This window comes from Plectropomus leopardus, chromosome 9 (assembly GCF_026936395.1).
Source record: "Plectropomus leopardus strain MGB_pleo_1.0 chromosome 9, ASM2693639v1, whole genome shotgun sequence".
In the NCBI taxonomy this organism is placed as follows: Eukaryota; Metazoa; Chordata; class Actinopteri; order Perciformes; family Serranidae; genus Plectropomus; species Plectropomus leopardus.
In genome coordinates this window covers 3,462,581-3,520,000 of record NC_142184.1, presented here as the reverse complement: position 1 = coordinate 3,520,000, position 57,420 = coordinate 3,462,581, and the positions used below count along the sequence as shown (strand labels likewise).

Below are 57,420 nucleotides of genomic sequence, written 5' to 3'. Positions count from 1 at the left end.
TGAATGAGAAATGTGTGTGGGTGTGTGTGTTTGTGCACTCCAACCACAGGCCATTAACCCTGCAGATTAACAGATTTATATGGCCAGACTCTAATCCAGCTAATAAGCCTTTGATTAGTGGTCACAGCTGAGCGCATCGCCTCAGTCTGCGGCTCCTGCAGACTTGTTTCAGCTTCACTAGCTGAAGCTGGAGTGAGACTTCAGTGACGGACACGAGTTCTGCCGCTCAGGCTCTTCCAGCTCTGCCAAAGGTGTCTCAAAAAATCCCTACCATTATCTGTTAATGAAGTTTTAAAATTTCAGAGCTGCAGAATGAACAGCTGTCAGGTTAGAAATAACCGAGTGATATAACAGCCCAAATAGATCGCCTTTATTAACTTGTGCATCCACCACACATTGTTTCTGTCAGCGCTTGCTTTTATTGAAGCAAGTTATTTCCTTTTTTAATATGCTTTGTTTTCTGAACCTGCTTTATGTATTTTAAGTGCTGCATCACTGTCAACTGTAATTGTAATACATGTTGTATGTGATGTATTTTGGATTTAGGTGAGTCATGTAGTTTGCGTGGCCAGTGTGTGTTTCCTGTACTGTTTCATTGTTCGATTTGTCTGTATGTGTGATGAATGTTAAAAAGTCTAATAAAAATATTAGGGGGGGATACCTGGACTCCAATAAGGCCTTTAAAAATATTCTTTTACAAAACTGCGATGCAGATGTTGAAACCCACCTGCTGTGATGAGCAGCGAACACTGTGAGTCCATGATCCTCTCACACAGAGACTCAGCAGAGAAACCTGCAAACTGGACACAGCAGCACACACAGTATTAACAACCATCTAATCGATCCATCTTTTTTATCTTCAACTAACCAAAATTCTCCACGTGTACACTGCAATGCACTCGTCCTCTACTAAGCCATGCATGTAACTCACCACTATGCAGTGGACGGCTCCGATGCGGACGCAGGCCAACATGGCTACCACCAGCTCCACCACCATGGGCATGTAGATGGACACTCGGTCGCCCTTCTTCACTCCTGCAGACACAAAGACAGAAGAATAAAACAGTGAAGCGGGAATTAAACAGACAAATCACTGGTTTTCTGGAACACTGGCTGAATCTTCGCTGACACAGTTTAGGTGTAGATCAGGCGGCGTTAACGTACCCTGAGACTTCAGGACGTTGGCGAACTGGCAGACCCTCTGCAGCAGCTCTCTGTAGGTCACCGTCAGCTCATCCCCAGGCTCATTGCCCTCCCTAAAACAAACAGTAAAACATACAGAACAACATGTGAGCAAAAAAACAGGGTATTTTTATTAGGGATGCACAATAATTATCAGCCCGATAATGGGGCTTATGACGTCATACCGATTATTCTAATAATACATTTTTTTGCCGATAAATAGAACCAATAATAACAAGCATAAATTGCTTTGATTTGGTCCGTGTTGCCATGGTTTCACTCCGCCAGTACACACTGCATTATGCTGCGTGTCAAACTGCTGCTGCTACATCAGTCCACAACATGTCAGCAGTCAGCAGCAGGGTTTAACCCATTGTTTCTTTTTCTTTTTTGAACTCTTTTCACACCATTGACAAGATTTCCCATCATTCAGTGTTTTCACTGTAGTGTAGGGGCACTCTTATGGATGTTGTGCAATAAAACAACACTTCCATGTGCAAAAACAAATGAACCAGATGATCTAAGGTCCCAGGATGACGGAGGAGTTGTCCAACGGTGTCTACGCTTGTGTCCCCGTCTGTCCGCTCCGCTGTCATTGTCCCGCGGTGTCCGCTCCTCTCTCATTGTCCAGCGGTGTCCGCTCCTCTCTCATCCTCATCTTATGTTGTGACTTATCTTTTTTTTTTTAAAAAAAAAATTGAAACTCCTGCCATTTTATTTACCATATTGAGATTTCAATGATATTTCCACAAACAGTGCAGCCATAGTTTGTGGCAAGTTAAAATATTGAGGTCCAGGTGTTAACATCTTCCTGAGTCGATCATCACTACTTTAGTTCTGTGTTTACATGATGTAAATTGTGTATAATCAATACTATACTAATAATACAACTACTATTCCAGCTCAGAAAAAGGGTTAATCTGACTTTAGATTTGACGTTAGAGTCAGAAAAAAAACAAAAATTCAAATCTAAACTTTTCTTCAGTCATCTTTTAAATCAGAAGAACTTCAGTCCAGTTGTGAAACATCTCAACTTTCCCCTTTTTCACAACCAAGTATCATCCCCGGCGTTTTAGGACCTGCACGCTTGCCAAAGCATTGTTTTAAGGTCACGTTCTGCCTCATACACAAACACACAGGAAACTCAATTTGTAGGAGTAAAGACTTTTGCATTAATATCATTGTCTGTAGAGCAGACAGAGCGATGAACGAGCTGTGACAGCTCTGCCTCTCCACATTATTAAATCACAGCCGTGTCCGAGAAGCTCGTCTCTGAGCATCACAGTCTACAAAATGAAAAACATGACTGACAAATGAGAGAGCTGTGCCCCACTTCTGCACTCCAAAATATTAAAACCATCCATGCTATCCAAACTTTATCCAATATTTTAGATTTTTACAGCTGAGAGTTGCTCCTCTATTTCTCTTGTGCAGTGCAATGCAGGACAAGAATTTTAATCCAATAAAAACTCATGATTATTTTCTCAATTTTGCCATATTTTCTGTTTGAATGTTTAGAAGTGCACTATGGGCCCGGGACACTGCTCAAGAAAGTGAATGTGAAAGTGCACCTGAGGGAGAAAACAGTGCATTCACACGGGAGACAGATGGCCGACAACAAGTCAGAGACGGATTCAATAAGGGAGAAAGAGAAAGCGAGTGCATTAAGAGAGAGCGCTTAGAGGGAGGGAAAGGAGTGCAAGTAATAAAGAGCAAGAGGAAAGAAACAAGAGCTTAAAATGCGCCACAAGGGTCAAAAGTTGGAGCAAAAAGTTGTAAAATAAACATCAAGCTATACTAGATATATGCTGCAAAACTCGAGCAACAGCACAATATATTCAGAATGAAGGGACAAACAAATAGCTTTGAGCAGCATTCTTTAAATACAAGCTGTAACACGTCTCTGATATCGTTCTTTGAGGAGTTTTATTGTGTTTTCAGTTTTTTACAGTTAGGGCCTGATTTAATTTCAGACACACTCATATCGTTACGTGCACAAAATGCACTTTTCAATATCAAGCTTGTAAAAATACTATACATTAATATGATTTTCTACTTTCATTTTATTCTATTTATTTTTTATTTCTATTTTTTAACCAACATCAGTCTAAATGATAAATATCAAATATTTATTTATGTTCAGAATTTTAGGTTTTTGTCATGATACCGCTACGTTAAAAAAAAAAAACACAAAAAATGAATTATTTTCAAAATACTATATGCAAAGTAGATTTTTTTATTATCACAGTCTGGGATATGTCAATGATTTAGCATGTATTTTCTCTATATGTCAAATATGTTAAAAATCTCGTCATTAGGTGGAGAATAGTAAAAATGACAAATTATAATACAGTGCATGTTTCATGCTTTGATGGCTGTGGGATCAAAAATGTCAGTTTGAATGGGTTTCAATGGAGCATTTTTTGCACTTAACAGTCTGAATGTAACAATGTAGTTTCCACAGTGTATTTAAGACTTATTGTAGCAGCTGAGGTGGAAATTCAAAGATTAAACAAAAATACACAATCTTGCTAAAAATGTATGCAATATGCATGAACACAGACAAAATAATTAAAAAAATGCTGAATGAAAAACACGTAAAATGTGCCAACCAGTCCCTAAGGGTTAAACTAAGAGGCACATTTCTACACATGCAGATCATTAAGCATTTAAAGAAAACGTACATAAAGAAGAGGGAAACTATTTAAAAAAGCTACAGATTATAAAACAATCCCAGAAGAAGCAATGAAGAGGGAAACCTGCTCAATTGTGCAATTTGACATCAGAACAACAGAACTTTTGTCTTTTAATGAGTCGTGTCACATCGAGAACAATATGTGAATGTTTTTCTGCACCGTCTGTCCTTTATTGCCAAACAGGTTCTGATTGATAGCTGCTGCATTACAGGAACACCCACACCCACACCCACACCCACACACACACACACACACACACGTATAAAGTGGCCTCGCACTCCACTGTATGAAAAAAATGATTGGTAAAATGATCCAGAAACGCTCTGCTGCCTCGGTGGAGTTTCTCAACAGTGCACACTGTATCTGCGAGAGTATGTTTTCTAGTATGTGTAAAAAATGCATGTGTGCATTTGCTGGTTGGTGGGAGGTGTGCTGCATAGCTGAAAGGTCTCTGTAACCCGCCTGGCACCAACAGCTGAGTTCACAGAATAACTGACACTATTACAAAGCTCTGACCTTGATAATTATTTCCAACGTGATATCTGATAGCTGCCCTGTCTGTGTGTTCACAATTAGGACCATATATAAAAATATATGTGCTCTGAAATGCCCTGTGTGGAGAACATACATGAATTAGCAACAAAGTAGAAAAAGCATACTGCAGTATTTTAACACCATGTCGTATTGCTTTTACACATTTCTGCTCACATATTTAAACCCTAGCTTATCTCTACAATAACCACATATTTACTGTGGGTTTTTTTGTTGTTTTTTTTTAGTTTTTTTGTAATCCAATGTTGCTTTGAATAACTGGCCCAAAAGTACAATGGAATAGTTAATCCTGGATAACAAAATATGGGATTTCCAAATCCAGAATATCTGATTGGGGTAAGAATAATTTAAACATTGGGCTCCTTCTTGTCCTTATTACTCATTCTGTGCTGCAAACTAAGGTCACACACAGACCATGAAATCATCTGGATCAAACTGTACTAACACACTGACCTACTGTACCCGTTATCAAACAAGACGACACGCCAACCAAGTCTGCAAATTATCAGCTCTGATAACAAACAAGGTCATTATTTCCAGACTAAACGTACTGTGCCTTTAAGTCCTACTTTGAAATTAAAGGGACAGTTCATCCCAACATCAAAAATACTTTTTCCTCTGACTTGTGGTGCTATTTATCCATCTGGATTTTTTTGGTGTGGGCTGCAGATTGTTGGAGATATCAGCCGTACAGAAGTCCACCGTCTCTCCAAAATAATCAAACTAGGTGGCACTCCTGTGCAGTGCTCTAAGTGCCAAAAAAAAACATTTAAAAACTCAACAGCAACGTAACTTTGCATAAATCATGACCCGGTTACTCAAGATAATCCACAGATCTTGTTGGGAGCAGTTTCATGAGGAACTATTTTCTTTCTACTGAACTAACATCCACCGACCAAATCACCGTGCAGAAGGAAGCGTGCATCTACTCATGGACAAACACTCACGCACACAAAAGTGCAAGATGTAAACACCGAGTTATAGACGCACGTTTTCTTTTTGTTGCGATACATTTGGCGGGTGTAGTTTAGGATAAATAAAATATTTCCTACATGAAACTGCTCACAACAAGAGCTGTGAATTATCTTGAGTAATTAGGTCATGATTTCTGGAAAGAGTCATTACTGTTGAGTTGTTTTTTTATTTATTTTTTGGCGCTAAGCCCGATATCTCTACAGCTGATATCTTTAACAATCTGTACTGACAGCAAAACTCTCTAGACTGATAAATAGCACTACAAGTAAAAGGGGGAAAATATGTATTTTTTAAATTTTAAAATTAACTGTTTCTTTAACATAAATTATTACACTATAGAATTATCAGCTTAAAAAATGTCATATTCATCAAAGATTATATGATATCACAGTGGACCTAAACACAATTCTGAAACTTCTAAAACGTTATATTTTAATACTACTTGGCCTTAAAAAGGTTTGTTATTATCATGATATCATATCAGGATATTTTAAGATGCTTTGCACTTTTAAAAAATGTATCAATCAAGAGAGATTCAAGAAATAAAAATTCGAATTTTAGCTTCTATAATGACACGTTTTTTGCTTTACTTTGTCATATGTGACAGTGAACTGCATATCTTTGGGCATTTTGAAATGATACTTGATAAATGAACGCTGCTGCTTTATTTTAGGTTCTAAATCTTACACATGTTGCTGCAACATGTTTTGCATGCTGGAAACAAACACCTCACTGAAGGTCATCAGACGCGTTTCTCTGCCCGGCTGTCCTATCTGGAAATATTGCAAGTGGTAATAGCATGTGCACACACATACAGACTACACACACCTATAAATACACAACAGTAAAACACATTTTCAACACTGTGGGCTCAGATATCAGGTAGCAGTGAGGACAAACACATTTTGCATGAGGACATTCCTTCAAAATAACAAAGAGCAGCATGTGAGACAATCAAAGTGAAGGAAACCAGATGAATCTGTAAGAATCAAAGTTTCCCCTCAGCTACAAGTGTTTTTTAGTGCAAGAAAAGGAACATGGAGTGAAAAACAAACAACAACAAATGAGAAAGTTCCCTGCATGCTTTTTTATTTTGTCTCAGAGGATCAAGTAACTCACTCTCCTTCTGTAACTGTCGGTGGTATCACTGTCACTTGGAGTGTTTCAGTTGCGACTGAACATCCTTGAGGCGTCAGTGAAACAGAGCCTGCACTGTGTTTGAGCCAAAGTGGCTCTGTTCAGCATTTTAGTCAAAGAAATTAAACCAAAAGACTTTTTTTCCCTATTTCCTGTCTTTTTCTGTCTTTATGCTGAGCCATGTAAGCTGAGCACTGAATGTCTCTTATTTATTTATTTATTTTTGTATATTTTGGCTGGTTACCTGGTGAGATTTGACTCTTTGTGAAAAACACGTCCAACTGGTAAATTAAATGCAATCAGATTAGATTGTTATCATCATTCAGTTATAGCAACTGTAATAAAAAATAAACACCAGATGTCCTGCAAATTTAGGCAATTGAGATGTAAGCATTTAAGATTTTTTTAATCCCACTTAGAATTAATTTTTAGACTAATTATCTAATAAACAAAATTGAAGGATCATTTTATTTAGAGCAAATGTTTAGTGTGACATAAAACATGAAATGTCTTTGGTTTAGTGAAAAAGTTAGATTAATGACATCAAATGTTGGGAAAAAAACTTTTTTGAGTGAAACAAATGGAAGAAAATGAATATATTATATTATATAAGAATATTTTAGGTTTATGAACCGAAGAGGGAAATATCTGGCACTTCAAATTTTTTTGGCAATTTTGTGTTTTTCACTTTGCATGTTAGATTCAACTGCTTGGATTCCCAGCATGGCCAGTTTAAGAAGAGTAAATAAAATAAATAAATAAATATTTTGAGCTTCTACAGTGCAGCATCAGAAACAAAATGATTCATAAAAACCTTCTTACCATGTCTGAAAAATGTATGACTTTTGAAAAATCAATTTGTCATTTTAATACCAATTAGGGCCTTATTTTTAGAATAATGAATTCAATGCCCTTTAAGGCTTTTTAAGGAACCCTAATTTTTTTTTCATATGCACAAAGCTGTCACTACATTAACACTAAATGAGACAGATAAACTGTGAAGCAGCAAATAATATCTAAACTGTCAAACTAGGCCGCGCTGATCATATGTGAGTTCAGAAACATATTTTAGTGTACTGTTTACCTGTATATGTGAAAGTTTGTGACCCGGCCTTTACTCTGGATACAGTTATCACCGCCCATCAGCCTGACCACCACTTTTTAAATGCTGAATCTAAGATTTCAACTCGTGAAAAATGGGAGAAAAAATAAAGTGTTGCATTTATATTTCTGTAAAGTGTAATAAATAAAAAAACAATAAGGAATATATGTTTTTGACTGAAGCACTAATTAATAAAAACAAAAGTAATTTTTCAAGCAAAAATGCCAATATTTGCAGGCTAGAGCTGGGTAAATGTGCATATTCCCTACTTTTCTCTGTCAAATATAATAATGTATCAAATGTTTCGGAAGTTAAATGGTCATTTGGACAATCAGAAGCTATTTGAAGACGTTAACTTGGGCTCCAGGAACTACTAATGGGGTATTTTTCACATTTTTCTAACATTTTATAGACTTGATCGAGGTTGAAAGCCTTACTTTGGACAAGAGCTGAAAAGTTTCAGCATTTAACTGATTTTTTGATGGACAGAAAATTTATTAGCAAGAAGTTGAATAGTAGGTAACAATTACAAATATTTTTCCAGAGCACAAATGCCTGAAATGCATTAGCTTTAACTTGTAAAGATTTGCTGGTTTATTTTCATGATAATAAATTGAATATCTTTGGTGTTGTTGGTTAAAGGCAATTTAAAGACATTTCTTTGGTCTCGGGGAAACTCTGGTGAACATTTTACACCCCTATCTTATTTCAAAGAGAAAATAATTTATCAAAAGTAAAAAATAACTGTTAGCTGCGACCCACAAACACTGAACTCAACTTTTCAGAGATTTTTCTGCAGAGTAAAGTTAGTGAGGAGAAGCACTTTCGCTGCTACTTTCAATCACACATTCCTTTTCTTTACCCATCCTTCCTCTCCCTGAATAACGCTGCTTTAAAAAGCCCCGTGTGGTCCAACCACATTCCTCTGTGTGGCTTCACCGCTCACATCAGGACACATCAGAGGCCGCGGGCAAGTGACACAAAGAGAGAGAAGAGAGCGGAAAGAGTCAAAGAGAAAAGACGCGATGCTGCAGACAGAGAAGAGCGGCCTTTCAGGATAAACAGGAACAAGTGCAGCCGAGAGAGAGCGAGAGAGAGAGATGGAGCAGCGATATGAAAGAAAATGAGCAGGTGTATAAAAGACGAAAAATAACAGGAGTGTGATGATGCAGATGTGTGGACAGAGAATAAAAAAACTCCTCATATTACTGACTTTCCCCTGCAGTGATGACCACTGATGACCTGTGCTCGTTATGCCTCTGCGATGCCGGCCGTACACTTCACAACTTTCCGATGTCGGAATAAACTCTTGACAGTTTTAGCTCAGGTGACTCTCTCCCTGAATCTGAACTGTTTGGTGCGAGGTGGTCTTTATAACTGCGCTGTCAGTCTGAGCTTCCTTAAATCAGTCTTATTCTCGTTTTTGTGTATAAACTAAATCAAACGTGTAATATTATTGTTCGGTTTTGGTCTTGGTTCATCCTCTACTTCAATTTGTGACGTAAATATTGTGAATACAATGAACATTATTTGCCAACATGGAACAAATGCTGAACGATGGCATGTTTCAACTGCAAAACTGTGCAATATGCAATACTGACCTGAGATTCTTCAATTTGTCTTTGTTCATTTTGCTGAATAAACCCAAAGCAAAACTTGTTTTGAGTCATTTCTTTGCCATTTGTGGTTTGTTTTTTAAGAGGGAAAAATAAAAAGATTAAAATTGTAAATTCCCTACATTCCCTAGCAACAGAAAACGCTGTTGACAGTAAACATGGAGGAGACTCCGAGGAGGTGAAAGAACACGAACAAGTCACGGTTCTCTACTGTGGAAAAGGACGAGAAACATGGGGATTGTGCAAGAGTCTGTGTTTCATTTGTCAGCTAACAAACAGAGGCTGGTCATGAGTTGAGATGACAAAATCCAAAATGTTAAGTTTGTACAAAAACACAGTTTATATTTATGGATTATTCTGATCCGAATTGACAAAAAACACTGCTGACAGAAGATGCCTTCTATCTTGTGTTTATGGAGATATGCATTTTTGCAGACACATAAGGAATTGTTAAAGAAGTACAGTGTGTATATTTTGATATTTTTAAATCCAAATGAATCTAGTTTCAGTTCTGCAAATAGAGACCCAGTCCATGCAAAATCTTATAGTGTGTGACATAAAACTCACATTATCTTTAGACTTTATTCGTTTTTAAGTCTTTTAAAAGCCTTTTAAAAGTCCTCTATTGTCAACGGGTAAAACCTGCTTCATGTTGCCCTTCACTATAATAAAAATGCTAACATCAATTAATGTGGACAAAAAATGCTCACTGGTTTTACAGTTAAACTGCATAAACTCCTGGTGTATCAGTTGTAAAAAATCAAATATTCTGAGATGCAGTGAGGGTTAAGTCTGAGAAATCATGACTCTTTTTTCTTACTTAATGTGAAGGATGTTGTGACCCTGATTTTGAACAGTATAAAGAAGCATTTACTCAATATTTCCATTTACATTTAGTAGAAAATGAAGATGAGGAGAGCATGTACGAGAGACAAAGCTGGAGGAAAGAAAAGAAAGAGGAATGAGGGGAAGTATGTGAGCGAAAAAGACAAAGGAGGGAGGATGAGTGCAGCTCCATTCATTCGATCTGATGGTTTTCAATCCGGTTATTGTGTTCACGGAGGCGACCCCCTCGCAAAGAGCATGCATGCGCACGCGCACGCGCACGCACACGCACACGCACACACACGCGCGCGCACACACACACACACACACACACACGCCTGAGACAGAGAGGAGGCTTTAAATACATCAGTGACCCCCTTTAAACACACTTTCTCTTGTACTGAGGAATGCAGGCACAAACCCAACACACACACACAGAAAACACATTAACATTAGAGCTGCAACAATGATGTAGTTAGTGTGAAAACTGATCAGCAACTATTTGATTATTAATTTGTTTGTCATTTTACAACCAAATATTTAAAAAATATATTCAATGAAAGCTTCTCAAGCAAGATTTCTGCAGGTTTTTTTATCCTACAATGAAAGAAAATTGAATATCCAGAATATTTAAACGATACCCTGAGCTCTAGGTCACTGTGATGGACATTTTTTGAATGTTTTATAGACAAAATAATCTATAAAATAAAAATGAGTTACACAACTATCTAATATCATCACAGTTCTTCATTCATAATTAACAGCAAAACAGTTTTAACAGCCATTAAATCTTATTCTTAGCGTCAACTTTTTTTTCTTTTTCTATGATTAATTGCTTAAATTGCCAAAAAAAAATCTATAAAAGTCAACAAGTCTGCAAATGAAAATGGCAGTTTCCGAGAACCCAAAGTGACATCTTGAAATTGATTTTATCGTCCAACCTGAACTTCTAGATCCAAGGATATTTCAGAAAACAAAAACAAAGAAAAGCAGCAAATCTTTACATACATGAAAATGCAATGTGCATTTTTGGTTAATAATGGATTCAAACAGAGATTCACTTTATTTTTGTTGATGCAATTTCTTTCCATTGACTAATTGTGTTTAAATATTTTAACAGACAGACCTTGAGACTGAAAAACTGCCAGCGGTGAGGTGATTGTGCAGGACTCTGCATAAAGTAAACACACACACACACACACACACACACACACACACACACACTAACCAGTAGAAGGCAATTTTGTCGCCGAGCTTCCTCTCGTGGACGTTGCGGTCGAGGACGTTGTAGCAGATGTTGGTGGACGCTCCTTCCATACACTTGATGAATATTTCTCCTTTGGTCACATCGAAGTTGTAGTCGAGAAACTGACCCGTGTGTTTGGTCTTCCAGAAGAAATCTTTTGCAATGTCGCCCCAGAACTCTGCAGGACGAGAAGACAAAAAATCATGAATGTGTGAATAAATCACAGTGTGAGGCTGCAGCGGCTGATCTCAGATACAGTCTGAAGTCTCACGTGTTCATGCATGAGGCGCAGGTATGACTGTTTGTTGATGAAACATTTCAAAATTAACAGGAAGAGGAATTATCTGATGCTGCATATCACAGCGTGCATGTCTGCAAGATGAATTTAAAAGATTGGGCCACACTTCCTCTTAAAGATTAAACTTCTCATTATTTTTGCAGTAAAAAAATGAGAAGTTAAAGTTTAAAATGTCCAAAAATGAGACCAAATGTCCAACGTGTTACCTTCTAATTTCAAAAGATGTGATCAATAAATATTAAAAAATTGTAAATTTTCTGTCAACCGAGCATGAACACTACGGCTGCAACTGAAGTCATCACCATTATCATACTGATTATTTTCTCTATTAATGATTTGGTCCAAAACGTGCAAGAAATTACCGAAGCATTTTTCATCACTTTCCCTGAGTCTTATCTGACCGCACAAGCAAATTTATTCAATTAAAACTGAGAAAAACTGCAAATCTTCACATTTAAAGCTGAACCAGATAACGTGTCTCCACAATTCTGCCTCAAAAATACCATAAAGATTAAATGAATGTTAAAATAGTTGGCAAAAAGTTCCCTGTAAGCCCTTTTTGATGTGCATTTCCTGTAAATCCACATCATTGTTTCATCATGACAAAACTTTTTTGGATGTACACAATGAGGGTAACTAAGAAATAAGAAACTCCAGCTCTGAGTCGAACAGATCAGCTGACAAATTCCACCTGCAGGAGAAACTTGTTTGATCGTCTCTGAAGCAAACAGCCTCCACGCTTCACAAGGAAATGACACAAGCAGCTGTTTGATTAACAATAGCTGCACATATAAAGAATCTCACCCCTCCTGCCCGGTAAGTTTGGTAGACACACGTCCCTCCCAAAAGGCCACTCCACTTCCTTCTTACCATAAATCCCCAAATAACCTTCGAACAGGCCGTCTGCAGGTAACAGTGAGTCACACTTTATAACATCAACTACTGTACGAGAGAAACTTTTATCGACTAACCATGCTGGTAGCTTGCAGGGCTGCAACTAATCGTTATTATCATTGTTGATTAATGAGCTGATGGTTGGCCTGAATTGTAGTTTGGTTGATAAAATGTCAGAAGAGTCAGTGAGAATTGTCTCATGTAATTTTCCAGAGCCAAAAGTGAAGTCTTCAAATCAGACATTTTGTAGTATTAACTGTAACTAAATTATTTTCAGCCCAAAAATAGGCATGAGATGTAAAGGCTTTACATTGTCTGAGTCTTTTACAGATAAATTAAAACTTGCTCTGAGAGAAGAGAAATAAATTCAGGAACAATGTTTGTTAAGAAATTAACCGAGTCATCATTGAAGTTATACAAATATAATTACAGCCGAGGACTTTGCACACACCCTCCAACAATAATCTGACACTGCAGACGTGAGACATGGATCTGACTTTCTGGCATAAATAACCTTTGACACTGCTGACTAAACATGAGTTGAAGGTTTTCTGTTGCATCTGCTTCAGTGTTTAATGCAGCGCTGTGGTTTTGGATTTGCATTGTTTCTTTATAAATCAAATTGATCAACTTTAAGACCAAATTAAAACCAGATGCTGCCTTTAAACTGCATGTGGTAGGTGCACTCTTCAGTGAAATCATCTATACTTGATTGATTTAGAACAAAAGTGTCAAACATATGGCCCTGGGGCCAGAACTGGCCCACCAAAGAGTCAAAGACTGGACCCTAGATGACAGTTTCAAAGGGTTGAAAAAAATTCAAATCGAAGTAGATAGTAGCATAAAACGTAAATACTCAAGTAAATTACAAGTACCTAGAACTGCACTCATAGATAGATAGATAAATAAATATACTTTATTGATCTCAAAACTGAGAAATTGGGCTGTAGCAGCGCCATACAGTAAGATCAAAGAGAATAAAGAGCAAACAATATTAATAGAATATAAAAGGAATACGCTTAAAAAACTAAAAACTAAGAGACTATACATATATACATATATACATATATACAAGTGTAAAGTGCGGAGTGACTGCAGTTGCAGAGGTACAGTATGCACAGTACTTCAGTAAATGTGCTCAGTTACTTTGCAGGATTGGATGTATAACCATAACTTGGACTTACCTTCAGGATTCTCTATAGATTTCAGGTAGAGCTCTTTATATTTCTCAAAGCTGGGGACGTGAGCCTCCTTCCTCAGGTCCTCAGACCCGTGGAAGACGTCCTCCTTCGGCGCTTTGTCGGGAATCATCGCTGCACCGTTTGTGTCTTTTCCAACTTCGCAGGTCAGAGTCGTTGAGGCAGAGCACCTAAAGTAACGGTCTGACGTTACCTCCGTTAGATACGGATCGATAGATCGACTGCACGCCCAGATGGTGTCACCGATTAATCGATATCGGCGCTTTGGGAAAGGAGAGGAGGCTGCACGGCTCCGTCCTTCAGCTGCAGGAGCACGATGGAGCAATGCAGCTGCAGGGCTAGCTCGGTGCTAGCTGGCAGCCAAGTTCATTCAGACTTCCTTGTTTTGTTTTCGGGATGCTTTGTTGTTGTTGCGCGTGCAAAACCCGCGTTTGGACCCAGCGCGTGCAGCTGCGGTTGTAAAGTGAAGTCCGGGTGCAGCTCCGGGTGGATGAGTCCGCTCCTGCTGCTCCAGAGTCCCGCACACACGGACACTGGTCTGTCCCGCTAAGCTAACAGGCTAAGCTAGCTCCCTCCAGCAGAAAGAGGGAAACGAGTGTGCGCGCGGAGCCGAGGCCCTTCTGTTTTAGGCTGCAAAGATTTAAAATATTTCTAATAATTAAATTAAAAGCTTTCTTTCAGTCAGCGGAGCGTGTTTCATGCCGTCCGGGAGGCTGGAGGTGAAATGTTTTTGTCCCCGCGGTGACGCCCGCCTCCTGCTTCTCTTCTTCTTCTCCTTCTTCTTCTTCTTCTCTCCTTTTCTTTAGACGAGCTGAACTCTGTTTGGCCTGAGCAGCAGCCAATCAGAGCTCACGGCGCCTTCACGGACTCCGCCAAAGCTCCGAAATTACACGACTCACTGTAGTAAATACCGCCCGTGTTGCGTTCACGTATTTACGGTTGTAGTAAATGATTGGCTGTAAAAAAAATATAAATAAATAAATAAAATTGTTATGACAGATTTTTTTACCTTGTCGATTTTCAGCGTTTCTTTTGTTTGTTTTTTGTTTTTTGTCAATCACGTCTCAGGCATTAAAAAGCTTGGAAATAATATCTGAGGTCTTCATTCAGTTCTAAGTTTAAGTATTTTGTAAAATTGTGTGATTCTGTTTGAAAAATAGAAATGTAATTGCAAAAATGTAGATTTTTATTTTTTTAATTTACCATCTGTTTCAGTGTTTCTTTAGAAAAGTACCGATCATTTTACGTAATTACGAGACTAACTTTACTGTACATAATAATCATTATTATTAGTAGTAGTAGTAGTAGTAGTAGTAGTAGTAGTAGTAGTGTTAGTAGTAGTAAAAGTAATAGTAGTAGTAGCAGTATAGATAGATAGATATTATTGTTAACATCGTAGTTATACATGTAGAGTTTTACGAATTATTGTCGACTTTTTGCAGTAATGTTAATTAATATAATGTGCATGTACTGTAATAGGGTAACTATGATCTATAAATAATTATAACTACAATTATTTTTAAAAATATATATTATATTGCATTAAAATTACTTATCTATTTGAGATTTTGTATTTATTTACTCATCTATCTATATATGTTGTCTGTTCAGTTCAAAAAAAGGAAATATATTCGTCTATATCTTTGGAAATCTACTACAGTTATTGTGACAGTCTCAGTGTTGTCAAACACCGTCCTCTATGGACGAAACTGCGTTTGACAATATTCGAGTTTTAAACGGTGAAGTTTCTTCTGACAAACAGCAGGTGGAGACGATGTTTAACTTCTGCTGCTCACAGAGCTGCTGTTTCCTGCTGCTGCAGAGATGAAATGTAACTCAGTACATTTACTCAGTTACAGTACAATTTTAAGGTGGTAGTACCTGAGTTTTACTACTTTAAACTTCCTCTCCACTACAGTTCAGAGGGAAATATTGTACTTTTTATACTAATTCATTTATCTGGCAGCTTTATTTGGCAGTTACTGTTTAGATGACTTTTTTTTACATTATTTTACATTATAAAATATCAACCTTTTTGTCGTGTGACCCCTTAAAAATATCCAGTCGAGGCCTATTATTATGTTGGAGATTTTTATGAGGTCCACCAACAAGATAGTTCCCCTGTTTTTAAGACAGTTTTGTTAAATAAGGATTTTTTTAAAGGGTCACATTATCTAATTTGATGAACCTCGAGCACCTACAGCAGTAACATGCCGCTCTAACGTTTTTTGGACAGATTTTCTGCAGACTAATTCATATTAATACACAAAGTACATTTTAGTCATAATACTTGTGTACTTTTACAGAAGTGTGATTTTAAATGCAGGACTTTTACTAGCGATAGATTTTTATTTCATCATGGTTTTGGCGCTTTTACTCGAGTAAAGGATCTGAGTTCCTCTCTGGACGCCCCTCCGGCCCTCTGTGATGTCACAGCTCTGCAGCGCTGAGGGTCAGAGGTCAACCTCAGGCCTGGACTGAGGGATCACGTGTGATTCACAAAGACTGCTTTGTTTTCTTTGTGTTCTGCTTTCATCTGTTGCTTCCTTCGTGTCATCGTGTTCCTCTGGTTTTCTGCATGTTTCGTACATGAAGTTGAAAAAAAGGAGATTAGTTTTAACAGTAAACAACCAAACTGCTGCTGCAGCGCTAACAGTGTGCAACAAGAGCTAACCTCAACTAATACACGAAGTCCGCTATTAACAAAAATTCTGTGAAAGTCACACATGGACTGTTGACAAAAAACAAATTATAGGCTAAAAGTATTCATTATTTTAAAATATTTTTTAACCTTTCTTATTAAGCTGTTGGTAAAATGTCATAACATCTGGGGAAGAGTGCATTTTCACTTGTTTGGACTTAAACTCAAAGTTTAGGACTTGGTATTGAGTTCAAATACTTGAAACTGACTAACTAACTGACAAATTTTGTTTTTATCTTATTTCATTGTATATTTATAAACATATTTATATATAGATTTCTACATATTGTTGGGTCTTAATTTTTAGCACTCCCACATGTGAGCTGCATTTTATGTATGAAAGGCGCTCTAGAAATAAAGATTATATATATATATATATATATATATATATATATATATATATATAGATAGATAGATAGACAGATAGACAGATAGATAGATAGATAGATAGATAGATATAGATATAACTTGGTCCCGAACTGTAGTATTTTCAGTGTGGTAATAGTACTTCTAATTACATACTGGATGTTCTTCCACCATTTCATAGCTGTAAATTTTTCTTTTAAATATATTTAAAAAAAAATTATATTAGTGCTTCATAATAATCTACTACCTGTCTCAGCATTCTTATTGATTTGATTTAAGACACTTTAATACTAATTTAGACCTTTATAATTACATATATATATTATGAAGCAATACAAGACAGGTGAGAACAGAATACATTGGCTCACAGATTTCTACGTATTTATTCTTCTTGTGAACGGTAAATATGTTCATGACATTCACACTGCTGATCTGTCAAAAAAAAAACGAATCAAAAGCTAATATGGTTCGATCATAAACTGACACACAGGCCGGCGCTGACGTGGAAATACAGTTTTTATTGTCTGTACCAAACTTGATTGAAGAAAATCGAGTTTTCCAGAGTATAACAAACACATCAAAGTCCAGCAGAGAGAGAGGAGACAGAGAGGAGAGGGACTCACAGTGTGCACGACGCTTATCGGCACCGAGGTCACACAAGCACCAGCGTTTCCTTTAAAGCCATCGTTTCACTCTGCTCGGACGTTTTCAGCAGACACACCTGCGACACGCTGCACGCACGATCATTTTAAACCGGTCAGTAATAAGAGCTGCATCCTCAAAGTGGCCAAAACTTTCTGTGTTTTATCTCATCCAGGTGTGTGTGACTGAAAACATCCACGAAACTTCTAATATCAAACAGCACACACAGTCCTCCTCGGTGACACTTACAACACATTTACTACCATCAGTAAACCAGACAGGAGTCGACACAACTTGAAAAAACCTTCAATGACTTGTCAGGAAAAAAACAGGCGATTGTCAGAACCTCTGCAGACACAAGTCGAACCTGACAAGTTATTGAAGTGTGACTCGTTAAATACAGACTGTTAGGGGGGTCGAGGAGGTTACATTGGCACTGGGTTCAGTACAGAGGCCACTATGTAAAGGGGGGAGGCGTCTGCTCCCCCTTTAACATTGCATAACAAAAAGCACTTCTTCACTAAGGCTCAACAACACACACTCATCAGAACTGCTCCGAACAGGGAAAAGCTGCGTTTCTGTCTGTTTCAAGTGTTTTCCTGCACTGAGAAGACTCACAGCACACAGACAGACAGACAGGGGGAATATTAACGTCCTGCAGCGTGCGCTCGTCCTCAGTGTGCTACGATTTGTCTTGGCATTAACCCACCAAACAAACATGAATGGGTTTCCACAAAATATCTTGGAAAAAAATGTTTAAGATGGAGTTTCTAAGTGCTCACATCTGAATTTTGAAACATAAATTCCAGACCAGACGACTGTTTAAGTGAAATAACTTCTGCATTTACTTCAGAGCATTTATTTGAACCTGCTTAGAGCATCAGATGAGGGCGGTGTAACCGATATTAATTTGATTTTCAGCTATTTAGTTCGCTTTGGTCGCTTTCAGCATACATATTTCGGAAGTAATCGAAAACTATTTAATGATAATCGATGTGTCTTTTTGAGTCATCGTCTGAGCAAAAATGTAAAAAATGTGCTTGTTTCAGCATCTCAAATGTGAGTTTTTCTTTATGTTTCAAATCATTACAAAATCAATTAGACACCCAAACATTTTGGGGGTTTTGGGGTGTTGGTCTAACAGAACAAGACATTTCGATACCAAACTTTCAGGTCCAAAGAAATTGGTTTAACTGTTTTCCGACCCTTTAAAGACACAACAATCGATAAATGACAGTATTCATACGTTGCAGGAAGCTCTGCTCATTTAAAAACCTCAGTTTCATTTGTTTTCTCCAACATCAGATCTCCACAACAGTAAGTTTTACTTTGCAGTACATTTTTTTCTGCACTACCTTTAATGGGGTGCAAAGATCCTGGCAGTAAGGAGCATTTTGGGAAAGCAGTTTTTGCTGCATTTTTTCTTCAGCACATTAGATTTGAAATTAAAGAAATACTTGCAGTATGACGCTCTGACTTTCAGCTTTAAACTCATGAGGTGTTTCAGCCACGTTCAGATGAGCAGCAGAGGAAAAGGAGGACTTTTTGCTCACAGTCCAAAATGTGTTTGACAAATTAACCGTGATTACTATTGTTCATATTGTGCCCAATCTTTAGCAGTCTCGGAACCTCGTAAACCACATCGGCAGACACTGATAATACTCTGGACTAGAGCAAAACTCACTTCAGTATCATTTTGAGGGTTTTTGGGCTTCATAATTTGACTGAAAAGGTGACTAACTTAGATAAAGACTCCTCTTCATGATAACTTTCCTGCTGTTTTTTCAAAAATGGTGTGGCTGTGAGGAAAACAGGTTACTAGACCTGAAGCAATCACCAAAAAAATGGACGTAAAAACTCCAACATTTAAGCTAAAAGTCAGTCAAGAAATCGAGTGTGCTGGAGGACACAACAAAAAACAAGTTACTGCATTTACACGTCACCACACTACAAACACTGACTGTGCTGAGAAAGAAAAAGTTCAAATCAACCTCTGGAGTGTTAAAAAAAGCACATATTCTGACACAAGCATCATTTAGAAGTTATTTCTAAAAGGTGAGAAGAAGAGATTATTTTAAGATGTGGACTTACTGAAGGCAACTACCAGAAAATACAGAAGACTTAATACCCAGGCACGCTTCGACTGTGTGCAACATTCAGCTGGATAGTTGTGGTTCTTTCAACTATCCAACAGTTTTAACACTAAATATCTGCACATCTCTGAGCTCCCAAACTGATCTTTAATTCAATTCTGCAGAGGACATTTTTAAAGTCTCACTGTGGAGACAAACCTGCATTTTTCAGCTACTTCATGGCAAAAAAAGCACAACCAATTCACCAGAAATCCTCAAATCAAACTGTTTTGAAACATCATAAAGATATTTTTGTTTTTCTGAGCATTAGATGGAAGACGGGTCGTCCGCTGCACCCTGACACATCTGAGCTTTTGTCCAAAATACCTCCAATGTTTTTTTTTATTTTCAGAACACATTAAAAATATGACTAACAGTACAAACATTTGCCCAAAACAGCAGAGACTTACATTAACGTAAAACAAACAAAAAAGAAGTTATGAAAAATGTTTTCTCATGAAGAGAAAACTGCTATGAATAAGGCCATTGATAAAGTTATATTTTCCAATAACAACTTGCTGTTAACAGTTATCGGTTTGTGTGGAATCAACATTGACGCGTTGCTTCAAATTGGGTACAAATATGTCAAAAATGACATCTTTACAGAGTACAGTGGAAAAACTGGTCTCAAATCTGATCCACAATACACAATATTAGTATTAAAATTGGTCAATTAGAAAGTGGAAAAAGGGAGAAAAAAAAAGAAGAAGAAAAAGACACCTGTCGTGCATTCCCAGAGAGGAATCTGTCTTCAGTGAGGACACTTAATGATCGCACACTTTAAAACAGCTTTGAGATAAACAAAATCCAATGTCAGTAATCAGAGGATTCATCAATGAAGACGGAGCCTGAAAGACGCACGCGAGCCACTTTCACGGCTCATCGGATGATCTTCTCGACCGCGGTCGGCTACACGGAGCGATCGCACTGATCGGCCACAGTCGGAGCTCACAGTGTTTGTCCGCTCTGGGGTCTGAGTAAGGGCCACTGGTATAAAACAGTGCATGTGCCTTCAAACGGACTCTCCGAAAAGATAAATCACACAAAATCACAGCTGATCATACAACTTTTTTTGTCGCATTTTTACTAAATATCAGCAAGTTGATCAAAAGGCTACTGACGTCGACTCGAGGAGAAAGCCACTATTCTGGAGTTAAGAATTGCACATTTAAGAAGCCTGAACACCGAGGCAGAGCGGGGGCTCGTGGGTGTTTAAGCAAAAAGATCTGCTACGAGAACAACCGCTCTACATCAGAAAACCCTTTTTTTTCACTAACGTTGTAAAATCTATCCAACAGAGTGATCGCGTAGTGAGGAAAAAATAAATTGAAAACAAATGTATAAAGTTGAGAGCATGACAGACAGGTGCCCCAAAAACATACAATAAAGAAAAGAAATAATGAAACAAATGGAGTGAGGGGGGAGAAATGTGATAAAACAGTAGCATACATTTACAAAAAGCTCTTCTGAAACTCAACAGGACAAAATCACGATGGTGTCCTTGGTGGAAAAAAAAGGCCAAGAGAAGACCCGACTGCTGCCTCGTCCCAAACTAAACCCTGAGCCCTTCAGTGTGGACGTGTGCAGCCCACAGGTCGCTCTTTACTCACTTCATTTGTCTTAGAAACACATTGGCTACATCAAACTGGCAAAATAATGTTTCTGGAAAGCCTGCCGCCTCTTTCATGTTGACTATTTACTAATGCAAACACTAAAACTGGGACCAGCAAGGGAAAAAATACAAAATGCACCTCAGATTTGGTTAAAAGTTTAAAGTTGGGAATGTGTATTTCTTTCTTTTCGTCTGTGCGTGTTGTCTTCCTCCAAATGCAACAGCAGAGGCACAAAACGGCGGCAGTGCCGTCAAACCATCTGGGTTAGTTTGGGACAAAGTGATTGTTGAACCGACAGCCGGGTCTTCAGAGGAGGTTCTTCACGTTTGATTCAAATTGATTTTTAAACACATACGACCACACACACACGCTCACACACACACACGCTCACACATGCACACACACAGAGAACATCACCGTGTTTTTTACACTCAAGTCCATTACAAAAACCAGATATGTACTGCATGATCTGGTTTTGGGAAGGATGGGATTACAGGTGAGGATGGGTGGGGGAGGGGCTGACAGGTGTGGAGGAAGAAGAGGCAGTGACCGAGGCTTTGTTTGATTATTGGCTAAAGATGTTTTGGGAAAGAAGGAGCTGAGCTGTTTCGGCAGCTGAAGGCTAGAGGGAAGAAGTCCGGCAGGTTGGGGTTGGGGTTTCGGGGCAGGTCGGGGGTTCACGGTGAGGGTCGAGATCAGGTTTGGTGTTGGATATAAAACCAAACTGGCTGTCTTGGCTTGAGGAAGGATCTCGAGGTGTAGACCAGAGCATCTAAGTGAAATGTTGCCTGCAGTCTTGAATATTAAAACTCCTCCTGCTCCTCAGCATCCGGTATCACGAAACCCTCCTGAAGAGACGGAGACAGAGAGAGAGAGAGATGAATTAACAGCACCAGACCTGGAGTCTGGATAGGAGCTGGAAAATCAAAAATAGGCAACGTGGAACCCTCTTTTACGGAGCGGTTCACCGAGTTGGCAAAAGTGGCATCATATGAATAAATCTCTCTCAGCTGTGGGGACAGGACTGAGAAATATGTGGCAAAGTGGAGAGACTACTTGGAGGACACTGCTGGAACAGACAGATCATGAAGTAAATTGCAAACCACGTGCATGAGACCCACGTGCACACTTTATGGGTTTTATGCGTTTTTTCTTGACTTTGTTTTTGTATATATTTGTTTTTCATTATCTATTATTCTATTTAGCAATTTACTGTTTTATATTTAAATGCATAAGTCATGTGATTTATTGGCCATAGGTGACACTTTTAAAGTGAAACGATCAAATAAAATATTATTGGAAAAAAAGGCAATGTGACTCGAGCCATGTTGGCTTTTTGTCCCAGAGACTGATGCGCTGAATAATTTGCTTTTTTTGGGGGGGATCAAATCGTAGGTTACCATTTTCAATAATTCCACATATTCCTCATACAGTGACCTGCACATTCAACCCTCTTCGTTTCATGCACTGTACAGCTCTTCAACATTTTACACCTTTGTACTGTACATTTTCATTTTCATTTTATGATTCTTGACTTTGGGATACTTGTTTTTTTTGTTTTTCTATCATTTTTCAGCTGCGACTAATACAGAATTTCTGCAGCACGAGTTCTGACTAAGGAGAGCACACATTATGCCTGTTTTAAAAACTTCACAGTGTCTACCTGAGTTTTCGCATTGATTTTAAAATTCTTTTATTAGTTCAGAAGGCTCTGCATGGCCCTGCACCAGACTGCATCTCAGAGATACTTTTAGTTAATGAACCAGGAAGGTGCTTTTAGCCATCTGAGAGGAGAGGAGGAGATCATTTTAGTCTTGCTTTAATGTAGTGTCTTAGTATCACAATTTTATTAGATCCATTTCTGCTTATTTCCTAAGTTGTTCTTAATTCTTCAAACCGTATCGCACTTTGAATACCATTTGATGTGTTTGAAAGTGCTATATATATATTTATTTTTTTAAAAAACTGATTGGTTTATTGATATTTATTTATACCATTACGCAGCACAAGCAGTAAAACCAGACTCTGATTTTTGCGCGCTGAAGCAGCACAAACACAGGTAAGTTAACACAGCAGTAAAATCAGATAATATAGATAATAAAGAGTGTTAAAGAGCAAATCAAGTCAAAATTATAAGCAATATGAACCCAGTACCCACAACCAGCAGTGCACTTGAAACCAACAGTGCTGTTGTGTCTCTGAGCGGTGTGACATAATGGTGCGGTGAATAGCAGCAGCTCAGCCAAGCACCGCTGCCAACTTTCAGCCTCGGTGAGCGGGCTGCATTCCATTCCTCTGCAGGAATTCACTGTGGCATCAGCAGTTGTTAACAGCAGAGCAAATGGGCTTTAATCTGCTGCTGAACTCACAGCGTATTTATTTAACCCTGTTTGGCGCGTTTCACATGCTTTTCATTCTTCATTTTTGACCATTTCAGCTGTGTTCATGCTTATGGCATACATTTTGGCAAGATCGTGTATTTTTGTTTTATTTGTGAATTTCCAGCTCAGAAACAATATTGTTATGTTGATGCTGTTAAGTGCAAAAAATGCTCAAATGAAACCCATTCAAACCGCAATTTTTGATCCCACAGCCATCAAAGCATAAAAACATGCATTTTATTATTTCTGGGTGTCATTCTGGGCTTCGGCCTTGGAAAATGTCATTATTACTATTTTTCACCTGTTGACGTCATTTTTACCATATTTGGCATATGGAGAAAATACATGCTATTTCTACAAGGTGCACTGTCACAGTCAATGTTGCTGCTAATCACTGACATATCCCAGACTGAGATAATAAAAAAATCTACTTTGCATGTAGTGTATTGAAAGAAGTTATTTTTCTTTTCATCTAAAACCATAGTGGCATCATAAAAAAAGGTGCTTAAAGGGTTAAAATTCCGAAAATTAAAGCTTGATTTTGAAAAGCGCATTTTGTACGCAGAGCGATACGCGTGCGGGCTCTTAGGGTTAACACACTGGCTTATTTTAGAGGATATTTTAAAAAATGTAGCTCAAGATCATTCAGATATGATAAAGACCGAAACTAACAGTGTTAGTCCATTTCCGTATTCTTCCTGTCTGTGGCTTTCAGCTCTGAGCTGATTTCCTTCTACTAAGGACATGTTTCTTTACATAAAACCTCAAACAGATTTTTTGTTGTTTTTTAAGCGCTGGTCATTGTAGCTTTTAATGAAACAAAAAGGAGGAAATAGTGCATTTGTCAGGGACTATTTACAGTGACGGATTAATCCCTATTTGGCGCTCTAGTGAGTGTTTGTGGTAGCACGATGGTGTGTGTGTGGGACTCAGTCAAAATATACTGCAGTGTGTGTTAATGACAGTAATGACGGAGCAGTGTGGCTTACTGATGTGTTTTTATCTACACCGGAGCTCTGCAGCACAGAAGGAGAAGATATATCATGCTGTAGATACACACACACAATACTTGTTAGTAGTTCCACTCACTGTTGGTTTTGGTCTTTTCATGAAATGTACTGACAATAACAAAAATATTAAATATATCGTCAGTATTATTTACAGCCATATCTTCGTTTATAGTCATTTCTATGACTGAAATTAAGAAATATCTTGAAAATATCATTCTGTCTTTAAAAATGATTTATGAGGGCAGTTTTAAAAATCCTGTTGACGAATTTAATTTCTCGTTCAACTAAATGATAACATTGTAAAAACCATTGACTCCTCAGCCTGCAGAATCAATCACAGCATCACCAAGCTACATTTCATGAAAACATGTCAAACTCACATCTGTGGCGTAGAGGATGTCGATGATCCTCTGCAGTGTGGGGTCGCCCTCGCCTTCCTTCTCCTGGCAAATCAGCTCAATGTTCCGCAGCTTTCCAAAATAAAAGTCTCTCTCCTTCTCCATGTCCTGAATGGTATTTTTCAGAATCTCCATCTGTGGGGAAAAAGGGCCAAAACAAAATTACATTTTGTGTCTAGCTCTGAATTTAATTTCCTCATAGAAGACACAAAAAAAACGCTCATTTTAGTTTATTTGCTTGATGTAGATTTCATTGTCATTTAACATTTGTGTCATGGTTGTATGCTGCTGTTTTTTTTTTTTAACAGAGCATAGTGATATGCTGACCTCATTCATGAGCTCCGCCCTCTCCTCGTCGCCTCCTCCCATCCCCGGCTTCCTCGTGCTAACATGAGCCACCTTGGGTGCAACCTTGGCAACAGGAGGCCTCTGAGGAGCTAAAAAGACAATGAGGAGAAGCTTATTACCAAGAGAAAAAAGTCATAAGCACTTTAAAAGTTCATTTCAAACAGTTTAACCCAACGAGACCAGCCATAGCTCTGACCTTGACCGAGGGGTTTTTTAGGGGTTTTGGCGGGAGCTGACAGGGCAGTGTTGCATGTGGGCATGGCGTCCTGGCCCTGCCTCGCCTCCACCGGGTCGTACTCCTTCCCATCGTAGTTGGCATCAAAGAACTTCTTAAACCACTGGACAAACTCAAAGTTGTCCTGGAACTTCCCCTTCACCAATTTGTCGACTGGAATGATCTGGAAGCAGAGAGAGAGGTAGAGAGCGTCAGGACGGGATGTTCGGACCGGTGTCCGCCTGGTAGCTTCAGGTTAAATGAGCTTCCACGTCTCTGACGGTGTGTGAGTGCCGCAGCTGATATTGTTACATTTTCAGTATCACTGTCAGTATGTTTGTTTGTTTAAGAAAAAACAAGGGATTCAGTGTGACAGCGGCATTCAAGTAACATTACAAACAACCCATCACCGCTAAAACGGACCGGCAACATGAAATATTTTTTGCTCACACTAAATTAAACAAAAGCAGGAGACTGTGTCTTATTAAGTTGCTATGGTCTAAAAGAACACCACTTCTAAGCAGAGGAGAGAAAATAATGTTATCTCTGAGTAGGGGTCGACAGATTATTGCCAATTGTTATATAATATGTAAAAAAAAAAACAAAACTAAAGACTTGAGACTACAGAGTAAAAAATATCATGTCATCACTGACATACACATTGATACTTGAGTAGATAATCTCATAAATATCACAGCAGGAGAAGAAAACTGTTACAAAAATCTCAAAGAGCAAAACAGAGTGAAAACCAACACAGCGGCACAGGGACATCCTTCACTCTGACACTGACTCAGAGCAGCTGCTGACCTGCTGAAAGACAATGATGGAAGAACAATGTATGGACACCGTAGGTATCTAGGCCTAGGAAAATAATGTCCGCACTACTGACACATACATTAAACACAAAGCTGTCGAGGATCATAGTCACAGTAGGGGGAAAAAAGCAGCTAAAAAAGTGTCAGCAATAAACCCAGTTACTCAGCGATGGAGGAGGCTGACATCATTAGACGATACTCAAAGCTTGAACGAGAGCAAAGTCCATGATGCAGGCACAATGCTGCGGATTATAACCCTGAACAGCTATGAATACCACTGATGTGCTGTACATGTTCGAGCATCTGTTACAGCGATCTATGAATCAACACTGTGCAGGAATCTCAAACAGAGCACAGATCTCTTTACAAATGGACGGCAGGAAGGAGGCTGAAACATGAATAAATTATGGGAGCTTAGTCAATAGTCCTGCAAGCTGCTGCAAGCTTGGTCTGGAAACAAATGATGACTAAGCTGCATCTGCCCTGCCCTTTACAATCTTTGTTGATATATTAAGACTTTGTCAAGTGTCTCAAAGCATTTACATTACATTTCATTTACTATTAAAAGCTTCTGATAATGGAGAAATAAAACTGAAACAGATAGTGTTGTCTCACTTCTAGCATTCAGGAAAAAACATGTTTGCCTCTTTTCACAAGGCAGCCCATGAACAATGATTTTTAAAGCTGATGCCAAATCAACTACACCCTTATTGAGCAGTTTGTAAAAGAAAAACAGGGCTGCACACACAGTTGAGCTTTTTGATTTGTATCTCAGTCTCTGAGTGTCTCATTACTTGGTGACAAATGAAGAGTCCACATAGACAGGAAGTAAACAGTATGCAAATAATGACAGGGAAGCTGACATAGTGCTCAGAAAAAACAAAGTGACTCATGATCAGATCAGCAGAGGCAGTTCAGCTGGTTGGGAGGGGATGACAGGAGATCAGTTTGCATAGCAGTAAGAAAACATTTTATCATACTGTTATAACAATCAGCCACAGTGACCAAGGGTCAAAACACTTCCATTCATATCTTCTGTCAATCTAAACATTTTAAAAGACCCACATTTCTTGCCCTATTTTGATTTTTCCATTATTTACGCAGTCCTTTATACATTGTCACAAATAATTAATCTGCACAGTGACAGAAGAGTGTGTAAAACGTTTGGCAAGTAGTGTTTTCCCCACCACAGGAAAGAGTGAGCGGGCTGTTCAGTTATGTAGACCGACCGCAAACTAATCTTCAACAATCAAGCTACATGATTCAAGGTAACTCATTTTCAGGGCCTCTGATTACCGCTGCTGTTGCGATACCATTCATGTGATCTGTGCCTGCAGCTGCTGTACACTTAAAGCCTTATCAGCCAACCGCTCGAAGGTTTTCAGCATGAAGCAAAAGATGCAACCGTAGTCAGACTTGTGTATTTCTGTATTTAGATTCCTTGTGATTTTAATTATCTTCACCAGGTGTAAGCCTGGAGAGATCATGCACTTGGTTGTGTGAATGTGTATCTGTGTCATCAGCGGTGTTTTAACACTGGGTGATTTTGCAGCTTCAGTGCAGAGGGTTGTGGTGTTTATTACAACTTTTGTAATACCTGCTTCCTTTCTTTCCACACAAAGCTCCGCTCCCTCACCAAAGCAGCTCGAGTCTGTGTTCGTCTTTGCCCGTCTATGGCAAATGTTGATAGTCTATTACTAATAACATGTAACCTGACAGACTGTGTTGTGGGCGAGACACTGAACAAGGATGCAGAGTGGTGAATACAGTCAGAAGCAGATGGCTGCATCAAAGCCAAAGTAGTTTTTCTAATTTAAAAAAAAAAGTTTGAATGCTAATCCAATAAAAAGTGCAAAACAGGGTGCTAGAGCAACCAACTGAGAAAGTTAGTAGCACCAGTACTACCAGTGGAAACGTTAATCTGGATCTCTGCTTCTATCCATGATGCCAGGGTTCCTGGAGCTTAAGGCAAGTTAGATTTAAGACTTGTAAAGGTTTTTTTAATGCCCCTTGGAATTAATTTTAAGACTAATTTTGTAATAACCAAAACTATAGGAGGACAATTTTGTTTTGTCCAAATGTTTAGTATGACATAAAATGCCTTTGGTCCAGTGAAAAAGTTAGGATTATATGCGTCAAATGTTGAAAACAAAAAACAACCTTTTTGGAGTGAAACAGATAGAAGACAATGAATAAATTATATTATCATAAAAGTATGTTTTAGGTTTCCCAATCGAAGCCATAATATTTGACACTCCTATCCGATTTTCCTGGAAAATTTAGTATTTTTCACTCTGCTTGGGAGAAATTGCTCAGATTCCAATCATGACCAGTTTAAGAAGAGACATTGATTAAATTATTTAACAAAACCAGTTATTTTCAGATTTTACAATTATCAGATTTTACAAGAAAAAGACCCATGGAATCATACTTGCCATGTCTGCGCATTTTAAAGGCTTGTGAAAAATGAATTTAAGTCATTTTAATACCAATTAGAGCTTTAATTTTATATTAATGAATTCAGTGCCCTTTTTAAGGATAAGGACAGCACGGTGCAGGTATCAGACTGTATTAACACTTTGCATATTAGATGCACATTACTAAATAAATTATATTTGTTGTAAATTGTTCTTTTTGGTCCCAAAGCATTCACAAAAATGTGGTGAACCAACAACCAAACAAGCCCTCTAATTATCAGGAATTTCTCCATACATTTCCAAACCGTCTGCACTTATGTGCCGTATGTAATTTTAAACTTACGTGCGTGCAGTGCAGTAGGCGCGTGTTGTTACTTACTTTTTCGACTCCCATCTTTTTGAAGGCAACCTGCAGAAGCTTAAAGTTGTGGATGTATTCGTGCTCCAGCTTGGCACCAAATTTAACTCTTTTCAGAGGCATAGAGTTGGGAAACAGCATGTCCATGAACTGGCAGTAGACCGCACCTGGATGATGAAAATGATCCAAATAAATTGAAAAAATTAAAAAAAGTACATGACAACTCCTCTAATGTCAAATATAGTAAAATCATTACAAGGACTGGGTCATGGCTAGATGGTAACCCTTTATTTGTGAAACTCGCACAAATCAAGCTTCAAAATATTTGTGTTTCACTGTTTTATGACGTGGCAACGCTGTCGTTAAGCTCTGGTTAAGTTTAAGTACAGAAAGCCCAGGATAAGGGTTAGGGAGAGATAATTGTTTGGGTTCAAATGATCACTTGAAACATTGAGCATTAAATCTTGCTGAATTTCTTTCATGAGGACTGAGTATGTGCTGCATGTTCAAAGTCAGCGGATGCCAAAAAACAAGAACATGTGGAGTGAGAGAGCAATATAAAAAGATAAAAATAGACCTCACGTTCCTTTCAAGTGAAAAACAAGGAATCCTACAGACATGTCTTTATGAAAGATTGATGTTTTTAAACACCTCCATCTCTTTTCCTGTACTGTCGCTCAGTGAGCAGCAGCTGAGAGATGACAGCCTGGGTCAAGGGGGCATGAGCTGTACCTACAAACAGGAGCGCATCCTAAAATTCACTCCATCTGATTCTCATTTACTGCTCTGATTATTTAAATGCTGGGTCAAATTGTTCTGAGTTTTAATTTCTTTGCTTCTATCAGTTCTTTCTTTAGTGGTTGCTTATGTTAACGCGACATTCAGAACCTAAAATTCCCTGTGTGGAATCACTATGACAGTTGATTTTAAAAGTGATGCAGTTAAAACACTGACATGTGTACATACAATCTCTGTATTTATGATTTACTGGATCTAAAAACTACACATTCAGCACCAGTATGTAACACTTTTAAACAACACCAGCCCTAATCCAAATACAAAACCAAAACCCAACAAGGTAAAAGTAGTGTTTGGGCAAGAGTAATATTGTATGAAGTAGTGCAGTACAGTCCTCATAATACTAGGGTGCATCTGCTGGATCACCCGAAAATAACTCTTTCAAACCGGGGCAAACTGACTGGATTTCTTTCCAAAAACAAAGATGGAAAAGGACAATGAGCCACTTAAGAAATGACCCAAAAATTAGCAAAAAAACATAGTTTGGCCTTCAAGAAAATTACAGAAAATAAATAACACACAAAACAAATAAACAAAAAAGTATTAAAATTTGTTTAAATATGATTTTAATGGAGAGTATTTTTCCAACAGAATTTTAATTATATAATTTGAATAATTATGAAAATACTTTTTATTTTTCCCTTTTTGGTGATATTTTTTCAGTGACTCACTCTCTCTCATTCCTTCTCTCTCAGCTATTTTCAGGTCATTTTCCCGTAACCTTTTACTAATTCTTGTCAAGCTGCTTACTGCCTTTATTCCCATGTTTTTGAAAGAAGTCAAACTAATTTGCTCAGGTTTTACAGGTTTAAATCTGGTGAAAGGTGTCCGATGGCAGCACAAGAAAACTGATGATCCAGGTTTCAGAGGGTATACAAAGTCACTCACTCACTCAGAATCTAGACAGTAGGAGGTTATTATATTGCTTTTATTTTGTAATAGTATATTGAGCTTCTGTTTCAAGATAGTATAATTTCTCTTTTAGTATGACTTCTGCAGATGAAAATCCGGTTGATTTGTGAATCTGTGCACCAGGGATTAAAACAAGCTGTGCCTGCATCTGCTGTTCTGACACGCCTTTTAATTACACACTAAAATCTGAGGGTTTAGATATTCACAAGCTACAAAGACAATCTGCAGAAGTACAGCACATGCATGCACAGGCAGATGGGTGTGAATTTAAGGAGTGATGAATATCAGCTCATCACAGGGTTAAAGCAATAGTGCAACGGTTTTCCAGTGGTCTTCATCACCATTTAAACCAGCCATGCTGATGTATCTGGAGGATTTATCAATTTCTTCAAAAATGTATCTATTGAAGATGGACATCCTGGCAGCCACTGTACACATCTGACTTAATACTGTATCTAATAAAGCGGTCAGGCCACTAACACTGATGTATGAAATCAGGAAACCTCTAATCAATTTGGTAAAAATAATCAGAAATGGTAAAACAAAATAAACGTAAGTGCAGTTTGCCATTTGTAATTAAGTTCTTTTAATATTTTAAACTGGGCAAGTTGTGTAATTTGTATATAAAATTTAACTTTTCTTAGGTAATCTTTAATGAAACAAGGACAACCCACAAAACCATGTCTTATCTGGTCATGACTTATGCAATAAAAATAGACGCTTTAATATTTTCCTGTCACACTGTCGACGTATTGAGCATCGGTGGCAACTGACCTTCTGTTCCACAACACAGTCGTGCAAAATATCACACATGCTGACACTGATCACGGTTCTGTTTAATCTGTTTAAAGAGGTCTGACTTCTGACCGTTAATTAAACGTATCTCATAATAAGAGAAAGATTTACAAAAAAAAAAAGAAATTCCTTACCTGAACACAACATTTCTATCTTGGTGAGGTTCATCTGTAGAGAGTCATTGATCCAAACCAACATGTCATGACGACTTAAGTTGTCGCTGGTCACTGAGGTCGAAAACACGTTCACAGCCATTGTCGGTCACCTGCTGACACAGAGGAGAGAACAGGTGTGAGAACATTTTACATGATGACTAGTTAATCTGTCAGCGTGGCTCGTAGAGCAGATGAATAACTACTCACAGTCAAATGTACCACCACATAGCTGATGGCTGACAGATAACACACATCCTTGATGCTGAGTCATCATTCTGAGGATTTTTTTTCCCCAATATAAAAGGTCTGTAAATAACATGACTAAGAACTGCCTAATGCACAGATACACACAAAGCAACTGTTATTTCATAAATTACTTGTATAAAGACACATTCTTAGTACAATAGCAGAATAGTCTCCAAAATACTTTGTTCAATATTACTGAAGGCAAAAAAGGTAGTTAGTATTTACATTTGAAAGCTGCAACAGAGATTAATTAAAGATTAATTAGAGTCAATTTAATACCAATTAAGGCCTTTTTTTAATTAATAATTCAATGCCTTTACGACTTTTGAAGGAACCCCGGATTTTCATTTTTTTAACATGTAGGTTACTTATTTATAAGTACTGTACATCGTTGACACAATTTGTATATTTCCTTGCGTCAACCCTTTAAAACTTGGATGGACATCAGTTTTCTTGTGCTGCGTTCAGACACCTTTCACAAGTACTTACACATCTGAAACCTGAGAAAATCTGTTTGGTTTCTTTCAAAAACATGAAAAAATAAACAGAATGAGAAAATTGAGATAATTGAGATTACCAGGTGATCAAAAAGTGACCTGAATATACTATTAGAATATATTTTTTAAAAAATAGGGGAAGACTGTTCAGAAAACCTGATTTATAAATCTCATAACTAGATTGTTGGGTTTTTTTTGTTTGTTTGTTTTTTAACCATTTTAACTTATTTCAGGTAAGTTTTTGTATTTCTTTCACTAATTTCTTGTCGATGTTTTTTGCTAATTTTCGGGTAATTTTCTTGTCATATTTTAACTAATTCCTTGTTGATGTTTTTTGCTTGTTTTAAGGTAGCTTTCTTGTTATCTTTGGAACCTTTTCTTGTTGGTTTTTAGCTTATTTTGAGGTAATTTTCTTGTTATCTTTTCACTAATTTCTTGGTTTTTGCTTATTTTCTTTAAATCTTTTATCTAATTTCTCATTGATGATTTTTTTTGTGTGCATATATTCAGGTTATTTTCTTGTAACACTTTACTAATTTCTGGGTCATTCCTTGTTAAGTTTGTCGCCTTCTACCAACGTTTTTGAAAGAAATTTAGCCAATTTGCTCGGGTTTCAAAGAGTTAACTGACGTCCCGGCCGATAGCAGGTAACGGTTAACAGCTAGCTAAATGCAACAGGGCCCCGGTTACAAACTTGTGAGCTAACGGTGGCAGCAGTTAGCCAACGGACGAGCTAACTTAGCTCCCTGAACAGTTAGCGTTAAATTGGCTCTGCGGCTAGCCAGCGGACAGCAGTTAACTTGAAAGCTACCACCTATAAAATAATTACATGAGGTGCTAATTTAGCTTTACGCCGGCTAAGATGTGGCTACAATTGGCTAGGTTTGTGGGCAACCACCTGCTAGTGCGAGCCGGTTTATCGCAGCCGTTTCCCCGCCCTGAACTCACCAAACACCAGCTAGCTTGAGTTAGCTCGACACCGCTAATGCGACAAATGTTCGCTGTCGGAGCTGGAAGGCGCTCGCTTTCTCTCAGCTAACAGTTACTGATAGAAATCGGCGGTATTTATTCATACGAAGCCTCGCCCTGGCTGTTTTTCTCGGCTATGTTCATGCTAGTCACGGGCTAACATCTTAGCTAACGGAGTTTAGCCGCTGCGTCCTCCACCAGCCGCCGTTTCACATGCCGGTAAAATACACCGTGTTTCAGCGCCGTTACACCCACCTGGAGCGGATTGGCTTTAACAGATCTTGGACACGGTGGTTTTACTGTCTCTCTCCGCTGATACTCGGTGTCATATAAAGGTTTATCTGTGACAGTTTCGACGTTATCGCCACTTCTGCTTTCTCTTCTTCTTCTTCTTGGCAGCTCACGCTCACTCTACCGGCGGAATAACCGACCTGATGACGTCAAGACGGAATGGGGTAACGCCTAAACGTAATGACGCTATAATGCGCCGTTGACGTCAAAAGAAACGTCAAAAATGAAATAAAATAAAATATTATTATTATTATTATGATTATTATACCAGAATGTTTTGCCAAATTTTGACAGAAGAAATTTCAGATGAACGTTGAAATAAATGTTTAATCTAATGCTACACTTTGGTCGAGATAGAAGAGAATAGAATAAAATAGAATAGAAATACTTTATTAATCCAGTGAGGGAAATTGTTTTGTTACAGCAGCAAATAAAAGAGCAGCAACTGAATGAAATATTCGCTGAAAAGGGCAAAATAATGCAAATATATATATATATATATATACAAAGGACGGCACTTAACATAGAATAAAATAGAATAGAATAAATTAAAATAACAATAATAATAATAACGATATGTATAGTATGTACAGAGAACAAACAAACAAAAGAAAAAATGTGCAAATAAGTGTGTAAAAGTGAAGATAAAATTGAAAATTACAAGCTGTATATCAAACAACCTTTTTATTTATTTTTGGAAAATTCCATATTAATAGGAAATAATGGTTAGCTTTCCTGCACTTTATCATTGAATTTTAGCTAAATAGCTACATATTAACTAAAAGATACAAACAATAACTGCTTTCTGTCATATTCAGTTTTGGCATTGTTCTCATGGCAACAAAAAATCAAAAGATCTCTGACGATTGGTCATGGTATCTGGTTTCTTCAAAAAAACCTATGAAAAGAAGTCAAATATTTTTGATAATAATTTCATAACAAAATTCACTGTGATGATGCAAAAAGAAAAAACAACATCGATGTAAATTTAGCTATAAATAATGCTTTCTGCAGGATGCATTATACTTTCTAACTAGACTAACAAAAAAAGATCAAGAAACTTTATAATAATTTTGCCTAGTGTAAATGCACCTAAATAATAATACTGAATTTAAAAAAAAGTCAGCTTTAGGATTCAAAAAAGGAAGCCACCCTTGGATCGCTGTAACTCTTTTTCTTTTATTGTTTGTGTCAACAGTCCCATGGTAAAGCAAATACCTATTTTCATTCATCATTTGCACAAATATACATGTTCCCCCTTTAGCTTTCACACACCTTTATACTTGTCCGCCCACCCCCCTGGTTTTGGGTGCAAAAACACTATGCTTTTTTTAAAGAACTTTTCTCAGAAACACACATTAATGATACAAACATCAGTTATAAAACATCTCAGTACCCTACAAAAGGCCAAGGTGCCTCAGTGGTAGAGGATCATCACAAACACTATCAGCAATAAAAATACAAAATACAAACATTAGGTATCAGTTCAGTCATTTGTAAGAATTGAACAATATTGTCAGTTACATCTTAAAATAAAAATGGGTTTGTATTGATACAATGACAGTAAAAACTAACAGTAATTGTGTTGAAACAATCATTCAGCTGATACTGAATAATTTAATTTCAGGTTCTTGGACAAAGAAATGGCACTCGTTACAATTCCCAGTAACAACAAATAATACATTTATCAGCACCACAACAGCATCGAGCCCATCACAGCTTTGTCGGTGTAAAAGTGGCAGTGTGCACGCACGCACATACATGCACACACACGCACACACACACACACACACACACACACACACACACACACACACACACACACACACACACACACACACACACACACACACACACACCAGACAGCACCAATGTCACAATAATAAACAACATAATTCAATGTATCATCCTAAAGAATAAATGTTATTATCAATTACCCCCCCAAAAAAGTTATCACCTCATGGTTAGAGGCATTAATAAAAAAAAAGGAAAACAGTAAAATATAAAAACTGAACTGTCTGAACTGTAAATAATACAACAAAGAAACTTTGTTACTTCTCAAATAATTGACCAACAATTCAGTTTGCTTTAGCATAAAAATAAAAGAAAAACAAACTGGATGTAAAATTTATCATTCTTTCAAAAAACTACAGTAGATTTTAAATCACTAAAAAAATAATCAAATTCATTTTTCTCCTGGAAACAACAAACATGATTCAAATATCACAATAAAACAGCGAGGTGGCTCTCAGATAAACATGATTCACTTAAAATAAGTTATGTACAGAAGGTGGTGTATGAAAGAAAAAAAGACTTCCTTTTTAACATCCAGCGTATGAACATAATTTGTTGTCTATTCATTTAAAATGTTTAAAAACCCTGAGCATATATGTCATCAATAGATGCATGTATAACCTGAGGATATGTGATCAATTTTCACGTTAGATACTGACTTGATCACACATAAAACAGGATCATTAATGATATTGACAGATCTTCTCTCGCCCTGCACAAGTTTCTTGCACATAATTAACCACATAAAAGGTGTACGAAAGGTAATAATATATTACCATTCAGGAGAATGAAGTGTGTTGCATGTTAGTAGCACCTTAGGTAGTCACTAGGTGGGTTTTCTGTTACAGATTTGTGCAAAAATTAAGCAATATTTTCTAAATGTCGATAAAACGGCATTGCAAAATGACTGCGTTTCCACTGATGTTATGCGAATTTTTCCTCTGGTGATAATAGTCCAAGAAGCATGACGAAGCATGCAAAAACTTTTGGGTGATAAATGAGAGCTACGTGTTTCCACGAGGCGAATTTTAATTTGCGTAATTTTAGGGTAATTGAAAACCTGTGTAGTGTGTTGAAACTGTCTCCAGAGTGCCATTTTCTGCAGCTTTTGGAGGCCAAAGTGACGTTGGCTCTGCACACAAACTGCACGTGTGACACGATGCAAGAGACGCAAGTGCACAGCGGACAAAATGGCCCTGAGGGTTAACCACAAAGCCTTCTCTGTGAGCTTTCTGATGTAGTCGGAGAGAGTTCATTTATGCTACATTGAGCTCTTACATAACATGTGGTGGGATAAAACTCTCCACGCAGACACACATATACTGTAGAGGACATTACAAACCTCCCCTATCTCAGCTGCTGCAGTTCTGGAGACGCAGGTGAGGACGGGGAGGTGGAGGAGTACGAGTTGGTAGAGGTGGTGGACGAGGTCAAAGGAGGAAGTTCCTCACAGGCAAAATAATCCTTCAGGGGGGCGAAGAGGTGACGGATGACGGGAACGCTCCACGCCTTCCCCAAAACCTTCTGCCTCTGCTGCCGGTTCATGTTCCTCACGTCCGTGTAATGTTTGGGGAAACCAAAGATCCTGGCGGAGAAGAATAATGGAGAAGGCAAATATGTGTTAGCTGAAGACTCAGCGTGGTAACCTTCGAGCTGCAACAATTGGCTGATCAATTGGTTAATCGACAAACCAGCAACTAATTTGATAATTGGCAAATAAGTTAACGCAAGCAAAAATACTCTTTGGATCTTCTTAAATGATGACCTTTTCTTCTCCTTTAAATTACTATTTATGTCCTCATATGCCTGTCCCTTTTATTTATATTTTTTACTATAGTTTATCATTAAAAAAAAATCACCATTGTTTTTAATCGATGTTCAGAGATTGTATGTACTGATTAATAGTTTCGTAGACAACCCCACATGTCAAACCCATTGAGGGTTTTTTGGGTTTCCCCTGCATGTCTTCTTTCCTTAAATGTATAATGTTGTTTTTACTATATCCTAACCAAATCAAATCAAGTCAAATCTGAATATTTGAAACTCAGGTAAACATTTCACAACTATACATTTCCTTTAAAGAAAAGTATGCTTTTTTTTACTTCAAACTAGATTTAATTCTATATGTATTCATTTTATTTAGATTTTTGTGTAATTATAACCATCTCCCTATTTACTTCATTTTAATCGTCTATTTTTTTCTGGTCTTAAACAAAGTATCTCTTTAGACTAAATAAGACATTTGAAGAAAGCTCTAAAACACTGTTCTGTTTTATGTTTACACTTCTCTGACAATTTTATGGACAAAACGATACATGTAGAAAATTATTGATTCGTAAAAACAAAAGTAAAAACAATGTAAGCAGGGAGAGCAGACACAGCTACGTCAGGAGATGATGTGAATCCACCCACATATGCACACAAACATATAATTTAACAATGCGTACCTTTCTAGTTCAGTGATCCAGAGGTTGTCTTCTTTGCCGTAGTGGAGGACAGGCAGCAGAGAGACATTTTTGCCCTGCTTCAGAGAGTTTGGGTTGGTCGTGATCGTCCTCACTTTGGTCACCTGGAACAAATACAACATAAAGTTGAGAGATTATTTGTACCTTAATGAACACTGTAGTTGTTGCAGGAAAAAATACATATTAATTATGTAAATTAGATGGATTAATTGAATAAAATTGAGCTATCAGGGTTTAGTCACTGACCCTGGCTTCTCTGCCGATTTCTAAACAGTCCTGGAGATTCAGCTTGTCGTTTTGGGACGCTATGATGGGCCTGATGGGAGAAAAGAAGAAAACAAGCAAGTAAACCTAAATGTCTAAACTTTACACCTCCACCTATTAAATTTAAAAACAAAAGTTTATCCTCTAGTTTTCCACAAAAGTTGCAAAATGCTTTCCAAGATGAAGAAACAAAGAAAAAGGGAAATAAAAGAGAGAGAACACCATATATATGAGAAAAAAGCCACAACATATGGCTGTAAAATCAAAGGTGAAAATGCTACTTGTACTAATACTTGTATTGCTACAGGACACAGACAGAGTACTTAAGTAATACCTGCTCAAAATCACACCTTTACTGTAAAAAAAGAAAATGATGATGGTAATGCACAAAAATTAAACAATACTTTTGCATTATTTTTATTGCAAGACAAAAGACACAACACTGATAAAACCAACAAACCCCGACATAACAACAACAACAACATAAAATAACAACAAAACAGTGAAAACAGGTGACTTAACAAAACAAAACAACAAATCAATAGAGGGGGGGAATAATTCATTACTTTATCGGTAAACTAATAAGTAACTAATAAGAAAGAAAAAAGAAGGAAAAAAAAGACAAAATAACTCAATAAATTAATTAATTAAAATAAATTGAATCTAAAAAAAGGGGGGGGCATACTGCTACTACTACTACTGCTATCATAAAAATAACTATTGTACTAACAATAATAAAAATAATAAGTGAGTGAGTGACACAGTTCTTAAATAATACCATCTGGAAATCACACCTTTACTGTTCTTTACAGGAAAGATGGCAAAAAGAATGATGATAATGCCCAAAACTCAAACAAAACTTAATATATACAATGAAATAAAACTGTATATATAATTCAGGTTTAACTAGACGTCTCACCTGCTCATCCCCGGGATGTTTCCCCAGAAGCATCGCGCTCGGTGAGCAGGGCTGACTTTGACTGCGTCCACCAGCACCGGGTTGCACTGTCGAATAATGAGCAAGAAAAAAATCATGTTCTCTGAGTTTACAAGATGTTAGTCACAAGCAGCAGCAAAAAAGGAAGGAAGGATGAGGTGGGAAGAACACAGGAAGTAAGGAAAGAGGAAAAAGTGACAGGATAAAAGGAGAGAAGAAGAGGAGAGAGCACCCAAGATAACAAAAAAGGATTCATAAGAGGCCAAACAGAGGCTGACGAACCTCGAGGAAGCGACAGATGTTGACTTTGTCATGTGTGTTCATGAAGACGACGTTCTCAAACAGCCAGAAGAACGGCCGGGGGTCTTCCTCTTTGGGTTTCAGCAGCTGAAGGATGCGGTAGAACTCAAAGAACAGCCTGCCGGTGCCCTCTGCAGGAGAACGGAGGGAAATACAGCAAAAAAATAAATGACATTTCTTCACTAGTTTCAAATAAAAAGCAGCATCTACGTAACAACTGGGACTGAAAAATGATCAATATGATCAGAATCAGAATGATTTTATTGACAGGTAGATTCTCACATACTAAACATTCGCCTCTCTCTTCGCCTCTATTTTGGTCAATAACCAAATAAGAGAAAAGAAGAAAAACTGAATTTTAAATATAAAATAGAAAGTTAATATGAAAGATGTGTTTAAGAATCTGTTTTAAAATCAACATCAAAGTAACATGCAGTTCACAGCATGTAAGTTAACCCTTTAACACCTGGATTGACATTAGTTTTTTGTCCTGCAGTCTGACGCTTTTCACAAGCACTTAAACCTCTGAAACCTGAGAAAATTGGTTTAAATTTTTTCAAAAACACGGAGAAGACCATAATAAGCAACTGGAAAAGAAATGCCATGGAAACTGCTAAAAAACAAACAAAAAAAAATATAAGATGACAAGAAAATTAATTGAAGAATAGCTGAGAAGATTATTAGATGTCCAGAAAACTTTAATTACTATTCTCTTAATAATGTATTTTAAACTAAGGTGCAGAAGAAAAAGATATATTTTTTAGCACTCTTGTTTATTGTTTGTTTTCTACTTCTTTTTCTTTGCATATTTTCAGGTAATTTTCATGTAACTTTTCACTAATTTCTTTCTATTTTTTGGCCATTTCTTGTTTAGTTGCTCATCTCCCTCTTCTAATGTTTTTGAAAGAAATCAAACAAATTACTCAGGTTTAAAAGGGTTAATGTTACACGTTGAGTCAGATTTAAATTTGGATGTGGTCAAAGCAGCGTTGCGGAGGGATCTCATCTGGTTTTACTCAGTCAGGTTTGCGATTAATGATTGTTTCCTTTTCATTATTTTATTTGATCAACAGAGCAATTGTCACATCTAAAAGCAGTAAAACAATAATGAGTCTAAAATGCTCATTTTGTTTCAGTGACAGTCCAAAAAACATTTTAAATGTGTGTAAGTAACACTGAAATAACAGTTATTATTCCAACATTAATGTATTTTTAATTGATGAAAGTAAATCTATTTTAAGCTGAAATGCGTACAACACAGTCACGTACCATAGAGGCCTTTTCTGAATGGGTTGACGATGGAGAGGTCGTTACAGGGGCTGCCGCCGATCAGCAAATCAAACGGACCCCACTGCTCGATCTGGATTGTAAATGAGAAAGAAAAGAGCTGGTTGAGTTCAACATTTCATTTCAGATACATCAGTTTCACAGCATCTTGAAATGACTCAAAACAACAAATGATGAGACAATAAAAAATAAAAAAGTATTCAGATATTAATGTCAGACAAACAATTTCAAATTGTTATCAAGGAAGACGACTAATATAATCCACATTAACTGTGTGTGAGGAGAAAGCAGAATATATAGAAAAAGAGCATACATGTTCCTGCGTGATGTACCGGGCGTCACCAACATGGATGATCCTCCCATCATGGTTAACTTCCGCCACAGCGATTGAATCCTCACAAACCTCCGAGGCAACATATTTCTCAACTTTGAAGCCGAGATCCTTCAACACCAGGTAGCCTTAAAGAATACAGACACACAAGCTTAAATATATTGTATTGTATTGAGATGTGAGACAACATATTGTTTTAATAAATGCCGCTTTTTCCTAATTTTAAAGGTTGCAAAGTGATGTACTTTTCTTAACTTAGCAGACATTTCTACTTGTTTACTTTGACTTTACCCACTTAGTCATTATATCTACATTACTAATGATTATTGATCAAAAGAACTGAAATGTGATAATATTTTTTCAAGGTACCAATGGTCATTTCTTCAATACTGTCACATCAAAGAGGGCATTTGGTTTAAAAAAAACTGTGCTGTCCAATTCTGTCTCCAAGTTCTAGTGTTAATGAAGTGCCTTTAATTTAAAAAAAATATTGAGATATATATTGTGTATCAAGATGTAGCCTAAAAATATCGCAATATAATTTTCAGCCCGTATCACTCAGCCTCCGAACTTCTGACAACAGGGTCTGTGGATTATCATGAATAACCAAGTCATGATTTCTGGAGAGAGACGTTGCCATTGAGTTTTCAAATGTATCTTTTGGTGATTTGAGCGCCACAAGCTGAGTGACATGTAGTTCCATCATGTTAGAGAAATAGCAGAGATCTTTATAGCTGATATCTCTGCAACTCACACTGATAAACTGCACTTCAGGTGAGAGGAAAAATGTTGTCGTTGTTCGGGTCTATCAGTGGGTTTTATCATTTCTCAACCAATGAAATGCTTCTGACTAAACCTCCTACCTCCACTGGATCCTTTTGAAAACACATCATTTTTCCTAATTCCTGAAAATTAGAAGTTTTGGAGACAGGAGGTTTGCATCCAACAGCAGCGATATGCATTTTTTATTTTAGCGTCAACTGTCCTCTTCACATTGTGTGTGTGCATACAGACACTTAACAGCATTTGTATAAATGCTCCACACTTCCAAAATCAATCACTGTGAGGAAACGAGGCAGGTGTGTGCACTCACCTGTTGCTATGCCGTCAAACAGTGAGAGAACTCGGACTGGTCTGCGCAGGTTTGCAGAGATGGACGGATAAACACGGTGAGGCTCCTGCAAAATAAAAATAAAAAACAACGTGGTTACTGAGTTGGAGTGATTTTGTGTGCAGTTTGTGCATTTAATCGCAGTAAAGTACTTTCAGCAATGTATCTCTAATGATGTATATCAAGCACACATTTTCCTGTCATTGCATAATGAACAGTTAATATTCCCAGACATTTTAGGGTATTCAGGGAGCAGGTGAGTTTGCACAGTTATGAAAATGGTTACAAAAACAATTTATCACTCACAAACTCCATGGCGCTGTTGTTGGCGAATAACTCCTGAACCAGAATGCTCCAGTCCTCTCTGGGAATCAGAGCACCGTGAGTCTGATGAGGCTGACACAAGTAGCAGTTCCACGGGTCGAGAAGCTTCAAAGCCTCAAACGTCCCCGAACTGACGAGGATGTTCAGACAGTCTGCGCAGTAAGATCTGCAAATATAGAGGAAGAGAAGAAGAGGACAAAGTGGAAAGACAATAAACAGAGAAGACAAAACTCATTATCATTACACAATGGGTCACCCTACTGTACGAAATAATATCTCTGGAACTCAAATAACGCCATGCTAAATAAGCTTTGGCTACGATAATGTAGAAGGTCGGGCGAAATTTATCTCAATGAATTATTCAATTCGCTATACTTAACTGTTTTAGAGTGTTTTCTTTTTCCGTATTGGGGGTGATGAGTGATATATACATACGTGTATTGATGTATCTGTTTCTGCTTTATATAGATATGTGTAGGCAAGTCTTTTTTTTTCCAATTTATATTAATTATACAACTTAGACATCACAAACTGGGATGGGAAGGGGAGGGCTGGACAAAAGGTTAACTAATCTTCTGTAGGATAAATACCAGCAAAATTTAGGACATAGGCACATAGGCACATATGGATGAGATGCAGCTGTGTTTATATAATTTATTATTATACTCTGCAAAAAACTAATAAATAAAAATGTGTTCACACACAAACACACACAAAAAACCCTGTAGTCATCACCTTTTCTTTAGATAGTTATTAAAATGTAGAGGTTGAGATGAACACACAAACCTGCAGCAGCTGTCGTTGCCACACAGTATGACCTCCATGCCGTAGCAGCAGATGGTGCAGTAGGACTGATATCCGTCTTCATCGTAACGATACAGCGTTTCTGTTAAGTTATTCTACAGGGACACAGACGGCATCACAGACAGTGGCGAGGGTAAGTTTCACTTTCACATAGCACTGAGGAATCCTTACTGTTGATCAACAGTGGATTCAACATAAAAAGAAATCGATGAGTCCTTACTTTACACTCCAGGCAGAGGCTGCCTTTAAACAGAGGGTGGCGTATGACAATGTTCTCGGTTCCACAACACAAACAGAAGTCTGCAGACAAAATACAAACACAAATATGAGTGACTGAGGGAGTGATATTTTATATACAGATTTGCAATATGCAACTATAGTTACATAAAACAGTGTGCATATTATATTTATTTATTTATTGTCTTGTAAAAACTTAATAAGAAATTCCCTGGAGGATTAGCAGTTCTTTCAATACTGTGCACATGTAAACGCAGCCACTAATCAACCTCAAAATCATTTACCTCTACAAAATAAAGTATGCATGCATAAAAGAATGAATTCTGAATCAAACAGACATATAATATGCCTCAACGCTCACCGTCTATGTCCAGCTTCATGTCCATGATCCTGCGAATGGTCTCCTCTGCAGGGAAAGAAAACAAAAACTCACTGAACAAACACATGAATAACTCAAAACTCAGAAAACACTGAGTTTCTCGGTTAGTTTTGTATGTAAAGCACTTTGAGGTGCATTTACTGCAGGAGAAATAAATTTGTAAAATACATTTTTAATAAGATTATTGTTTTGCATCTGCACAATCAGCTTACTCTGTCAGTAGAGCACAGACTACATGCACCATCAGCACTGATTCAACACAGATGAAATGTGGCATTTGTTCCCTTTAATTACAGAATTAAAGTGTGTCTGTTACCTCTGAGTTTTTGGTCCGGCTGGGAGTAAGTGCTGATGGTCTCATGGACCTTTGTGTAATTTTTGTTGTAGGTCCTCTTCTTGCACGGCACAAAGTCTGGTGACATGTCGTTATCGAATCCATCAAACGGACTAATTTTCTTCCTCTGAACTTTCCCTCCCCTGCCCCTTCCTCTCCCCACTCCTTTCACCTTCTCCCACCCTCCTTCCCAGTCATCTCTCTCTCCATCCCATCCTCCTCTGGATCCCTTCTCCTTCAGGACTCTTTTAGGACTGTTTTCCGCAAAATCAGACCCTTCGTCCCATGTTTCCCATCTTTTTCCACCTCTGGGGGAGGACTTCTCCATGGAGTTGCATGTCAGTTTGGTAGCACAGACGGGAGTTTCTTTTGGCTCGGTGCTGATGATGTTGCTCTTGCTGGAGGAGCTGAATGACGAAGAGGAGGTGACCTTCACAAAGAGTTTCTGCCGCACCTTTGGTCTGTTGTTTGTTTTAGTAACACCTGAAGACGAAGACAACCATACATGTGACCATCAGAAATTTTACTCAACAGTAAAGAACAGTAATTCTGACATGTGCAATACGTGTTTTACTTTTAGATGTTGCCAGTTATCATCTGGCTTCATTTTCAGCTTTGTTTTTATCTGCATTCTGTCAATTTGCCAAACAAAGCGGCTACAGTTACATGCACACCAATATCCCCCTATTATTCTGAATATGACAATATTCTGAAAATGATGCGAGATTAGATATTGTGAATTATACCTTTTTCCTAATTTAGCATTTCTGATTAAGACATGTGGGATATGCTGGTACTATTCAGGTTTTAGGAGCATTATTTGGGCATATATAAGCCAGTTTGTAATGTGCATCTCAAAGGGGTTTTTATACCACAGTTTGCCTCTCGTCTGTTTACTTTGGGCTCTGTGCGTTGTCATGGATATATGAGAGACAAACCAACTTCCCAACAGTTTAAAGAGCTGTGGGGTAGAGATGCATGCAAAAGAAAATCCCATATTTCTGGAAGAAATGTGTATTTAATGTACAATAAAATCATGGAAATAGATGTATGAATGTTTTAATTCTGTTTTGTGCCACTGAGAAAAACCAGCGAATTTACCCACTGCAGTCTGAAAGTTATGAGTAAATCTAATCAGGCTCTTCATAATCAGATGTTCCTACCGTGTGTGGCAGCTGATGGTTTGAGTCCAACTGGTCCAATGGGTAGAAAACCTCCAAAGGCCCAGTCCAACATCAGTTTCAGCATCTCATCTCTGTCCTCGGGACGGGTAGAAAACTGCTTCTTACAACGTACAGCTGCCTCCTGATATGACATAAACGTGGAAGCACGAGAGCAAATATGAATCACATATTCACAAGTTCAGGTTTAAATTTGTTGAAAATTCAATCCCACAGTAAGAGAATGCTATCTGGGCGGTTAACACAACACCCACTTTCCTTTTTGAAGTATTTATCAGAAAATATACAGAGACACACAGACCTGCAGGGACAAGAATATGGCTTCTCTGTAGGTGACGAGGATAGCGAATGACTTGGGACAGTAGTTCTGGGCAAAAGCAGCGAATGGTTTCAGAGCCTGCAAAGTGACCTGGAATAAAAGTCGAGAAATCACAGCAGACAAAAGAAAATTGGTTAAAGACTATCATATACTAGTGACTAAAAATTATGGATGGCAATGTGTGATTGTTGGACAAATGTTGACCCCTAACTCAGCAAGCAGCGAGATACTTCACTGTGATGTGAAAAATTGTTTCAGAAAGATATTATAGACTCTAAAGTGGAAACAGACAACTTTTAAACTTTCCCTCCCCGGTGTTTTCAAGTGGCATTTTTGTTGGCTCTGCTGTCACAAAGACCACCAGATCACTTTTATTTTCCTCAGAGCCTAACTACTACAAGTCTCATGTAGCCAGATCTAATCCTTAGAGGCTTCTTTGTGCCTTTTTACTGTCTTTCATTCTTCATTTTTTAAATAATTTTGGCTGTGTTCATGCATGTGGCATACATTTTGGCAAGATTGCGCATTTTTGTTTAACTCAGCTCAGCTCCTACAATAAGTCTAAAATACACTGCATGAGGGAAATTGTTACATTCAGACTGTTAAGTGCAAAAAAATGCTCCATTGAAACCCATTCAAACATTTTTGATCCCACAACCATCAAAGCATAAAAATATGCACTGTATTATTTCTGGGTGACATTCTGCCTTAGAATTTAAATTTTTACTATTTTCCACCTGATGACGTCATTTTTTACAATATTTAGCATATGGAGAAAATACGTGCTATTTCCACTAGGTGCACTGTCACAATTAATGTTGCTGCAAATCACTGACATATCCAATGCTGTGATAATAAAAAAAATCTACTTTGCATGTTGTATTTTGAAAATAATTTATTTTTTGTGTTTGTTTGGGGTTTTTTTAAATCTAAAAACAGAGTGGCATCATGACATAAACCTAGGATTTAAAGGGTGTACATTCTGAAAATTAATGAATATTTGATCATTTTGATTAGGACTGATGCTGGTTTAAAAAATTAACAGCAGGCCCGAGGGTTAAATCAGTCACAAAGATTGTGATCCTGGGCTTGGGTGCAGCAACGGTGCCCTTGCTAAATACGTGGACAAGCACTATCATTAAAACTGATAATTGTCTGCAAAAGAAAACAGTGTTGTAATTGTAACTCATATGATACCAAACACAAGGATCCAGTGATGAAAATGTGAAGTATTTATATACATGATTTTTTATTGTACTGTATTAGGTCTCACATCTGACTCACCTCAGAGGACATGTTCTGTCCATACCAGTCCACCATCCTCGTCTTTGGATCTGGATTCTCTTCCCAGCGAGGTATGATGATAGCTGGCCAGGTAGAGAAGCCCTCCACCTGACCCCAGACCAGCTCACCCACCTCATGCTGTGCAACACACACACACACACACACACACACACACACAGACCCACATATCTTTAAATACCACCAAACAACTGCAATGGCAAGGATTTTTTGGTATTTATTTGTATGTTTGCAGAAAAAAAATTGGTTTAATTTGTCTCCTTAATTCATGCACTTATTAACATTATTAGCAGATGTAAACATCTGGGAGCAGACTGAGCTAAGAATAAAATATTGCTTTAAATAAATTGTAAAGCTGTGTGCATACAGTAAGTTAAGATATTAGTACTACAATATATTGTAAAGTTAGCATTATGCTTATCTGAATAATATGAAAAAAAAATAGATTTTACCAGCAATTCTGCAGATTTGGATGGTGCGCTTTTATATTCCACAATGTCATCATCATCATCATCATCGCTCACGACGACCACATGCTTATCCTGGAGAGTTTTTTTACCTGCAAAACAGACCAAAGACCTGATGAATACGACTTCATACACATATAGAATATAAAACAACACATTATTTTGCAAAGTGTTGTGAAGGCTCAGTTTCTCTTAATCTTGAAGCAACTCATTGACATGTTTTGGCTAATACTATTGCCAAATTAATTAAGACCATGTGTCAGCTTTGTCCACAATTCAACTCAAAAATATTTATACACAATACACAAAGTATTGTACATGATCATATAACATGATGCAGCTTCTGCAGCAGCTGCTTTGATGCATGGCTAAGGGACATTTTACAAATAGAGGACAAAAAAGAGGACAAAAAAGAAGCAAAAATAAAAAATAAATATATATTATGATAACTAAATTAAAGTGCCACCAAATGTACCAAAAAACTTAAAAAATAAAAGTAGGAATTAATGAATTGATATAATGTGATATAAATTGTTTACATTTGACAGTGAATAAATAAATTTAAAAACAAACCATTAAAAAAAACCAAACATAAATACATCTCAAAGTTAATAAAGATAAATAAATAAATGGGAAAATTATGGATATGGAAAAATTAAAAACAAGGGGAACTGCAACAAGGGTAAAAATAAATGAAGAAGCTAATTACAACAGCATTACCCATTGATGTCACATTTATCAATGAATTAATGTCTTCAGTGACATTTAATATTATTTTTGACACATTTCAGTGGCTTATTTGTGCATTTTTCTGCTTCTTTTCTCCGTTGTTGTGATCTTACAACTAAAACAAAATATGTAAACTTCCCCTTTTCTCATTAATTGACTATATTATTAACAATATTATACATTTCTTACTTTCTGTTAACAACAGTCTGCCGGTTCGACTTAGTTTGGACTCTTCAGTGACATCGACCACATCTGATGAGAAAAAGACAACATCATCATTCTCATTTGTCATTTAGGTTATCGTTATAGACGGTGGAGCTGTTGTTTGATTTACTTCATGACTGAAATGTTCATATTGATGAAGCTGGTAGTTTATGATAAAAACATGAACTACACAGCGTGCTACACTCTCACAGCGCACACCTGACAGTCTTACCAGAGGAATTGTCTGTTTTTTCGGAGTCCTCAATGCTGCTGGGGCTTTTAGAAGGAAAATGTAGATTGGGTTTGGCCTTAATACCGTCATCCTCATCTGATGAAGTCTCGTCTTTCTTCACTCCTTCCTGTAGTTTTTTCTTCTTGCCACTATGATCTTTCTGGGGATGTGTCCGTATTTTCTTGATGCAAGGTATTCCTTCCCAACTTGATGCTTGATCTGGTGCTTTCGGTGTTTCCTGGCTTTTAGGAAGAGCCTTGTTGAAAACCTTAAAACAGGAGCAAATACACACACAAATCTCTTTATCCAATCAACGTAACAATGAAGAACAGCACATGTTGAATGAATTTAAATGAGATGTGTTTAAGGCTGGGTACACTATTTTTTCGTTTTGTGTTTTGAGGTTTTTATTGCTGCAGCTTTTTTTATTTTTAAACATTTTTTGCAATGAAACTAAGGGGGGAAAATGAAAATTGAAAAAAACAGTTGTGATGCCGTCTAAGACTCAGCATCATTATAATGAGCATTCAGGAGCTGGTCGTTGGTGAGGGATTAACCTCTTTGGACCTAAATCAGCATCACTTTTCCTGTGCTGCATTCAGACCCCTTCTCAAAAATTAAAACCTTCGAAATTTGAGCAAAATGATTCGATTTCTTTTGAAAACAACCTCAATAAAAATATATATTTTAAAAATCATAATCAGAATTATATATCTAAAATTATTTCACAGAATTATAATTTTCAAGCACTTATCTTCAAGACATTTCATTGTTTGGTATAAACTTTTTTTTCTTTATTGTTTTTTTTTCCTCCTAATTGTTTGATAATTTTCTTTTACTTTTTACTTTCTGGGGGGGGGGGGTCATTTTTTTTCCTACGTTTTTGAAAGAAATCAAGCCAATTTGCTTCTATTTGAAAGGGTTAAGTATTCCCACAAAGGATTACATTTTAACTTGTTTCCAAGCAGCAGCATTCACGCTCAGTACAGGACCAGTTTCAAAAACTTAAGTTCCAATGCATCAATACACACAAAAACACAAGAAAATAGGAACCAGGTTTAAAAATACAGGAATTGCCTTTCAACACTCACCTTAGCGAACACCTGCGTCCTGCAGAGAGAGCCTGGCAGGGCCATGAGGGTCAGGAAGAGTCTACGCAGAGCAGAGTGCGGCCTCGTGGCAAGCAACATCTGCACAGACAAAACGAGCAACTCTTGTGATGACAATTGATATTTAATAGCAATATTTCTACCACAGATGCCAAATTAGGTTTACCTTTGCCCAGCAGTGACGTTGTTCCTGCTTTACTGTCTTGACGAAATCAATATAATCACTAGCCAGTCTTTGTCTTTGTCTTTCTGGGAACCCAGCGTTACACACGCTCAGATGAAGCCCCAGCTGATCCCCCAGCTCTAACAGCGCAGGCCTGGGCAATTTATTACTCTGAGGGGAAAAAACAGATATCACAAGAGGCAGATTGGAGTAAATCAAGTAAACAGAGACAAGAAACAAAACTTTCAAACACTACATTAAAATCTACCTAGTACAGGTTCAATGAATATTAAGCTATAGCTGGCTGCATTAAGTCTCGTGTAGTATAACCAGGGTTTCCACATTTCATTGACAATATTCAAAAACTTTTCCATGACTTTTCTTTTGAAAAAAAAAAAGGCTATGAGCAGCTTGGCAAGAAATGTCCTGCAAATTGTGGGTATTTAACAGTTAACAAAAATTATATTAAAAAAGCAAGGGAAGATGTTGAGAAAACTATATTTATTAATTATCATATTTAGATATTTAAACTATGTACAGAATTGTTACTTTTAAAGAAACTTTTTGGGCCATTTTCTTCTTTTTGTGTGATTTATTTTGAAAAGATTTGAAAAAAAGGCAATGAGGAACTTGGCAAAAAATGTCCTACAAATTCCAAGAATTTAGCAGTTTTAGAAAATTATATTTAAAAAGGCTAGGGAAAATGTTGAGAAAACTATTTATTCTAATGATTATATTTATATACTTAAAACTATGTTACAGAATTGTTTTAAAGCACTTTCTCAAGTAATTTCCTCTTTTGTTATTATTTTGCATTTTCACCTTTTTTGCTTATATTCAGGTAATTTGCTTTTGCTTTTTTGATTTGTTGTACTTTTCTGGGTCATTTCTTCTGTTAACTATATTACAGTTTTGTTACTTTTTCAGTTCTTTCTTTCCTTGTTTGTTACTGTTTTTCATATTCATTTTTTGCTTGTGTTCAGGTAATTTTCTTGTACTTTTTACTAATTTGTTACTTTTTTTGCATTTCTTTCTCTAAGTTGCTTATTTGCCTTTTTCAAAACGTTGAAATATTTTTGCTTTTTCCATGACTTTTTCAGATTTTTCATGACCACGGGAACCCTGTATAACAAAAATTAATGTTCTCACAGTGACGTTTTCGGGATGTTTCAGCACTCGGACGATATTCTTCAGCGCCAACTCTCCAAGATGCTGAGGAAGACTCTCCACTAATCTCTGCAGCGCTGCTTTATAGAAAGCTGCTGCATCCATCAGGAAGTCTCTTCTCTCTTGTTCTCCCAGATCCACAACAGCAGTGGCCCACAGGAATTCCCTGGCACGAGCACCCACTTGCACTTCTGATACGGGGAGAAACTCTGTGGTACTTTGGAGGAGGTTTGGGTCTCTCTTCCTTAGAAAGCGCTCGGCGGCAGTGGGCCGGAAGAGACTGGCTGCGTAGGAGTGAACCAGCATGGCGGTCAGCTGGAGCTCCACGGCCACGGCCGCTGTGCTGCTCTGCTGCAGCTGTTGGAGAGCTCGGAGCGGCTCCAGAATGTGGGAGAGGAATATGAGGCGCAGTTTGACTTTATGATCCATGAGCTTGGTTCTGATCTGGGGGGCATCCTCTGCTTCACTCAGTGACCTAAAGTGGAGTGTGATAAGCCTCCAGTTGCTGACCATCCTCTGCACAAAGCGGATGAAAAACAAACACTGTGCAGAAATAGGTTTGGATGGATTATAAGACTCTGCATCAACAAATAGCTCTTTCAGATCGCCACTGACAGAGGAGCAGGTGAGGAAGTGATCGTGGACGTCTCTAACCAGGTCAACCACGCTACTAAAGGAAGCCAAGAGTCCGGCGTGGCAGGCTCTTCCTGCCACACCAGGGAGGCCACAGAGTGATACTAACCGAGGGCTGAAAGCCTGCAGCCGCGACACAAACACCTGGCACACGCTTAGGTGTGGAGAGTCACAGTAAAACACAGCCAGGTTGATGAGAGAGAGGCCGCATTCCTTCAGTGTCTTAATCAGAAGGCGTGCGTCTGTATCTGCTGTGTGTGTGTCTGTGGTTGTGTTTGTGTGCGCTGTGGTTTGTGACTCAACAGCATCTGAGCTCATCTGCAGCGTGAGCAGCGGCCTCACCACGCCGACCCCTGACGGCTGGTCGAGGTAGCCAACCAGGACGACGCTCCTGCTCTGTCCTCCATCCAGCTCCACGCCCATGAACAGATATAGACAGTACGGCGAGCTTAAGCAGTTCTCAATGAGGTCCGCGGGGTGGGCTGGACTCAAGATGGCAGAAACCTCAGCGTCTGTACTCGTATTTAAGTTTGTGTCGCGACAGTATCGTCTGATGAAGTCCGACAATGTGTCACTGCTCTTTTCATTTCCTTTCTCTGTTGCTGCTTCTGCTTGCTCCACCTTTGTCCCCTGCGCCTCTTCTTTCACATCTGTCTCCATTTTCTCTGTTTGCTTCACAGTCGCAGCCGTCATATCAATCACATCGTCGTCATCGGATATGACTACGATCACATCTGCTTTTTTCTTCAAACTCTCTGTGGGTTTTTCTTGTCTTGGTTCTTCCACTTTTTTGCTCTTCATCTTCACAATAATCTCCAGTTTCTGAGGAGGCGTCTGAGGGGGATGACTATCTACAATGAGAGAAACAAGAAAATAAAAGGTTTTCTGACATCGAGTAAGGCTGCTGGATACATATCTCTGTTGCAGTAAAGACAAACTTTGTGATTCTGACACAAATTGACATAAATAATAATTTTGGTGTGTATCAGACATTAGAAGACTATTTCAGAAAGAGCCACAATGCTTCATCATATTTGGCAACTGCTGCACAAGATGGTGTGTTCTTTTGTTTATGTTTTTTTTATCTCTTTGACCACACACTACGGGGTGAATCTGACTAGAATGTCTTCAACAGCTTATAATTTTTTAAAAAAATGCAAAAATGTAGTGAAATTGTGCAGAAATTGGGAACAACATAAGTGTAAAACTGACACCACATTTATGTAATGCACTGCATGTATGAAAGAGCCTTTTTAAATCTTCAAATGCTGATCTATCTATATTCAAACTTGATGGAGCAACTGTGAATGTCTTCAGGGAGATTTAGGTGCCACTTTATCATGTGTAAAAAGTGATATGCCCCAATAACCTAAATAACTCATGAAAATCTTATCATGCGAGAACAAGGCTCCATATTTTTTCCTTTAAATAATAATAATAATATTTATTTTAACTTTATGAGTATAGTTATACATATTTTACGTTTTTTTGTATAAACTGTGGAAAATGTAACTCAGGTTTATAAATTTTGAGTCTTAATGCTTTGTAAGAGTGACAAATACACAGCTGTTATATCTTTTAATCACCCACACATTTGCTTTGTAGGATATCTGTGATTCACACATTGCTCCCACCTGAGTTAGCAGGGACCATATTCTGTCCACCTCTGGCCTCCAAAGCATGGTACTCTCTGCCCTCCGTGTTGTTCTCGTCAAAAAACACTTTAAACCACTGCAGGAAGGCCAGAGCCACTGCAGGCTTCTTGCTCATGAGCGTCTCGATGGGGATGTTCTGGAGAGAGGAAAGAGGCTGATTTAAGATCCATATTTAATGAGTTCATATCCATTCAACAAAGTATGTTTAAGTTCAAGGCGCATTTTTTCCTGCTGCTTTTAAAAGAATAGATAGGCCTCTTAAATATCGTTAAAAACATGAATCAGAGAATATTTTCAAATAGTTATCAGCTTTACTGCCCAGCTAGTACTGAATTTCAGAGGCTGATACTAAAAATTAACATTTGAAAATTTAAATGATCTGATCAAGACATGTTTTTAAATAGGATGAAAGAAGGCGGTTACACGCACATCAAGTAGGTCCAAGGCTATCAAAAAAAACTGCGTACATGAGCAAAAAGGTAACGCCTGCACACTTACTCCATGCCACACAAGTTCATTCAAGACAACGTTTCCATTCTGATTGGACCTTCGTCAGGTCAAAATCGAAAGAATTGAAATGTTGTCTCGAATAAACTTGCGTGGAATTAAGTATGCAGGCGTTACCTTTTCCCTCCTTTTTTTAAATAGACAAATAAGATATTAACTCAAGAGATTTATTTATTTTTTTTTTTATTGTGACATATAACATCTCCACCGAGGGCAAAACTTCACATTTGAACCATTTATCAACCTTTTACTCGTTTATACTTTAAAAATACCTTTGGTATTTCCATACTGTCATTTTTTTGTTACTATTCAGCCAACTTTAACAGATACAACTACACGAGATAAACTTATTTCTGACTTATTTATTAGTCAGGCTCTTAACTGTACTGAGCAACTTTAAAATGTTTTCACATTACTGGTTAATTTTAGTTGCAATACTCACTCGCATCACTCCAACTTTTCTGAACGCAGCCTGCAGTAAACTGAAGTTGTGGATCACGTCCACAGTGTTATTGCTTTGGAACCGGACCCTGGAGAGGTCCAGAGACTGAGGAAACAACCAATCCATCAGCTGGCAGTAGGCTGCACCTGCATATTCACACAAAAACAACACACAAAAGTGATCAATAATATGCAACCATAGCTCAGCACACCCTTCACAGACCTACAGTACAAACAAAATATGCATCACAACAGCATAACTCATGATTGTTGGTTGATTCACAATTTAAAAACGTATGCATGGTGACTTACCTGTGCATAGCTGCTCCACCCTGGTGAAACCTGTCTGTAAAGTTTCATTGAGCCAACCCAGCAGCTCATAGCGATTCGGTAGCCCAATGCTACCCATGTCTGCATTCACTGCCACGTTCACTGCCATCTCCTAAAGGGATGAACCTGCACACACACCACATCAATATGCCTTTAAAAAACAAATCAATAAGTTTGAGTTAGAAGTCACCTTCCTGAATCTGTCACAGTTAATTGTGTTTCCTCAAATTTCATGATGTGGATTGTTGGATATTAGCTTGTTAATCTGGACTTAAGTTACAATTTTTGCGCAGTCAGTCATTTCAACAGTGGCTTGCCCTCACATTTAAATATTACACATCATCGCTATGAATAAATCTCTGCATTTCGCCTTTTTATTACATTGTGACTCTCTGCACACAAGACAGCTGTCAGTTTGCTATAGCTGTTTCACTAAAATGGTTATTGCACTTCATGTATAATCTCAGTTTAAACTGTAAAAACGGGCATGAAGCTTGAGATGTGTTTCAACAGCATATCAGTGACCGTGTTTAAATTTACAACATTTGGTTAAGTGGCTGAAATGAAGCCACTGAATATTGTTGAGTGATCCAAAAATATTTCTAAATTTTACTGTTTTTTTACCTTACCTTTACTTAATGTGGGCTGGCAATGAATTAATGGACAACACCGAATAAAACTTTATAGTGTTAACCCGCCATACTCAGGCTCTTTTCGAAAGATCTACAGGTCTACTCGATTAAAATGATGGTTCTGCTTTTTATTTAAGCCTACCCGTTGCCATGGAGAATCGTAGTATCGAAGATCCATTGACAATGGATTACATTTTTCACGGCGCGAGAGTGTATTAAAATTTAAACTACTTTTCATTCGGGAAACACGTGACATTACTAAATCCAGGTAAAACAACATGTGATAGACACACATAAACACTGTGTTAGTTACACGTGTTGTATAGGTTGTTTAGTACCTATTGCACACCATGGATGTATTGCACACGCGCAGGACTAAAGACTTTTCCCGCGAAAAAGCTGCGTTCAAGGAACCGCAGAGTGCCGTTCATCTCACACTCAAAAGAACAGCAGGCTACGACTAAGTTACGTTGAATTTGGCGATGTGCTCCGATGGTACGACTCCCGTTAGACATCAATTTCATATTTTAAATTTTTCTTTTAAGAATGAGAATAAGAAGTGAAAAGAAACCAATTAATTTATTTATTATCACTGCCTTCATAAATGAAAAAGGGAGCAACTAATACTTGTTATTTATATCTTTATATCTATAATGAACGCTGTGTTTAATATTTAAAAATCAGCGTCTCAAAATCCGCCTCAATAAATTAATGAACCTTATTTTGCTATAGTCGTTTTAACTCACTGTGTGAACCTGAACGCAACCATTTGTTGTGTGGAATGTTCCGTTGCTGTCTCTGCACCAATCGGATTAGAGCGGGCAGCATTCTGACCAATAGGATCAACGGAATCAGCACCGATGAGTTCTGAAACGCAGAGCTTGTTTGCAACTGACACGGGGTCAGAATATACATTGACGTCGCCACTACATTAAATACAACAAAACTGACCTCAGATCAGCTGTTTACAGTGCAATCTACAAGCATTGTAGTTTGGCCGTGGGGAAGCCATGACGGGACGTTTCATTAAAGGAAAACAATCCGAACAGGCGATAGGACCATGTCGGGTCCAAACAATGGCCGTAAACGATACACCGAAAGCATTTTATTGCTATGCGCTAAGTTTGACGTCTTAATTTACTTTGAGATAACCGTATAACACAACCTACACAAATCGACTCACACAAAACTACGTTAAAAGTTTGCCATACTGTTTATCAAAGAAAACATTAACTGCGACTTAGCGTAAGTTACGCAAATACCCAAAGTCAGTGCGCAAGTTACGACAACGTTAACAGTGTAGTCGAATGCAATCAGAAGTTAGCTAGCTTCTTTAGTAATTGTTTAAAATTAGTTTATTTTAGGTACGAATTAAGCTAAACGTGTAATTAGTGAAACAACTTAAGGCGTTAGCCGCATGCTAAAATGCGAGCTAACTATAGCACAACGGGGTTAACGTAAAAACAATCTACATTTGCCCGCAGCGGATTTAACGGTTGAGCTAACTGCGCACAGTAGCGTCCACGAACTTTGTGTTCCAGAAATAAGTTGGAGTACTAAGCTATTTATAAAAAAAAATAAGCTTAAATCGTTGGCTAACATGTTCAAAACACGGGTGAGAAAATGTCTTGTACTCACCGTCCTGCCTGCTCGGGTCCTTGGAAACTACCGGTATCAGCCTCGAGAGCCCCCCAAAAACCCTTAAACCCGCCCCTCGATACCCGCCCCAGCTAACAGTTAGCATCACATCTCTGACATATTGTAAAATAAGCGGCTGGTGATGTGACACAACATATGTCGCCACAAATACAACAGAGTTACACGTCTTGGTTAATTCATATCACATTCAACAGATAATGTGTATAATTACTTAACAATCGCAGCGTGGATTTTATGTTTACACTCCGTGTTAGCATGCGGAGCTAAGTAGGCTAAGCTAATGCTACAGCTAGCAATATTTCTCCGGTAACATTTGTAGCTAATTTTAGCTTCCTTGACTGTG

At 37.8% G+C, this 57,420-nt stretch overlaps 3 protein-coding genes across 5 annotated transcripts in view; all 3 read right to left on the bottom strand.

Annotated features, from left to right (window-relative positions):
• Positions 1-14,524, bottom strand: part of acss2 (acyl-CoA synthetase short chain family member 2) — a 30,265-nt gene extending 15,741 nt beyond the window's left edge. For both annotated transcript variants that reach the window (XM_042491277.2, XM_042491278.2), the window contains exons 1-5: positions 13,708-14,524; positions 11,314-11,509; positions 1,165-1,256; positions 932-1,035; positions 728-800 (exon numbers count right to left, since the gene is read on the bottom strand). In XM_042491277.2, the coding sequence (XP_042347211.1) occupies positions 728-800; positions 932-1,035; positions 1,165-1,256; positions 11,314-11,509; positions 13,708-13,834 (592 nt within the window). In that variant the 5' untranslated portion in view covers positions 13,835-14,524. The remainder of the gene's footprint in view (positions 1-727; positions 801-931; positions 1,036-1,164; positions 1,257-11,313; positions 11,510-13,707) is intronic.
• A 2,763-nt stretch (positions 14,525-17,287) lies between these two features.
• Positions 17,288-33,942, bottom strand: mapre1b (microtubule-associated protein, RP/EB family, member 1b). Of its 2 annotated transcripts, none has more exons than XM_042491368.2 (7): positions 33,745-33,942; positions 31,757-31,890; positions 29,139-29,284; positions 25,510-25,711; positions 25,293-25,402; positions 24,948-25,100; positions 17,288-22,024 (listed from the first exon to the last, which is right to left on the bottom strand). In XM_042491368.2, the coding sequence occupies exons 2-7, from the start codon at positions 31,875-31,877 to the stop codon at positions 21,980-21,982; spliced, it is 777 nt and encodes a 258-aa protein (XP_042347302.1). In that variant the 5' UTR covers positions 31,878-31,890; positions 33,745-33,942; the 3' UTR covers positions 17,288-21,979. The 2 variants fall into 2 exon arrangements, with proteins under 2 accessions (XP_042347302.1, XP_042347301.1); XM_042491367.2 differs by having other exon boundaries at positions 31,757-31,887; positions 33,745-33,940.
• Positions 33,943-35,415: 1,473 nt separating this feature from the next.
• On the bottom strand, positions 35,416-57,083 carry LOC121946515 (uncharacterized). The gene is made up of 26 exons (XM_042491113.2): positions 57,057-57,083; positions 54,769-54,912; positions 54,458-54,603; positions 53,488-53,644; positions 51,203-52,704; positions 50,057-50,224; positions 49,873-49,971; positions 48,782-49,049; positions 48,535-48,597; positions 47,602-47,708; positions 47,132-47,269; positions 45,830-45,937; positions 45,511-45,652; positions 44,330-44,830; positions 43,996-44,040; positions 43,618-43,697; positions 43,380-43,492; positions 42,576-42,759; positions 42,252-42,336; positions 41,141-41,286; positions 40,810-40,900; positions 39,523-39,671; positions 39,223-39,308; positions 38,286-38,355; positions 38,022-38,143; positions 35,416-37,159 (listed from the first exon to the last, which is right to left on the bottom strand). The coding sequence occupies exons 2-26, from the start codon at positions 54,893-54,895 to the stop codon at positions 36,922-36,924; spliced, it is 4,935 nt and encodes a 1,644-aa protein (XP_042347047.2). The 5' UTR covers positions 54,896-54,912; positions 57,057-57,083; the 3' UTR covers positions 35,416-36,921.
• Positions 57,084-57,420: the final 337 nt, after the last annotated feature.

What these genes read in the sequence shown, in the direction of transcription:
- mapre1b (XM_042491368.2), bottom strand. Translation starts at nt 31,877, where the DNA reads ATGGCTGTGAACGTGTTTTCGACCTCAGTGACCAGCGACAACTTAAGT. An exon ending in AAAAGATGGGAGTCGAAAAA is followed by an intron (nt 25,712 to 29,138) that starts GTAAGTAACAAC and finishes CTCTGCTTCCAG; the next exon opens with ATCATTCCAGTCGACAAATT. An exon ending in ACATCCTCTACGCCACAGAT is followed by an intron (nt 22,025 to 24,947) that starts GTGAGTTTGACA and finishes CCGTCTCTTCAG; the next exon opens with GAGGGTTTCGTGATACCGGA.
- LOC121946515 (XM_042491113.2), bottom strand. Translation starts at nt 54,895, where the DNA reads ATGGCAGTGAACGTGGCAGTGAATGCAGACATGGGTAGCATTGGGCTA. An exon ending in GGTGGAGCAGCTATGCACAG is followed by an intron (nt 54,604 to 54,768) that starts GTAAGTCACCAT and finishes GTGAATATGCAG; the next exon opens with GTGCAGCCTACTGCCAGCTG. An exon ending in GTTTGACGGCATAGCAACAG is followed by an intron (nt 41,287 to 42,251) that starts GTGAGTGCACAC and finishes GTATTCTTTAAG; the next exon opens with GCTACCTGGTGTTGAAGGAT.